This window comes from Triticum urartu, chromosome 5A, assembly GCF_056163025.1.
Source record: "Triticum urartu cultivar PI428250 chromosome 5A, HENAU_Tu73, whole genome shotgun sequence".
Classification (NCBI taxonomy): Eukaryota; Viridiplantae; Streptophyta; class Magnoliopsida; order Poales; family Poaceae; genus Triticum; species Triticum urartu.
In genome coordinates, this window is record NC_141877.1 from 637,404,710 (window position 1) to 637,476,165 (window position 71,456).

The following is a 71,456-nucleotide window of genomic DNA, read 5'->3' on the forward strand; positions in this document are numbered from 1 at the left end:
AAAGGTTATGTTTAGGATGTTTCCTATTTGTCACTCTCTGCAACATTATGTCAAGCAATCGCACAGGACACGGAGCAAACGACCCTAGTGGTCTCGCTCCTTTATCCCTAGCCAGAGTACCATAACGTTCCGGGTTTCTCTTCTATTATTTTCTTTTACACATTTTGCAGTTTTTCGAAATCTTTTTTCTATTTTTCCTTCAAAAAAATGTTAGTATCGAAAAATGTACATGTTTCTAAAAAATAAAAATGATTTTTTATAAAAAAAGTATAAAAATAATCAATGATTACCAAAAAAATGTTCGCAAAGTTTTTTATTTTTTCACTTTAAAAAATATTTACAATTTTTTGAACAATTGTAATCAAAAATAAAATCATGTGTTTTTAAAGACCAAAATAAAAATGTCATAAAACCAACAAAAAGAACAGAAGCTAGAAAAGATGAACACGGAAAAAATCGCTTGTACGCTAGTTCCTATTGTTAGCGTCAAAAAGGCCAGTTCGAGTCTCTGTGAGAATGAATGAAGCTCCAAATAGGACACGACAGCCATATCTCACTTACTGCAAGAAATAAGCTTAGGTCGCCTTCAGGATTGTCTGAATGGGCCGACACAATTGGAGTTACATTGGAGCGGTTTTGAGAAGATTCTATGAGCTGTCACAGTTAGTTTTAGAAACCCTTTGCTCGGTTTTGTATATTCGTTTCTAGTGGTTGTCCGTGTTTTCCAATTTTTCTTTGTTGTTTTCGTTTTTTATATTTGTTTTTTTACTTCTCTTTGTTTTCTCTGATTTCTTTATGCTTCTTTTCATTCTGAAGTACATGTTGAATTTTTTTAACATGCGTTAAATTTGTGCAGTACATATAAATGAGATTTTAATATACGTTAAACATTTTCCAAATGCATATTGAACATTTTTAAAATATACAGTGAAAGTTTCTATAGCAAATGTATAACATTTTTTAAACGTCATGAACATATGTTTTCAAATGTGCGCACATACTTTAAATATGTGAATTGTTTTTATAATTATACCTATATATTTTGTAAATTATGCAAACAAAAAATACATCTCCTGATCCTTTTTAAATCTGAAAAACATGTTTTAAACGAATGAACTTTCTTAAAAAAATTGTAATCATTGTTTACTGTAGTTTAAACAAATTTTTACTTCGCCTTAATATTTATTAATGAATGGTGAACAGTTTTCAAAATTAGGTAAGAAATTTTTTGAAATATATATTTATCTATTTTCTTGGAATACAAAAAAAATTAAGAAAAAAAATGAAATAAGGAAGAAACAAAACATACGAGAGAAATAAAAGTTGGTTCGGCACACTGCCCTCACTTGTGGCTGTTGAGGAACATTGCATGGAAAACAAAAAAATTCTACGCACACGCAAGATCTATCCATGGAGATGCATAGCTACGAGAGGGGGAGAGCATCTACATACCCCTATAGATCGCTAAGCGGAAGCGTTTATCAACGCGGTTGATGAAGTTGTACACCTTCACGATCCGTCCCGATCAAGTACCGAACGTACGGCGCCTCTGCGTTCAGTACACATTCAACTCGATGACGTCATCGCCTTCTCGATCCAGTAAGAGAGGCGAAGTAGTAGATGAGTTCTGGAAGCACAACGATGTGGTGACGATGGTGATGAAACTATCCGCAGGGCTTCGCCAAGCACAACGGACGTGAACAGAGGAGAAAGTAGAACTAGAGGGAGAGGGAGCACCGCACACAGCTTGGGGATCATGGTGTGTGTTGCCCCCTCCCCTCCTCACATATATATAGGTGGAGGGAGGGAGAGGGGGCAGCCTAGGGCGCCCCCCAAGAGGGCCGGCGGCCGCCCTGGGCTCCCGCCCTGGCCCCCCTCCTTCCTACGCGCGTGGGGGGAAGGCGGGAGGGGAGGCGCCCCCTGATACGTCTCCGTCGTATCTATTTTTCCAAACACTTTTGCCCTTATTTTGGACTTAAACTTGCATGATTTGAATGGAACTAACCCGGACTGACGTTGTTTTCAGCAGAATTGCCATAGTGTTATTTATGTGCAGAAACAAAAGTTCTTGGAATGACCTGAAACTCCACGAAGATTATTTTGGAAATAATAAAAAATACTGGCAAAGAATCAAGGCCAGGGGCCCACACCCTAGCCACGACGGTGGGGGCGCGCCTGCCCCCTAGGCGCGCCCCCTACCTCGTGGGCCCCCTGGAGCTCCACCGACCTCAACTCCAACCCCATATATTCGTGTTTGGGGAGAAAAAATAAAGAGGAAGGATTCTTCGTGTTTTATGATACGGAACCGCCGCCAAGCTCTAAACTCTCTCGGGAGGGCTGATCTGGAGTCCGTTCAGGGCTCCGGAGAGGGGAATTCGTCGCCGTCGTCATCATCAACCATCCTCCATCACCAATTTCATAATGCTCACCGCCGTGCGTGAGTAATTCCATCGTAGGCTTGCTGGACGGTGATGAGTTAGATGATATTTATCATGTAATCGAGTTAGTTTTGTTAGGGTTTGATCCCTAGTATCCACTATGTTCTGAGATTGATGTTGCTATGACTTTGCTATGCTTAATGCTTGTCACCAGGACCCGAGTGTCATGATTTCAGATCTGAACCTATTATGTTTTCATGAATATATGTGAGTTCTTGATCCTATCTTGCAAGTCTATAGTCACCTACTATGTGTTATGATCCGGCAACCCCGAAGTGACAATAATCGGGACCACTCCCGGTGATGACCGTAGTTTGAGAAGTTCATGTATTCACTATGTGTTAATGCTTTGGTTCGGTACTCTATTAAAAGGAGGCCTTAATATCCCTTAGTTTCCACTAGGACCCCGCTGCCATGGGAGGGTAGGACAAAAGATGTCATGCAAGTTCTTTTCCATAAGCACGTATGACTATATTCGGAATACATGCCTACATTACATTGATGAATTGGAGCTAGTTCTGTGTCACCCTAGGTTATGACTGTTACATAATGAACCGCATCCGGCATAATTCTCTATCACCGATCCATTGCCTACGAGCTTTCCATATATTGTTCTTCGCTTATTTAATTTTCCGTTGCTATTGTTATCATCACTACAAAATACCAAAAATATTACTTTTTCTACCGTTACCTTTTGCTACCGTTACCACTACTATCATATTACTTTGCTACTAAACACTGTGCTGCAGATATTAAGTTTCTAGGTGTGGTTGAATTGACAACTCAGCTGCTAATACTCGAGAATATTCTTTGGCTCCTCTTGTGTCGAATCAATAAATTTGGGTTGAATACTCTACCCTCGAAAACTGTTGCGATCCCCTATACTTGTGGGTTATCAAGACTATTTTCTTGCGCCGTTGCCGGGGAGCATAGCTCTATTCTTTGAGTCACTTGGGATTTATATCTGCCAGTCACTATGAAGAACTTGAAAGACACGAAAACCAAGATTTATCCCTCAACTACGAGGGGAGGTAAGGAATTGCCATCTAGCTCTGCACTTGATTCACCTTCTGTTTTGAGTAAGCTTGCGACACCTAAACCTGCTTCTGTTATTAATTCTGATATGTCGCATATTATTAATGATGCCACTTCTGGTATGCATGATACTTATGATGAAACTACTTCTATGCTTGATACTACTGTGCCACTCGGTGAATTTCTTGATGAACAACTTGCTAGGGCTAGATAATATGAAATTATTGAAACTGATAATCCTGATGAAAGTGATGATGAAGGCTCTCCTAATAAATATGAATTACCTATTGTGCCTGAGGGCTATGTTATGGATGAAAAAACTAAAAGAGACTTTCTTGCTTGCAATGATAGAAGTGATCTTAAGAAATTATTAGCTAAGCTTAAACAAAAAACTCTGAATGCTAGAATGAAATATGATACTGCTTATGCTACTTCACCTATCTTTGTTACTGATAAGGATTATGAATTCTCTGTTGATCCTAATATAATTACTTTGGTTGAATCTAATCCTTTTTATGGATATGAATCTGAAACTGTTGTGGCACATCTTACTAAATTAAATGATATAGTCACCTTGTTCACTAATGATGAGAGAACTCGCTACTTTTATATCCTTAAAATATTTCCGTTCTCATTAAAGGGTGATGCTAAGATATGATTTAATTCTCTTGATCCTGGTTGTGTGCGTAGTCCCCAGGATATGATTTATTACTTCTCTGTTAAATATTTCCCTGCTCATAAGAAACAAGTTGCCTTAAGGGATATATATAATTTTGTGCAAATTAAAGAAGAGAGTCTCCCACAAGCTTAGGGGAGGCTTCTCCAATTACTTAATGATTTGCCTGATCATTCTCTTAAGAAAAATGAAATACTTGATATCTTTTATAATGGACTAACCGATACTTCCAGAGATTACCTGGATAGTTGTGCTGGTTCTGTTTTTAGGGAAAGAACACCGGATGAAGATGAAATTCTATTGAATAATATGTTGACAAATGAAAATAATTGGACACTTCCTGAGCCATCTCCTGAGCCTATCCCTAAACCAACTCCGAAGAAAAGAGGCGTTCTATTTCTCAGTCCTGAAGATATGCAAGAGGCAAAGAAATCTATGGAAGAAAAGGGTATTAAAGCTGAAGATGTTAAGAATTTACCTCCTATTGAAGAAATACATGGTCTTAATTTACCTCCTGTTGAAGAAATATATGGTTTTAATCCATCACCTATTGAAGAAACACATGGTCTTGATAACCCGACACAGGTAGTAAAGGTAAATTCTCTCTATAGATAATAAAGCTGAAATCCCTCCTACTAAGTTTGCTAGCCAATGTTTGGATGAGTTTGATAACTTTATGGTTAAGCAAGAGGACTTCAATGCTTATTTGGTAGACAATTGAAACAAAATGCTTATATGATTGAACACTTGAGTGATTATATGTCTAGAGTTAAAGGTGAGCTTAAACTCATTAGTAAACATGCTTCTATGGTCACCACTCAAGTAGAACAAGTACTTAAAGCTCAAAATGATTTGCTCAATGAATTGAATAGTAAGAATAATGATTATGCTGTTAGAGTGGCTACTATAACTGGTAAAATGACTCAGGAACCTGTGTATCCTGAAGGCCACCCTAAGAGAATTGAGCAAGATTCTCAGAGAAATAATATATATGCACCTACTCCTTCTAAAAGGAAGAAAAAGAAAAATGATAGGACTTTGCATGCTTCTAGTGAACCTATTGCTGAAACACCTGAGAATCCAAATGATATCTCTATTTCTGATGCTGAAACACAATCTGGTAATGAACATGAAACTAGTGATAATGTTAATGATGATGTTCATGTCGATGCTCAACCTAATAATGATAATGATATAGAAATTGAACCTGCTGTTGATCTTGATAACCCACAATCAAAGAATCAACGTTATGATAAGAAATACTTTGTTGCTAGGAAGCACGGTAAAGAAAGAGAACCATGGGTTCAGAAACCCATGCCTTTTCCTCCCAAACCATCCAATAAAAAGGATGATGAGGATTTTGAGCGCTTTGCTGAAATGATTAGACCTGTCTTTTGCGTATGTGTTTGACTGATATGCTTAGAATGAATCCTTATGCTAAGTACATGAAAGATATTGTTACTAATAAGAGAAAGATACCGGGAAGCTGAAATTTCTACCATGCTTGCTAATTATACTTTTAAGGGTGGAATACCTAAGAAACTAGGAGATCCAGGAGTACCAACTATACCATACTCCATTAAAAGAAACTATGTTAAAACTGCTTTATGTGATCTTGGAGCCGGTGTTAGTGTTATTCCTCTCTCTTTATATCGTAGACTTGATTTGAATAAGTTGACACCTACTGAAATATCTTTGCAAATGGCTGATAAATCAACTGTTATACCTGTCGGTATTTGTGAGGATGTGCCTGTTGTGGTTGCAAATGTTACTATTTTAACGGACTTTGTTATTCTTGATATTCCCGAGGACGATAGTATGTCTATTATTCTTGGAAGACCCTTTTTAAATACTGCAGGGGCTGTTATTGATTGCAACAAAGGCAATGTCACTTTTCATGTTAATGGTAATGAGCATACGGTATACTTTCCGAGGAAACAACCTCAAGTCCACAGTATCAATTCTATTGGAAAAATTCCATCGATTATTTTTGGAGGTTTTGAATTTCCTCTACCTACTCTCAAGAAGAAATACGATATTCTTATTATTGGGGACATGCATATCCCCGTTGAGGTAACTTAGTGTTATTCGAAATTTCTTCGGTTCCATGTTATTCGGGATGAGTTTGTTAACAAGACTTGATCAACCTTGTTAATGGATTCCTTTTGATGATCATGAGATGGATGAAGTTAGAAAGCACAACCCTCTGTATCCTCTTTTTACTTTCTTTTATTTAGTTGAATTAAAGTAAAAAAAGAATTTTCTGTCTGTTTTCTGATTTATCTGTGCAATATAAAAATACCCCGAAAATAAAAGTTCTCCAAATGCCCTGAAATTTAAATATGCTTTTTTCTGGAATATTTGAGAATATCTGGCACTGAGAACACAGCAGGGGGAGCTGGCACCTGGCCACGAGGGTCCAGGGCGCGCCCACCCCCCCGGGCGGACCTCCCTGCCTCATGGGCCCACGGTGGCTCCCCTCCACTTATTCCTTCACCCACACACTTCTTCATCCTTCCAAAAAAATCACCATCCAGCTCAAGCACGAGTTCTAGTTCATTTTGCTGTGATTTTCGATCTCCTTGCTCAAAGCACCTCTCACAAAACTGCTTAGGGGGATTGTTCCTTGGTATGTGACTCCTTCATTGGTCCAATTAATTTTTGTTCTAGTGCTTTATTCATTGCAAATTTGTGTTGTCTAGGTGATCATGTTCTTGAGCTTGCATGTCAAATTTATATGGTTCCAAATAGTTCTAATGCATAATATATGCTCTAGGCACTTGTAGGAGTAGTTGCTATCAATTTTGTTGAGTTTGGTTTACTTTTATTTGACGTTACTAAAAATTTCAGAAATTTTTCAGAGGAAGAAATATGTTTAGGAAAATGTACCGAAGTGGTTCTTCAAGGAAATAAGGACCCAGGCTTGCAATGCATGATGCTGATGATGAGCCACCAAGGGACGCTCCAGTGTGGCCTTGTGAATGGCCTTCAGAGGACTTCATGGATCGAGCAGGAATTAAAGAAGAATTTAACGCATATTTGCGTAACGCTGATCTTGTGAGCTTCGAGGCAGAAAAGTGTCATTAGTACCACTATCTCACTAGTCCCTTTGTGAGGAGGTTTGAATTTTCATCTTCACGCAATTCTCAAACTGTCCTGTTTGATCTTTATGAAAATGCTTACACTATGGACTTAGAGGACTTTACCACTGCTTGCAAACTTCCACAATGGGGTAGTGCTAGTGAACCTCGCAAATCTGAATTTATAGATTTTCTTACTAGTATATCTGTGGGGGAATCTAGAGATATAGCACAAGCTACCATAGGGAGCCTGCATTTTCCTGCTATACATTATTTTGCTCTCTTCATAGTTAGGTGCATAAATGGTAAGGATGAAGCATGTCACATGTGTGTCCCTGACCTCGGTATTCTTAGGAGTGCTATGTTAGGAAATAAATCTTATAACTTGGGAGCCATTGTTGCACATAGGTTGCGTCATAATAGATTTAATGGAGATTTCTTTGGTGGAATTTATGTAACCCATATAGCTAATTTTCTTGGTATAACCATACGTGAGGATGATATTGAGTTGCCTCTTTCTTATTTGGATTATGAGGCTATGGTTCGTCATCATTTTGTTGAGAGGAACGATCAGTTCCTCCAGTACTGACTAATCTTTGACAGACGACGCACCTATCACGTCGCTCTCCCTGCTTCTACTTTCTTTGACTTTCAGGCAAAAGGGAGATATTTTATAACCAGAGAGGAGGCGAAAGACTATAAGAGGAGGGCTGAGATAGCTCGCCTCCAAGCTGCAGCCCACAATGCAATGACTGCTACATCACAGTATGACCGTAGTTACAACTTTGGATATCTACCAGGCCAGCCGTGGCCATAGACCAACTTAGGCCAAAAGCCTAAGCTTGGGGGAGTACGTATTTCTCACTGACATTACATTCATGTTCACACACTCATTGCTAGTTGTGGGTGCTCATACTTTTTCACTGTAATATCCATGCTAGTTTATTTTCCTTTTTATGCTTTCTTCTTGTGTGTTTGATAAACCTTAAGAAAAACAAAAAAATTAATTGTAGATTTTAGCTAGTTTTAATTTCCATGCTTGTAGTAGTAATTAAAAAGAAAATTCAAAAAGATTTCATGTTCTTCTTTTGCTTGTTGGGAGCTTTCCCATGTAAATAGTTTTATTTATTTTCTTTTCTTTGGGGGTCGATAGGAGAAGACCATAATTAAATTGTTAAAGTGACTCCTATATGCATTATTGTTGATTTAACCAACAGTCCATATTGCCTTGTCTTCTCCTACTTATTGAATGCTTGCAGATTCCAGCTTAGTCCAATGCACATGCACTGTTATTATTATTTACATCATTCGGTCGTGTGAGTGAAAGGCAATTATGACGATATATGATGGACTGATTGAGATGGGAGAAGCTGGTATGAACTCGACCTCTCTTATTTTTGTAAATATGATTAGTTCATCGTTGCTGATTTGGCCTATTATGAATAAACATGTTTGCAATGACAATTAGAGATTATAGTTGCTTATGCCATGCTTAATTAGCTAGGAGCTTATAATGGTTTACCTTGCGTGCCAACATGCTATTAAAATGGTTGTGATGTGGTATTATAGGGTGGTATCCTTGTTTGAACGATTCAGTGTAGTTCAAAAAAAATCAACATAGCCTCTACGATATTTATGTTCATGGTGCATTATATCCTACTCATGCTTGCATTCGGTGTTGATTAATTTTAATGCATGTTCATGGCTGTTGTCGCTCTCTAACTGGTCGCTTCACAGTCTTTTTCTAGCCTTCACCTGTACTAAGCGGGAATACTGCTTGTGCATCCAATCCCATAAACCCCAAAGTTGTTCCATATGATTCCACCATACCTACCTATATACGATATCTACCTGTCGTTCCAAGTAAATTTGTATGTGCCAAACTCTAAACCTTCAAATAAACATTCTGTTTTGTATGCTTGAATAGCTCATGTATCAACTAGGGATGTCCGTATCTTCCATGTTAGGTGGGTTATTCTCAAGAGGAGTGGACTTTGCTCCTCACTCACGAGAAAATGGCTGGTCACCGGGATGACCAGTCTCATGCTTTATGCAAATCAAATCAAAATAATTGCAAACAAAACTCCCCCTGGGATTGTTATTAGTTGGAGGCACTCGTTGTTTTGAGAAAGCCATGGATTGATGCTTGTTGGTGGAGGGGGAGTATAAACTTTACCATTCTATTTGGGAACCGCCTATAATGTGCGTAGCATAGAAGATATCGCCATATCTTGGTTGTTATGTTGACAATGAAAGTATACCGCTTAAAATATTATTCATCTCTATTTCAAAATCGAGCTTTGGCATCTCTACAAATCCATGCTTCCCTCTGCGAAGGGCCTATCTATTTACTTTTATGTTGAGTCATCACCCTCTTATTAAAAAGCACCCGCTGGAGAGAACCTCTGTCATTTGCATTCATTACTAATTAGTTTACATTGAGTATGACTTGACTAGATCTCTTTTACCATGAATTACAATGTCTAGTCAGTCCTTGATCTTTAAAGGTGCTCTGCATTTATGTTTTATGGTCTCAGAAAGGGCTAGCGAGATACCATCTTGTTATATCATATTATGATTGTTTTGAGAAAGTGTTGTCATCCGAGGTTTATTATTATTGCTCGCTAGTTGATTACGCCATTGATATGAGTAAACATGAGACCTAAGAGTTATTGTGAATATGGTTAGTTCATAATCTTTGCTAAAAACTTGAATGCTGGCTTTACATATTTACAACAACAAGAGCAAACAGAGTTTGTAAAAGTTTTTCTTTATCACTTTCAGTTTGTCAACTGAATTGGTTGAGGACAAGCAAAAAGGTTTAAGCTTGGGGGAGTTGATACGTCTCCGTCGTATCTACTTTTCCAAACACTTTTGCCCTTGTTTTGGACTCTAACTTGCATGCTTTGAATGGAACTAACCCGGACTAACACTGTTTTTAGCAGAATTGCCATGGTCTTATTTATGTGCAGAAACAAAAGTTCTCGGAATGACCTGAAACTCCACGGAGATTATTTTTGGAAATAATAAAAAATATTGGCAAAGAATCAAGGCCAGGGGCCCACACCCTAGCCACGAGGGTGGGGGCCGCGCCCCCTACCTCGTGGCCCCCTTGGAGCTCCACCGACCTCAACTCCAACTCCATATATTCGTGTTCGGGGAGAAAAAAATAAAGAGGAAGGATTCATCGTGTTTTACGATACGGAGCCGCCGCCAAGCCCTAAACTCTCTCAGGAGGGCTGATCTGGAGTCCGTTCGGGGCTCCGGAGAGGGGAATCTGTCACCGTCGTCATCATCAACCACCCTCCATCACCAATTTTATGATGCTCACCGTCGTGCGTGAGTAATTCCATCGTAGGCTTGCTGGACGGTGATGGGTTGGATGAGATTTATCATGTAATCGAGTTTGTTTTGTTAGGGTTTGATCCCTAGTATCCACTATATTTTGAGATTGATGTTGCTATGACTTTTCTATGCTTAATGCTTGTCACTAGGGTCCGGGTGCCATGATTTCAGATCTAAACCTATTATGTTTTCATGAATATATGTGAGTTCTTGATCCTATCTTGCAAGTCTATAGTCACCTACTATGTGTTATGATTCGGCAACCCTAAAGTGACAATAATCGGGACCACTCCCAGTGATGACCGTAGTTTGAGGAGTTCATGTATTCACTATGTGTTAATGCTTTGGTCCGGTACTCTATTAAAAGGAGGCCTTAATATCCCTTAGTTTCCACTAGGACCCCGCTGCCACGGGAGGGTAGGACAAAAGATGTCATGCAGGTTCTTTTCCATAAGCACGTATGACTATATGCGGAATACATGCCTACATTACATTGATGAATTGGAGCTAGTTCTGTGTCACCCTAGGTTATGACTGTTACATAATGAACTGCATCCGACATAATTCTCTATCACCGATCCATTGCCTACGATCTTTCCATATATTGTTCTTCGCTTATTTACTTTTCCGTTGCTATTGTTATCATCACTACAAAATACCAAAAATATTACTTTTGCTACCGTTACCTTTTGCTACCGTTACCACTACTATCATATTACTTTGCTACTAAACACTTTGTTGCAGATATTAAGTTTCCAGGTGTGTTTGAATTGACAACTCAGCTGCTAATACTTGAGAATATTCTTTGGCTCCCCTTGTGTCGAACCAATAAATTTGGGTTGAATACTCTACCCTCGAAAACTGTTGCGATCCCCTATACTTGTGGGTTATCACCCCCCCCCCCTTTCCTTTCCCCGCATGTGGAATTAGAGGAAAGAGGGGGCTTGCCCTCTCCCTTCCTTCCCTTGGGCCACCTGCCATGAGGTGGGGCGCGCCAGCCCCATGTGGGCTGGTGTGCTCTCCCTCGTTAGTCCGTTTGGCCCAATATGCTCCCATGGCCTCCCGGAACCTCTTCCAGTGATCTGATAATACTTTGGTGCATTCTGAAAGTCTTTCGGGGACCAAATATTATCGTCCTATATATCAAATTTTACCTCCGGAGCTCCTCGTCATGTCCGAGATCTCATCCGGGACTCCGAACAACATTCGGTCACCAATTCACATAACTCATATAATACCATACCGTCAACAAATGTTAAGCGTGAGGACCCTACGAGTTCGAGAATGATGTAGACATGACCGAGACTCTTCTCCGATCAATAACCAATAGTGGGACCTGGATGCCCATATTGGTTCCTACATATTCTACGAAGATCTTTATCAGTCGAACCTTTATGACAACATACGTAGTTCCCTTTGTCTGTCGGTATGTTACTTGCCCAACATCCGATCGTCGGTATCTCCATACCTAGTTCAATCTCGTTATCAGTAAGTCTCTTTACTCGTTCTGTAATACATCATCTCGTAACTAATTCCTTAGTCACTTTGCTTGCAAGCTTCTTGTGATGCTATATTACCGAGAGGGCCCAGAGATACCTCTCCGTCACACGGAATGACAATGCCAATTGATACGTCTCCAACGTATCTATAATTTTTGATTGCTCCATGCTATATTATCTACTGTTTTGGGCAATATTGGGCTTTATTTTCCACTTTTATATTATTTTTGGGACTAACCTATTAACCAGAGGCCCAGCCCAGATTTGTTGTTTTATGCCTATTTCAGTGTTTTGAAGAAAAGGAATATCAGACGGAGTCGAAACGGAACGAAATCAACTGGAGAAGTTATTTTTAGAACGCAAGCCACATGATAGACTTGGACTCCACGCCAGGAGATACGGGAGGTGCTCACAAGGGTGGGGGGCGCCCCCCCTAGGGCGCGCCCCTGCCTCGTGGGGCCCCCATGGCTCCTCCGACGTACTTCCTGCACCCATATATACCTACGTACCCTAAAACTTCCAGAACGAACAATAGATCGGGAGTTCCGCCGACAGAAGCCTCCGTAGCCACCGAAAACCAATCTAGACCCGTTCCGGCACCCTGCCGGAGGGGGCAATCCCTCTCTGGTGGCCATCTTCATCATCCCGGTGCTCTCCATGACGAGGAGGGAGTAGTTCTCCCTCGTGGCTGAGGGTATGTACCAGTAGCTATGTGTTTGATCTCTCTCTCTCCTGTTCTTGATTTGGCACGATCTTTATGTATCGCGAGCTTTGCTATTATAGTTGGATCCTATGTTTCTCCTCCCCCCTCTTCTCTCTTGTAATGAATTGAGTTTCCCCTTTGAAGTAATCTTATCGGATTGAGTCTTTAAAGATTTGAGAACACTTGATGTATTTGTTGCCGTGGATATCTGTGGTGACAATGGGATATCGCGTGATTCACTTGATGTATGTTTTGGTGATCAACTTGCGGGTTCCGCCCATGAACCTATGCATAGGGGTTGGCACACGTTTTCGTCGTGATTCTCCGATAGAACTTTGGGGCACTCTTTGAGGTCCTATGTGTTGGTTGAATAGATGAATCTGAGATTGTGTGATGCATATCGTATAATCATACCCACGGATACTTGAGGTGACATTGGAGTATCTAGGTGACATTAGGGTTTTGGTTGATTTGTGTCTTAAGGTGTTATTCTAGTACGAACTCTAGGGCTGTTTGTGACACTTATAGGAATAGCCCAACGGATTGATTGGAAAGAATAACTTTGAGGTGGTTTCGTACCCTACCATAATCTCTTGTTCGTTCTCCGCTATTAGTGACTTCGGAGTGACTCTTTGTTGCATGTTGAGGGATAGTTATGTGATCCAATTATGTTAGTATTGTTGAGGGAACTTACACTAGCGAAAGTATGAACCCTAGGCCTTATTTCCTATCATTGCAATACCGTTTACGCTCACTTTTATCACTTGCTACCTTGCTGTTTTTATAATTTCATATTACAAATACCGTTATCTACTATCCATATACCACTTGTTTCACCATCTCTTCGCCGAACTAGTGCACCTATACAATTTACCATTGTATTGGGTGTGTTGGGGACACAAAAGACTCTTTGTTATTTGGTTGCAGGGTTGCTTGAGAGAGACCATCTTCATCCTACGCCTCCTACGGATTGATAAACCTTAGGTCATCCACTTGAGGGAAATTTGCTACTGTCCTACAGACCTCTGCACTTGGAGGCCCAAGAACGTCTACAAGAAGAAGGTTGTGTAGTAGACATCACCAATCTCAATCCATGCTGACTCAATAGACACCTTTGGAGATACATGTAGAGCATCTTTATGATCACCTAGTTACGTTGTGACGTTTGATAGCACACAAGCTATTCCTCTGGTATCCGGGAGTTGCATGATCTCATGGTCGAAGGAAATGTATTTGACATTAAGAAAGCAGTAGCAATAAACTGAACGATCATATGCTAAGCTAACAGATGGGTCTTATCCATCACATTATTCTTCTAATGATGTGATCCCGTTATCAAGTGACAACACATGTCTATGGTTAGGAAACCTTAACCATCTTTTGATCAACGAGCTAGTCTAGTAGAGGCATACTAGGGACATGGTATTTGTTTATGTATCCACACATGCATTTAAGTTTCCGGTCAATATAATTCTAGCATGAATAATAAACCTTTATCATGATTAAGGAAATATAATAATAACCATTTTGTTATTGCCTCTAGGGCATATTTCCAACAGTCTCCCACTTGCACTAGAGTCAATAATCTAGATTACATAGTAATGAATCTAACACCCATTGAGTCTTGGTGATGATCATGTTTTTGCCCGCGGAAGAGGTTTTGTCAACGGGTCTGCCATATATTCAGATCTGTATGTACTTTGCAAATTTCTATGTCTCCATCCTTGACCTTTTCACGAATGGAGCTGAAGCGTTTCTTGATGTGTTTGGTTCACTTGTGAAACCTAGATTCCTTCGCTAAGGCAATTGCTCCATTGTTGTCACAAAAGATTGTCATTGGACCCGATGCATTAGGTATTACAACCAGATCGGATATGAACTCCTTCATCCAAACTCATTCATGCGCTGCTTCCAAAGCAGCTATGTACTCCGCTTCACATGTAGATCCTGCCACGATGCTCTGCTTGGAACTGCACCAACTGGCAACTCCACCATTCAATATAAATACGCATCCGATTTGTGACTTAAAGTCATCCGGATCTGTGTGAAAACTAGTATCGACGTAACCCTTTACGACGAGCTCTTCGTCACCTACATAAACAAGAAACACATCCTTGGTCCTTTTCAGGTACTTCAGGATATTCTTGACCGTTGTCCAGTGATCCACTCCTAGATTACTTTGGTACCTCCTAATACGTCCATTTTGCATCATTATTTTCTACTATTATTTACAATGTTTTTATGCATAATTATGCTTTATGGAGTAATTCTAATGCCTTTTCTCTCATGATATGAATGGTTTACACAAAGCGGGAGAATACCGGCAGCTGGAATTCTGGACCTAAAAAAGTTACGTCAGAGCTACCTATTCTGCACATCTCCAAACGAGCTAAAAATTACTGAGAATTTTTTTAGAATATATAATAAATACTAGAGCAAATAACTACCGGAGGAGGCCACCCTGGTGAGCACAAGACACCAGGGCACGCCTGGGGCTCGGCCCACCTCCGGTGCCCATCTTCTGGTATATAGGTCATTTTGATCTAGAAAAAAAATCAGAGGGGGACTTTCGAGATGAAGCACCGCCGTCTCGAGGCGGAACTTGGGCAGGAGCACTTTTTCCCTCCGGCGGAGCGATTCCGCCGAGGGAACTTCCCTCCTGGAGGGGGAAATCATCGTCATTGTCATCACCAATAACTCTCTCATCTTTGGGAGGGCAATCTCCATCAACGTCTTCAACAGCACCATCTCCTCTCAAACCCCAGTTCATCTCGTGTGTTAAATTTTTGTACCAGAATCTCAGATTGGTACTTGTGGGTGACTAGTAGTGTTGATTACATCTTGTAGTTGATTACTATATGGTTTATTTGGTGGAAGATTATATGTTCAGATCCATTATGCTATTTAATAGCCCTCTGATCTTGAGCATGATTATCATTGTGTGCCACTCTTCCTTATAAGGTGGTACTAGCCTCCTCGCATATCCGAGGTGGGACTAAAGTCACCGGCAACGCCAATGGCCAGTGTCTCTGACACCCAATCCCCCCTAAACAGGGTAGACTGGGCCCCAGCTCTGATACCAATTGTTAGCGTCCCAGACCCAGCTCCCAACCTTCGACATATGTTTCGACGTTTTCGGTGCGCATCGGACACACCCTTACAAGCAAAGAGCCCACTACATCCCAAAAGACTAGTCTGAAGGGAGTGTGTCACTCTTCCTTATAAGGTGGTCCTAGCCCCCTCCCATATCCGAGGTGGGACTACAGTCAGTGGCAACGCCCAATGGCCAACGTCTCTGACACACACTGTTTTTATGCTCAGTTGCTATTCCTGAGGCAATTGAAATAAAAAGTACGCACTATTGCTTGTCGTAGAAATGGATGTATCTAGATGTAATACATCCATTTCCGCAACAAGTAATTCAGGACGGAGGGAGTATGTTTCAGTTAATTTTTTCTTAGAGAAACCTATTCTTTGACTACCGCGCTCTGTTCACTTCAAGATTTCTTTTCTCCCGGGTTCGGTTCATTTCCTAAAAACTATTTTTTGTTCAATCACTCGAACCAATCTTGGATTTTTTTGCTTCCGTTGACGACGAATTGAGAGGAGATGGGATCCGAAAAAGAAGAGATTTTTGTTCTGCTTTCATCCAAGCTTTCAAGAATCATTGTTTTGCTTTTCTTTCGGGAATATTTCATGCTATGAATTTCCCTTTAATCATTCAAGTTAGATATAAAGATATGAATAGAGATTTGATTCTTGATCCAATTGGTACTCTTCTCTTGAATTGAGGGGTGGCCAGAACACAACGCATCCCCGAGATCGAGCCAAGGATGTTGCGATCGGCCGCGGCGTCGCCGCCAGAGGTGAGGAAGAGGGTTCACTCGTGCGGATGAGGAGGAGGGGGGATTTTTGACCTCTCAGAGATTACAATGCCCGAGCTTGAAGCAAGCGTCATTCCCGTCATCGGGTAGGGGCTTACATGGACCTTGTCAGAAACATGAATAACACGACTCACCTCCTTGCCTGAAACAAGCGTTGCCCCACCGTTGTCGGGCTGCTTTTGTTGACGGTTCCTTTGGTGGCACCGAGGGGAGGGGAGGAGGGAGGTGGTGGCCGTTCTGGTCACCCCACGCTACTCGAGGCACCAAAGACGACACGGGGCAGCTCGACCTTTCAATTGATACACAATGTTGTAAGAAAGTTGCAAGAATATTTTTTCAGGGGAGTTGCAGGAATATTTACAACAAATGTAATCACATAAACCATATACGTGCATTGCTTCGTTTTCAGAAACCAGGTTGTGTTAAAAAAAAGGGAGTTCAGGCTACTCCTATGTTCTGACAGCAGAGATGGCCACGCCTGCAGCATCCGCAAGCAGCTGATGGAGCGGTACCTAGTAGTACATCACTAGATCATGTCGGCACGCGTTGCTATGCCCGTTGATTATTGATATAAAATGGTAGGAATTTTTGCAAGTATATGAAGACGCGAAAGATTATATAGGATATTCTGTAAATATATGGAGATACCAAACATGTATTGTGAAGTCGGTTCGATCATTATGGACACTGAATGGAAAAATGATCTGTAAAAGTCTTTCACCGGCATTTTCATGTGTGACCTACTCGTCGTCTTCTTAACCTGAATTCTGCCTGTGTTAGACTTTGTTGAACAAACATGTCACAACCTGCATTGACTTCCCTCTAGCTGCATGAACACATATCGGGTGCAGATGAGCTCGGGTACAGAGATGGATTTTCGCCTTTATAGTAGTTTCCTATGCTTGTAATAATTGTTTACAGATCTAGAATACGTTGTCTTAATAGCACATCTATTGGCTTACTGAATATTTCTTAATTATGGATCCAAAATTGAAGGATATTTCTTAATGTTCACAACATATATACTCATAATAACTTGCATCATAAATAATTTACATTTGGTAACGCAACTGGGGAGTGCAAGTCAGCTTCATCAGCCAAAGCTACGTACAAATTCTCAATCTTTAAGTTTCTCCCACGCCCTGTCTATCATATAAACCAGCGCTTCAACCAAACCAGACACCTACTATGTCCCATCAGTACTTTGTTATTTCTCCAACCTAGGTAAATAATTAAGAAAGAAAATATCACCTTTTATGTTTTTTTGTAGTTGTCATCAAAAAGTCTGCTGAGTTTTCCTTGTGCTCGCACGACATCCTAACAAGTTCTCCTAATTCCTGTGATTTGCAGTTTAACACCGCTGTTCTTGAATACTTTCAGTTAAGGTTTTTTGTGCTCCCAGCCGTGAAGATGCATCGGCTGAAACCATTCGTGATTGATCTCACCAGCAGGTTCTTGGGAAATACAAGATCTGAAGAAAACAATAAGAATATGGCCCCTAAATTTGACAACCTCCGATAATATAATCACATCTCAGCTGGAAGGTTGATGTATGCCGAATAGAGTAGGAACAATTAAAACCTTAACATCACAGTTCAGACGGTCCGAAACATCATATAACTTAAAAATCCTCATTCTCTCTCAGAACGAACACATAACTAATGTGAGATACTCACCTGACAGAAAAACGGCTGCCATAAGAAAATCAAGAAACCTAACATCCTAGTTTCAAATCGATCCAGAAGTCAACCAGGAAACGTGCTAACCTATGTGAGTAGGATGCAATAAGAACCACGGTCCCTAGCACAAAAGTAGAGGAACACGACATGCAAAAACCAGTGCGACAGCGCAGACAACAGCGTCGGAGTGATCCACAATATTTTCATTTGATCCATGGTGTCATTTGGACGCATCAACGCCTTGTCTATTTCTTTTTCACAATTTTCACTTGTTAAATAACCTGCTAGATCGGATGCAATTATTTAAAACAGTTCTAGAGAGTAATATCATATCATGTGATTAAAACGTACATAGACACAGATATTGATAATTTGATATTAGGCATAAATTTAGTTAAACGAGTCATAAGAACACACTGATAGTAACATGTGCCCCAGCCATTGTATGCCGACAGATTCAGCTGAAAAAGGTAAGAAACCTAACAATACGTTGTTCGTCCATTAGGCCGAAGTTTACCACAGAGGCCAAAAAATGCGACCAGAGCAGCGACCATAACGGTTGGCGCTCGTTAACAACGAACTGCGGCTGTGGGGCGATTGAGAGCAAATCTGACGGCCAAAAATGCATCAAACTAAGGATCTAATGGCCAAAAAGGTTAATGGTCTGAGAGGGCTGGAATAGTGCTGCCGGAGGTCCACCTCCGCCGCCAATGCCGCCGCCGACCACCGCAGGCACACTCCCGAACAGGGCTCTCCACGCGCGCCTCCTCCGCTCCGGCGCCCTCGACGCCGACCCCTCAGCCGCCGCCCCGCTCGCCGCGTCAGCCGCCAACACCTCCCTCCCGTACGCGCTCTCCCTCCTCCAAGCCCACCCCTCCAGCTTCTCCTACAACACCACCATCCTCTCCCTCGCGCACGGTCCCCGCCCCCACCTCGCTGTCGCTCTCTACCGCTCCATGCTCCTCGGCCCCCTCTCCAACCCCAACAACTACACCTACCCGCCACTCCTCGCCGCCTGCGCCCGCCTTCTCCCCGTCGGTTCACCCACCGCAGCGGGCACTGCTATCCACGCCTCCCTCTTCCGCCGCGGTCTCGACTCCCGCGGCCGCTTCATCGGCGCGTCACTCCTCTCCTTCTACGCTGCCGCCGGGGACCTGCCCGCCGCACGCCAGGTGTTCGGCGCAAGTCCCCCCAGTCAAAGGGACCTGCCCCTCTGGAACTCGCTCCTCCACGCTCACCTCTCCCAGGGCTTCTACGCCCACGTGCTACGCCTCTCCCGCCAGATGCCCGCCGCCGATGAGGTCACGCTGCTCGCCCTCGTTTCCACCTGTGCGCATCTCGGCGCGCTCGACACCGGCCGCTGGGCGCATGCTTGCTATGCAAGGACCCACCGGAGCACCACGCGGAATCTCGGCACCGCTCTGCTCAACATGTACATGAGGTGCGGAGATGTCGAGAGCGCGTGGTCTGTGTTCCGTGAGACGCTTGACAAGGATGTCCGGACGTGGAGTGTCATGATCGCCGGACTGGCCATCAATGGGCTCCCCGGGGATGCGCTGGCCTTGTTTGCTGAGATGAAGAACACAGGGGTGGACCCAGATTCCATCACCATGACCGCAGTGCTGAGCGCGTGCGCCCATGCTGGCATGGTGGATGAGGGCAAGAGGTTCCTGGACTGTATGCCTGTTGAATGGATTCCTTTTGATGATCATGAGATGGATGAAGTTAGAAAGCACAACCCTCTGTATCCTCTTTTTACTTTCTTTTATTTAGTTGAATTAAAGTAAAAAAAGAATTTTCTGTCTATTTTCTGATTTATCTGTGCAATATAAAAATACCCCGAAAATAAAAGTTCTTCAAATGCCCTGAAATTTAAATATGCTTTTTTTCTGGAATATTTGAGAATATCTGGCACTGAGAACACAGCAGGGGGAGCTGGCACCTGGCCACGAGGGTCCAGGGCGCGCCCACCCCCTCCCCCCTCGCCGGGCGGACCTCCCTGCCTCGTGGGCCCACGGTGGCTCCCCTCCACTTATTCCTTCACCCACACACTTCTTCTTCCTCCCAAAAAAATCACCATCCAGCTCAAGCACGAGTTCTAGTTCATTTTGCTGTGATTTTCGATCTCCTTGCTCAAAGCACCTCTCACAAAACTGCTTAGGGGGATTGTTCCTTGGTATGTGACTCCTTCATTGGTCCAATTAATTTTTGTTCTAGTGCTTTATTCATTGCAAATTTGTGTTGTCTAGGTGATCATGTTCTTGAGCTTGCATGTCAAATTTATATGGTTCCAAATAGTTCTAATGCATAATATATGCTCTAGGCACTTGTAGGAGTAGTTGCTATCAATTTTGTTGAGTTTGGTTTACTTTTATTTGAAGTTACTAAAAATTCCAGAAATTTTTCAGAGGTATAAATATGTTTAGGAAAATGTACCGAAGTGGTTCTTCAAGGAAATAAGGACCCAGGCTTGCAATGCGTGATGCTGATGATGAGCCACCAAGGGACGCTCCAGTGTGGCCTTGTGAATGGCCTTCAGAGGACTTCATGGATCGAGCAGGAATTAAAGAAGAATTTAACGCATATTTGCGTAACACTGATCTTGTGAGCTTCGAGGCAGAAAAGTGCCGTTAGTACCACTATCTCACTAGTTCCTTTGTGAGGAGGTTTGAATTTTCATCTTCACGCAATTCTCAAACTGTCCTGTTTGATCTTTATGAAAATGCTTACACTATGGACTTAGAGGACTTTACCACTGCTTGCAAACTTCCACAATGGGGTAGTGCTAGTGAACCTCGCAAATCTGAATTTATAGATTTTCTTGCTAGTATAACTGTGGGGGAATCTAGAGATATAGCACAAGCTACCATAGGGAGCCTTCATTTTCCTGCTATACATTATTTTGCTCTCTTCATAGGTAGGTGCATAAATGGTAAGGATGAAGCATGTCACATGTGTGTCCCTGACCTCGGTATTCTTAGGAGTGCTGTGTTAGGAAATAAATCTTATAACTTGGGAGCCATTGTTGCACATAGGTTGCGTCATAATAGATTTAATGGAGATTTCTTTGGTGGAATTTATGCAACCCGTATAGCTAATTTTCTTGGTATAACCATACGTGAGGATGATATTGAGTTGCCTCTTGCTTATTTGGATTATGAGGCTATGGTTCGTCATCATTTTGTTGAGAGGAACGATCAGTTCCTCCAGTACTGACTAATCTTTGACAGACGACGCACCTATCACGTCGCTCTCCCTGCTTCTACTTTCTTTGACTTTCAGGCAAAAGGGAGATATTTTATAACCAGAGAGGAGGCGAAAGACTATAAGAGGAGGGCTGAGATAGCTCGCCTCCAAGCTGCAGCCCACAATGCAATGACTGCTGCATCACAGTATGACCCTAGTTACAACTTTGGATATCTACCAGGCCAGCCGTGGCCATAGACCAACTTAGGCCAAAAGCCTAAGCTTGGGGGAGTACGTATTTCTCACTGACATTACATTCATGTTCACACACTCATTGCTAGTTGTGGGTGCTCATACTTTTTCACTGTAATATCCATGCTAGTTTATTTTCCTTTTTATGCTTTCTTCTTGTGTGTTTGATAAACCTTAAGAAAAACAAAAAAATTAATTGTAGATTTTAGCTAGTTTTAATTTCCATGCTTGTAGTAGTAATTAAAAAGAAAATTCAAAAAGATTTCATGTTCTTCTTTTGCTTGTTGGGAGCTTTCCCGTGTAAATAGTTTTATTTATTTTCTTTTCTTTGGGGGTCGATAGGAGAAGACCATAATTAAATTGTTAAAGTGACTCCTATATGCATTATTGTTGATTTAACCAAGAGTCCATATTGCCTTGTCTTCTCCTACTTATTGAATGCTTGCAGATTCCAGCTTAGTCCAATGCACATGCACTGTTATTATTATTCACATCATTCGGTCGTGTAAGTGAAAGGCAATTATGACGATATATGATGGACTGATTGAGATGGGAGAAGCTGGTATGAACTCGACCTCTCTTGTTTTTGTAAATATGATTAGTTCATCGTTGCTGATTTGGCCTATTATGAATAAACATGTTTGCAATGACAATTAGAGATTATAGTTGCTTATGCCATGCTTAATTAGCTAGGAGCTTATAATGGTTTACCTTGCGTGCCAACATGCTATTAAAATGGTTGTGATGTGGTATTATAGGGTGGTATCCTTTTTTGAACGATTCGAGTGGCTTGACTTGGCACATGTTCACGCATGTAGTTGAAACAAAATCAACATAGCCTCTACGATATTTATGTTCATGGTGCATTATATCCTACTCATGCTTGCATTCGGTGTTGATTAATTTTAATGCATGTTCATGGCTGTTGTCGCTCTCTAGCTGGTCGCTTCACAGTCTTTTTCTAGCCTTCACCTGTACTAAGCGGGAATACTGCTTGTGCATCCAATCCCATAAACCCCAAAGTTGTTCCATATGATTCCACCATACCTACCTATATACGATATCTACCTGTCGTTCCAAGTAAATTTGTATGTGCCAAACTCTAAACCTTCAAATAAACATTCTGTTTTGTATGCTTGAATAGCTCATGTATCAACTAGGGATGTCCGTATCTTCCATGTTAGGTGGGTTATTCTCAAGAGGAGTGGACTTTGCTCCTCACTCACGAGAAAATGGCTGGTCACCAGGATGCCCAGTCTCATGCTTTATGCAAATCAAATCAAAATAATTGCAAACAAAACTCCCCCTGGGATTGTTATTAGTTGGAGGCACTCGTTGTTTCGAGCAAGCCATGGATTGATGCTTGTTGGTGGAGGGGGAGTATAAACTTTACCATTCTGTTTGGGAACCGCCTATAATGTGCGTAGCATAGAAGATATCGCCATATCTTGGTTGTTATGTTGACAATGAAAGTATACCGCTTAAAATATTATTCATCTCTATTTCAAAATCGAGCTTTGGCATCTCTACAAATCCATGCTTCCCTCTGCGAAGGGCCTATCTATTTACTTTTATGTTGAGTCATCACCCTCTTATTAAAAAGCACCCGCTGGAGAGAACCTCTGTCATTTGCATTCATTACTAATTAGTTTACATTGAGCATGACTTGACTGGATCTCTTTTACCATGAATTACAATGTCTAGTCAGTCCTTGATCTTTAAAGGTGCTCTGCATTTATGTTTTATGGTCTCAGAAAGGGCTAGCGAGATACCATCTTGTTATATCATATTATGATTGTTTTGAGAAAGTGTTGTCATCCGAGGTTTATTATTATTGCTCGCTAGTTGATTACGCCATTGATATGAGTAAACATGAGACCTAAGAGTTATTGTGGATATGGTTAGTTCATAATATTTGCTAAAAACTTGAATGCTGGCTTTACATATTTACAACAACAAGAGCAAACAGAGTTTGTAAAAGTTTTTCTTTATCACTTTCAGTTTGTCAACTGAATTGGTTGAGGACAAGCAAAAAGATTTAAGCTTGGGGGAGTTGATACGTCTCCGTCGTATCTACTTTTCCAAACACTTTTGCCCTTGTTTTGGACTCTAACTTGCATGCTTTGAATGGAACTAACCCGGACTAACGCTGTTTTTAGCAGAATTGCCATGGTCTTATTTATGTGCAGAAACAAAAGTTCTCGGAATGACCTGAAACTCCACGGAGATTATTTTTGGAAATAATAAAAAATATTGGCAAAGAATCAAGGCCAGGGGCCCACACCCTAGCCACGAGGGTGGGGGCCGCGCCCCCTACCTCGTGGCCCCCTTGGAGCTCCACCGACCTCAACTCCAACTCCATATATTCGTGTTCGGGGAGAAAAAAATAAAGAGGAAGGATTCATCGTGTTTTACGATACGGAGCCGCCGCCAATCCCTAAACTCTCTCAGGAGGGCTGATCTGGAGTCCGTTCGGGGCTCCGGAGAGGGGAATATGTCACCGTCGTCATCATCAACCACCCTCCATCACCAATTTTATGATGCTCACCGTCGTGCGTGAGTAATTCCATCGTAGGCTTGCTGGACGGTGATGGGTTGGATGAGATTTATCATGTAATCGAGTTAGTTTTGTTAGGGTTTGATCCCTAGTATCCACTATGTTTTGAGATTGATGTTGCTATGACTTTTCTATGCTTAATGCTTGTCACTAGGGTCCGGGTGCCATGATTTCAGATCTAAACCTATTATGTTTTCATGAATATATGTGAGTTCTTGATCCTATCTTGCAAGTCTATAGTCACCTACTGTGTGTTATGATTCGGCAACCCTAAAGTGACAATAATCGGGACCACTCCCAGTGATGACCGTAGTTTGAGGAGTTCATGTATTCACTATGTGTTAATGCTTTGGTCCGGTACTCTATTAAAAGGAGGCCTTAATATCCCTTAGTTTCCACTAGGACCCCGCTGCCACGGGAGGGTAGGACAAAAGATGTCATGCAGGTTCTTTTCCATAAGCACGTATGACTATATGCGGAATACATGCCTACATTACATTGATGAATTGGAGCTAGTTCTGTGTGACCCTAGGTTATGACTGTTACATAATGAACTGCATCCGACATAATTCTCTATCACCGATCCATTGCCTACGATCTTTCCATATATTGTTCTTCGCTTATTTACTTTTCCGTTGCTATTGTTATCATCACTACAAAATACCAAAAATATTACTTTTGCTACCTTTACCTTTTGCTACCGTTACCACTACTATCATATTACTTTGCTACTAAACACTTTGTTGCAGATATTAAGTTTCCAGGTGTGTTTGAATTGACAACTCAGCTGCTAATACTTGAGAATATTCTTTGGCTCCCCTTGTGTCGAACCAATAAATTTGGGTTGAATACTCTACCCTCGAAAACTGTTGCGATCCCCTATACTTGTGGGTTATCACCCCCCCCCTTTCCTTTCCCCGCATGTGGAATTAGAGGAAAGAGGGGGCTTGCCCTCTCCCTTCCTTCCCTTGGGCCGCCTGCCATGAGGTGGGGCGCGCCAGCCCCATGTGGGCTGGTGTGCTCTCCCTCGTTAGTCCGTTTGGCCCAATATGCTCCCATGGCCTCCCGGAACCTCTTCCAGTGATCTGATAATACTTTGGTGCATTCTGAAAGTCTTTCGGGGACCAAATATTATCGTCCTATATATCAAATTTTACCTCCGGAGCTCCTCGTCATGTCCGAGATCTCATCCGGGACTCCGAACAACATTCGGTCACCAATTCACATAACTCATATAATACCATACCGTCAACAAATGTTAAGCGTGAGGACCCTACGAGTTCGAGAATGATGTAGACATGACCGAGACTCTTCTCCGATCAATAACCAATAGTGGGACCTGGATGCCCATATTGGTTCCTACATATTCTACGAAGATCTTTATCAGTCGAACCTTTATGACAACATACGTAGTTCCCTTTGTCTGTCGGTATGTTACTTGCCCAACATCCGATCGTCGGTATCTCCATACCTAGTTCAATCTCGTTATCAGTAAGTCTCTTTACTCGTTCTGTAATACATCATCTCGTAACTAATTCCTTAGTCACTTTGCTTGCAAGCTTCTTGTGATGCTATATTACCGAGAGGGCCCAGAGATACCTCTCCGTCACACGGAATGACAATGCCAATTGATACGTCTCCAACGTATATATAATTTTTGATTGCTCCATGCTATATTATCTACTGTTTTGGGCAATATTGGGCTTTATTTTCCACTTTTATATTATTTTTGGGACTAACCTATTAACCGAAGGCCCAGCCCAGATTTGTTGTTTTATGCCTATTTCAGTGTTTTGAAGAAAAGGAATATCAGACGGAGTCGAAACGGAACGAAATCAACTGGAGAAGTTATTTTTAGAACGGAAGCCACCTGATAGACTTGGACTCCACGCCAGGAGATATGGGAGGTGCTCACAAGGGTGGGGGGCGCCCCCCCTAGGGCGCGCCCCTGCCTCGTGGGGCCCCCATGGCTCCTCCGACGTACTTCCTGCACCCATATATACCTACGTACCCTAAAACTTCCAGAACGAACAATAGATCGGGAGTTCCGCCGACAGAAGCCTCCGTAGCCACCGAAAACCAATCTAGACCCGTTCCGGCACCCTGCCGGAGGGGGCAATCCCTCTCTGGTGGCCATCTTCATCATCCCGGTGCTCTCCATGACGAGGAGGGAGTAGTTCTCCCTCGTGGCTGAGGGTATGTACCAGTAGCTATGTGTTTGATCTCTCTCTCTCCTGTTCTTGATTTGGCACGATCTTTATGTATCGCGAGCTTTGCTATTATAGTTGGATCCTATGTTTCTCCTCCCCCCTCTTCTCTCTTGTAATGAATTGAGTTTCCCCTTTGAAGTAATCTTATCGGATTGAGTCTTTAAAGATTTGAGAACACTTGATGTATTTGTTGCCATGGATATCTGTGGTGACAATGGGATATCGCGTGATTCACTTGATGTATGTTTTGGTGATCAACTTGCGGGTTCCGCCCATGAACCTATGCATAGGGGTTGGCACACGTTTTCGTCGTGATTCTCCGATAGAACTTTGGGGCACTCTTTGAGGTCCTATGTGTTGGTTGAATAGATGAATCTGAGATTGTGTGATGCATATCGTATAATCATACCCACGGATACTTGAGGTGACATTGGAGTATCTAGGTGACATTAGGGTTTTGGTTGATTTGTGTCTTAAGGTGTTATTCTAGTACGAACTCTAGGGCTGTTTGTGACACTTATAGGAATAGCCCAACGGATTGATTGGAAAGAATAACTTTGAGGTGGTTTCGTACCCTACCATAATCTCTTGTTCGTTCTCCGCTATTAGTGACTTCGGAGTGACTCTTTGTTGCATGTTGAGGGATAGTTATGTGATCCAATTATGTTAGTATTGTTGAGGGAACTTACACTAGCGAAAGTATGAACCCTAGGCCTTATTTCCTATCATTGCAATACCGTTTACGCTCACTTTTATCACTTGCTACCTTGCTGTTTTTATAATTTCATATTACAAATACCGTTATCTACTATCCATATACCACTTGTTTCACCATCTCTTCGCCGAACTAGTGCACCTATACAATTTACCATTGTATTGGGTGTGTTGGGGACACAAAAGACTCTTTGTTATTTGGTTGCAGGGTTGCTTGAGAGAGACCATCTTCATCCTACGCCTCCTACGGATTGATAAACCTTAGGTCATCCACTTGAGGGAAATTTGCTACTGTCCTACAGACCTCTGCACTTGGAGGCCCAAGAACGTCTACAAGAAGAAGGTTGTGTAGTAGACATCACCAATCTCAATCCATGCTGACTCAATAGACACCTTTGGAGATACATGTAGAGCATCTTTATGATCACCTAGTTATGTTGTGACGTTTGATAGCACACAAGCTATTCCTCTGGTATCCGGGAGTTGCATGATCTCATGGTCGAAGGAAATGTATTTGACATTAAGAAAGCAGTAGCAATAAACTGAACGATCATATGCTAAGCTAACAGATGGGTCTTATCCATCACATTATTCTTCTAATGATGTGATCCCGTTATCAAGTGACAACACATGTCTATGGTTAGGAAACCTTAACCATCTTTTGATCAACGAGCTAGTCTAGTAGAGGCATACTAGGGACACGGTATTTGTTTATGTATCCACACATGCATTTAAGTTTCCGGTCAATATAATTCTAGCATGAATAATAAACCTTTATCATGATTAAGGAAATATAATAATAACCATTTTGTTATTGCCTCTAGGGCATATTTCCAACAGTCTCCCACTTGCACTAGAGTCAATAATCTAGATTACATAGTAATGAATCTAACACCCATTGAGTCTTGGTGATGATCATGTTTTTGCCCGCGGAAGAGGTTTTGTCAACGGGTCTGCCATATATTCAGATCTATATGTACTTTGCAAATTTCTATGTCTCCATCCTTGACCTTTTCACGAATGGAGCTGAAGCGTTTCTTGATGTGTTTGGTTCACTTGTGAAACCTAGATTCCTTCGCTAAGGCAATTGCTCCATTGTTGTCACAAAAGATTGTCATTGGACCCGATGCATTAGGTATTACAACCAGATCGGATATGAACTCCTTCATCCAGACTCATTCATGCGCTGCTTCCAAAGCAGCTATGTACTCCGCTTCACATGTAGATCCTGCCACGATGCTCTGCTTGGAACTGCACCAACTGGCAACTCCACCATTCAATATAAATACGCATCCGATTTGTGACTTAAAGTCATCCGGATCTTTGTGAAAACTAGTATCGACGTAACCCTTTACGACGAGCTCTTCGTCACCTACATAAACAAGAAACACATCCTTGGTCCTTTTCAGGTACTTCAGGATATTCTTGACCGTTGTCCAGTGATCCACTCCTAGATTACTTTGGTACCTCCTAATACGTCCATTTTGCATCATTATTTTCTACTATTATTTACAATGTTTTTATGCATAATTATGCTTTATGGAGTAATTCTAATGCCTTTTCTCTCATGATATGAATGGTTTACACAAAGCGGGAGAATACCGGCAGCTGGAATTCTGGACCTAAAAAAGTTACGTCAGAGCTACCTATTCTGCACATCTCCAAATGAGCTAAAAATTACGGAGAATTTTTTTAGAATATATAATAAATACTAGAGCAAATAACTACCGGAGGAGGCCACCCTGGTGAGCACAAGACACCAGGGCACGCCTGGGGCTCGGCCCACCTCCGGTGCCCATCTTCTGGTATATAGGTCATTTTGATCTAGAAAAAAAATCAGAGGGGGACTTTCGAGATGAAGAACCGCCGTCTCGAGGCGGAACTTGGGCAGGAGCACTTTTTCCCTCCGGCGGAGCGATTCCGCCGAGGGAACTTCCCTCCTGGAGGGGGAAATCATCGTCATTGTCATCACCAATAACTCTCTCATCTTTGGGAGGGCAATCTCCATCAACCTCTTCAACAGCACCATCTCCTCTCAAACCCCAGTTCATCTCTTGTGTTAAATTTTTGTACTAGAATCTCAGATTGGTACTTGTGGGTGACTAGTAGTGTTGATTACATCTTGTAGTTGATTACTATATGGTTTATTTGGTGGAAGATTATATGTTCAGATCCATTATGCTATTTAATAGCCCTCTGATCTTGAGCATGATTATCATTGTGTGCCACTCTTCCTTATAAGGTGGTACTAGCCTCCTCGCATATCCGAGGTGGGACTAAAGTCACCGGCAACGCCAATGGCCAGTGTCTCTGACACCCAATCCCCCCTAAACAGGGTAGACTGGGCCCCAGCTCTGATACCAATTGTTAGCGTCCCAGACCCAGCTCCCAACCTTCGACATATGTTTCGACGTTTTCGGTGCGCATCGGACACACCCTTACAAGCAAAGAGCCCACTACATCCCAAAAGACTAGTCTGAAGGGAGTGTGTCACTCTTCCTTATAAGGTGGTCCTAGCCCCCTCCCATATCCGAGGTGGGACTACAGTCAGTGGCAACGCCCAATGGCCAACGTCTCTGACACACACTGTTTTTATGCTCAGTTGCTATTCCTGAGGCAATTGAAATAAAAAGTACGCACTATTGCTTGTCGTAGAAATGGATGTATCTAGATGTAATACATCCATTTCCGCAACAAGTAATTCAGGACGGAGGGAGTATGTTTCAGTTAATTTTTTCTTAGAGAAACCTATTCTTTGACTACCGCGCTCTGTTCACTTCAAGATTTCTTTTCTCCCGGGTTCGGTTCATTTCCTAAAAACTATTTTTTGTTCAATCACTCGAACCAATCTTGGATTTTTTTGCTTCCGTTGACGACGAATTGAGAGGAGATGGGATCCGAAAAAGAAGAGATTTTTGTTCTGCTTTCATCCAAGCTTTCAAGAATCATTGTTTTGCTTTTCTTTCGGGAATATTTCATGCTATGAATTTCCCTTTAATCATTCAAGTTAGATATAAAGATATGAATAGAGATTTGATTCTTGATCCAATTGGTACTCTTCTCTTGAATTGAGGGGTGGCCAGAACACAACGCATCCCCGAGATCGAGCCAAGGATGTTGCGATCGGCCGCGGCGTCGCCGCCAGAGGTGAGGAAGAGGGTTCACTCGTGCGGATGAGGAGGAGGGGGGATTTTTGACCTCTCAGAGATTACAATGCCCGAGCTTGAAGCAAGCGTCATTCCCGTCATCGGGTAGGGGCTTACATGGACCTTGTCAGAAACATGAATAACACGACTCACCTCCTTGCCTGAAACAAGCGTTGCCCCACCGTTGTCGGGCTGCTTTTGTTGACGGTTCCTTTGGTGGCACCGAGGGGAGGGGAGGAGGGAGGTGGTGGCCGTTCTGGTCACCCCGCGCTACTCGAGGCACCAAAGACGACACGGGGCAGCTCGACCTTTCAATTGATACACAATGTTGTAAGAAAGTTGCAAGAATATTTTTTCAGGGGAGTTGCATGAATATTTACAACAAATGTAATCACATAAACCATATACGTGCATTGCTTCGTTTTCAGAAACCAGGTTGTGTTAAAAAAAAGGGAGTTCAGGCTACTCCTATGTTCTGACAGCAGAGATGGCCACGCCTGCAGCATCCGCAAGCAGCTGATGGAGCGGTACCTAGTAGTACATCACTAGATCATGTCGGCACGCGTTTCTATGCCCGTTGATTATTGATATAAAATGGTAGGAATTTTTGCAAGTATATGAAGACGTGAAAGATTATATAGGATATTCTGTAAATATATGGAGATACCAAACATGTATTGTGAAGTCGGTTCGATCATTATGGACACTGAATGGAAAAATGATCTGTAAAAGTCTTTCACCGGCATTTTCATGTGTGACCTACTCGTCGTCTTCTTAACCTGAATTCTGCCTGTGTTAGACTTTGTTGAACAAACATGTCACAACCTGCATTGACTTCCCTCTAGCTGCATGAACACATATCGGGTGCAGATGAGCTCGGGTACAGAGATGGATTTTCGCCTTTATAGTAGTTTCCTATGCTTGTAATAATTGTTTACAGATCTAGAATACGTTGTCTTAATAGCACATCTATTGGCTTACTGAATATTTCTTAATTATGGATCCAAAATTGAAGGATATTTCTTAATGTTCACAACATATATACTCATAATAACTTGCATCATAAATAATTTACATTTGGTAACGCAACTGGGGAGTGCAAGTCAGCTTCATCAGCCAAAGCTACGTACAAATTCTCAATCTTTAAGTTTCTCCCACGCCCTGTCTATCATATAAACCAGCGCTTCAACCAAACCAGACACCTACTATGTCCCATCAGTACTTTGTTATTTCTCCAACCTAGGTAAATAATTAAGAAAGAAAATATCACCTTTTATGTTTTTTTGTAGTTGTCATCAAAAAGTCTGCTGAGTTTTCCTTGTGCTCGCACGACATCCTAACAAGTTCTCCTAATTCCTGTGATTTGCAGTTTAACACCGCTGTTCTTGAATACTTTCAGTTAAGGTTTTTTGTGCTCCCAGCCGTGAAGATGCATCGGCTGAAACCATTCGTGATTGATCTCACCAGCAGGTTCTTGGGAAATACAAGATCTGAAGAAAACAATAAGAATATGGCCCCTAAATTTGACAACCTCCGATAATATAATCACATCTCAGCTGGAAGGTTGATGTATGCCGAATAGAGTAGGAACAATTAAAACCTTAACATCACAGTTCAGACGGTCCGAAACATCATATAACTTAAAAATCCTCATTCTCTCTCAGAACGAACACATAACTAATGTGAGATACTCACCTGACAGAAAAACGGCTGCCATAAGAAAATCAAGAAACCTAACATCCTAGTTTCAAATCGATCCAGAAGTCAACCAGGAAACGTGCTAACCTATGTGAGTAGGATGCAATAAGAACCACGGTCCCTAGCACAAAAGTAGAGGAACACGACATGCAAAAACCAGTGCGACAGCGCAGACAACAGCGTCGGAGTGATCCACAATATTTTCATTTGATCCATGGTGTCATTTGGACGCATCAACGCCTTGTCTATTTCTTTTTCACAATTTTCACTTGTTAAATAACCTGCTAGATCGGATGCAATTATTTAAAACAGTTCTAGAGAGTAATATCATATCATGTGATTAAAACGTACATAGACACAGATATTGATAATTTGATATTAGGCATAAATTTAGTTAAATGAGTCATAAGAACACACTGATAGTAACATGTGCCCCAGCCATTGTATGCCGACAGATTCAGCTGAAAAAGGTAAGAAACCTAACAATACGTTGTTCGTCCATTAGGCCGAAGTTTACCACAGAGGCCAAAAAATGCGACCAGAGCAGCGGCCATAACGGTTGCCGCTCGTTAACAATGAACTGCGGCTGTGGGGCGATTGAGAGCAAATCTGACGGCCAAAAATGCATCAAACTAAGGATCTAACGGCCAAAAAGGTTAATGGTCTGAGAGGGCTGGAATAGTGCTGCCGGAGGTCCACCTCCGCCGCCAATGCCGCCGCCGACCACCGCGGGCACACTCCCGAACAGGGCTCTCCACGCGCGCCTCCTCCGCTCCGGCGCCCTCGACGCCGACCCCTCAGCCGCCGCCCCGCTCGCCGCATCGGCCGCCAACACCTCCCTCCCCTACGCGCTCTCCCTCCTCCAAGCCCACCCCTCCAGCTTCTCCTACAACACCACCATCCTCTCCCTCGCGCACGGTCCCCGCCCCCACCTCGATGTCGCTCTCTACCGCTCCATGCTCCTCGGCCCCCTCTCCAACCCCAACAACTACACCTACCCGCCACTCCTCGCCGCCTGCGCCCGCCTTCTCCCCGTCGGTTCACCCACCGCAGCGGGCACTGCTATCCACGCCTCCCTCTTCCGCCGCAGTCTCGACTCCCGCGGCCGCTTCATCGGCGCGTCACTCCTCTCCTTCTACGCTGCCGCCGGGGACCTGCCCGCCGCACGCCAGGTGTTCGGCGCAAGTCCCCCCAGTCAAAGGGACCTGCCCCTCTGGAACTCGCTCCTCCACGCTCACCTCTCCCAGGGCTTCTACGCCCACGTGCTACGCCTCTCCCGCCAGATGCCCGCCGCCGATGAGGTCACGCTGCTCGCCCTCGTTTCCACCTGTGCGCATCTCGGCGCGCTCGACACCGGCCGCTGGGCGCATGCTTGCTATGCAAGGACCCACCGGAGCACCACGCGGAATCTCGGCACCGCTCTGCTCAACATGTACATGAGGTGCGGAGATGTCGAGAGCGCGTGGTCTGTGTTCCGTGAGACGCTTGACAAGGATGTCCGGACGTGGAGTGTCATGATCGCCGGACTGGCCATCAATGGGCTCCCCGGGGATGCGCTGGCCTTGTTTGCTGAGATGAAGAACACAGGGGTGGACCCAGATTCCATCACCATGACCGCAGTGCTGAGCGCGTGCGCCCATGCTGGCATGGTGGATGAGGGCAAGAGGTTCCTGGACTGTATGCCTGTTGAATGGATTCCTTTTGATGATCATGAGATGGATGAAGTTAGAAAGCACAACCCTCTGTATCCTCTTTTTACTTTCTTTTATTTAGTTGAATTAAAGTAAAAAAAGAATTTTCTGTCTATTTTCTGATTTATCTGTGCAATATAAAAATACCCCGAAAATAAAAGTTCTCCAAATGCCCTGAAATTTAAATATGCTTTTTTTCTGGAATATTTGAGAATATCTGGCACTGAGAACACAGCAGGGGGAGCTGGCACCTGGCCACGAGGGTCCAGGGCGCGCCCACCCCCTCCCCCCTCGCCGGGCGGACCTCCCTGCCTCGTGGGCCCACGGTGGCTCCCCTCCACTTATTCCTTCACCCACACACTTCTTCTTCCTCCCAAAAAAATCACCATCCAGCTCAAGCACGAGTTCTAGTTCATTTTGCTGTGATTTTCGATCTCCTTGCTCAAAGCACCTCTCACAAAACTGCTTAGGGGGATTGTTCCTTGGTATGTGACTCCTTCATTGGTCCAATTAATTTTTGTTCTAGTGCTTTATTCATTGCAAATTTGTGTTGTCTAGGTGATCATGTTCTTGAGCTTGCATGTCAAATTTATATGGTTCCAAATAGTTCTAATGCATAATATATGCTCTAGGCACTTGTAGGAGTAGTTGCTATCAATTTTGTTGAGTTTGGTTTACTTTTATTTGAAGTTACTAGAAATTTCAGAAATTTTTCAGAGGAATAAATATGTTTAGGAAAATGTACCGAAGTGGTTCTTCAAGGAAATAAGGACCCAGGCTTGCAATGCGTGATGCTGATGATGAGCCACCAAGGGACGCTCCAGTGTGGCCTTGTGAATGGCCTTCAGAGGACTTCATGGATCGAGCAGGAATTAAATAAGAATTTAACGCATATTTGCGTAACGCTGATCTTGTGAGCTTCGAGGCAGAAAAGTGCCATTAGTACCACTATCTCACTAGTTCCTTTGTGAGGAGGTTTGAATTTTCATCTTCACGCAATTCTCAAACTGTCCTGTTTGATCTTTATGAAAATGCTTACACTATGGACTTAGAGGACTTTACCACTGCTTGCAAACTTCCACAATGGGGTAGTGCTAGTGAACCTCGCAAATCTGAATTTATAGATTTTCTTGCTAGTATAACTGTGGGGGAATCTAGAGATATAGCACAAGCTACCATAGGGAGCCTTCATTTTCCTGCTATACATTATTTTGCTCTCTTCATAGGTAGGTGCATAAATGGTAAGGATGAAGCATGTCACATGTGTGTCCCTGACCTCGGTATTCTTAGGAGTGCTGTGTTAGGAAATAAATCTTATAACTTGGGAGCCATTGTTGCACATAGGTTGCGTCATAATAGATTTAATGGAGATTTCTTTGGTGGAATTTATGCAACCCGTATAGCTAATTTTCTTGGTATAACCATACGTGAGGATGATATTGAGTTGCCTCTTGCTTATTTGGATTATGAGGCTATGGTTCGTCATCATTTTGTTGAGAGGAACGATCAGTTCCTCCAGTACTGACTAATCTTTGACAGACGACGCACCTATCACGTCGCTCTCCCTGCTTCTACTTTCTTTGACTTTCAGGCAAAAGGGAGATATTTTATAACCAGAGAGGAGGCGAAAGACTATAAGAGGAGGGCTGAGATAGCTCGCCTCCAAGCTGCAGCCCACAATGCAATGACTGCTGCATCACAGTATGACCCTAGTTACAACTTTGGATATCTACCAGGCCAGCCGTGGCCATAGACCAACTTAGGCCAAAAGCCTAAGCTTGGGGGAGTACGTATTTCTCACTGACATTACATTCATGTTCACACACTCATTGCTAGTTGTGGGTGCTCATACTTTTTCACTGTAATATCCATGCTAGTTTATTTTCCTTTTTATGCTTTCTTCTTGTGTGTTTGATAAACCTTAAGAAAAACAAAAAAATTAATTGTAGATTTTAGCTAGTTTTAATTTCCATGCTTGTAGTAGTAATTAAAAAGAAAATTCAAAAAGATTTCATGTTCTTCTTTTGCTTGTTGGGAGCTTTCCCGTGTAAATAGTTTTATTTATTTTCTTTTCTTTGGGGGTCGATAGGAGAAGACCATAATTAAATTGTTAAAGTGACTCCTATATGCATTATTGTTGATTTAACCAAGAGTCCATATTGCCTTGTCTTCTCCTACTTATTGAATGCTTGCAGATTCCAGCTTAGTCCAATGCACATGCACTGTTATTATTATTCACATCATTCGGTCGTGTAAGTGAAAGGCAATTATGACGATATATGATGGACTGATTGAGATGGGAGAAGCTAGTATGAACTCGACCTCTCTTGTTTTTGTAAATATGATTAGTTCATCGTTGCTGATTTGGCCTATTATGAATAAACATGTTTGCAATGACAATTAGAGATTATAGTTGCTTATGCCATGCTTAATTAGCTAGGAGCTTATAATGGTTTACCTTGCGTGCCAACATGCTATTAAAATGGTTGTGATGTGGTATTATAGGGTGGTATCCTTTTTTGAACGATTCGAGTGGCTTGACTTGGCACATGTTCACGCATGTAGTTGAAACAAAATCAACATAGCCTCTACGATATTTATGTTCATGGTGCATTATATCCTACTCATGCTTGCATTCGGTGTTGATTAATTTTAATGCATGTTCATGGCTGTTGTCGCTCTCTAGCTGGTCGCTTCACAGTCTTTTTCTAGCCTTCACCTGTACTAAGCGGGAATACTGCTTGTGCATCCAATCCCATAAACCCCAAAGTTGTTCCATATGATTCCACCATACCTACCTATATACGATATCTACCTGTCGTTCCAAGTAAATTTGTATGTGCCAAACTCTAAACCTTCAAATAAACATTCTGTTTTGTATGCTTGAATAGCTCATGTATCAACTAGGGATGTCCGTATCTTCCATGTTAGGTGGGTTATTCTCAAGAGGAGTGGACTTTGCTCCTCACTCACGAGAAAATGGCTGGTCACCAGGATGCCCAGTCTCATGCTTTATGCAAATCAAATCAAAATAATTGCAAACAAAACTCCCCCTGGGATTGTTATTAGTTGGAGGCACTCGTTGTTTCGAGCAAGCCATGGATTGATGCTTGTTGGTGGAGGGGGAGTATAAACTTTACCATTCTGTTTGGGAACCGCCTATAATGTGCGTAGCATAGAAGATATCGCCATATCTTGGTTGTTATGTTGACAATGAAAGTATACCGCTTAAAATATTATTCATCTCTATTTCAAAATCGAGCTTTGGCATCTCTACAAATCCATGCTTCCCTCTGCGAAGGGCCTATCTATTTACTTTTATGTTGAGTCATCACCCTCTTATTAAAAAGCACCCGCTGGAGAGAACCTCTGTCATTTGCATTCATTACTAATTAGTTTACATTGAGCATGACTTGACTGGATCTCTTTTACCATGAATTACAATGTCTAGTCAGTCCTTGATCTTTAAAGGTGCTCTGCATTTATGTTTTATGGTCTCAGAAAGGGCTAGCGAGATACCATCTTGTTATATCATATTATGATTGTTTTGAGAAAGTGTTGTCATCCGAGGTTTATTATTATTGCTCGCTAGTTGATTACGCCATTGATATGAGTAAACATGAGACCTAAGAGTTATTGTGAATATGGTTAGTTCATAATCTTTGCTAAAAACTTGAATGCTGGCTTTACATATTTACAACAACAAGAGCAAACAGAGTTTGTAAAAGTTTTTCTTTATCACTTTCAGTTTGTCAACTGAATTGGTTGAGGACAAGCAAAAAGGTTTAAGCTTGGGGGAGTTGATACGTCTCCGTCGTATCTACTTTTCCAAACACTTTTGCCCTTGTTTTGGACTCTAACTTGCATGCTTTGAATGGAACTAACCCGGACTAACGCTGTTTTTAGCAGAATTGCCATGGTCTTATTTATGTGCAGAAACAAAAGTTCTCGGAATGACCTGAAACTCCACGGAGATTATTTTTGGAAATAATAAAAAATATTGGCAAAGAATCAAGGCCAGGGGCCCACACCCTAGCCACGAGGGTGGGGGCCGCGCCCCCTACCTCGTGGCCCCCTTGGAGCTCCACCGACCTCAACTCCAACTCCATATATTCGTGTTCGGGGAGAAAAAAATAAAGAGGAAGGATTCATCGTGTTTTACGATACGGAGCCGCCGCCAAGCCCTAAACTCTCTCAGGAGGGCTGATCTGGAGTCCGTTCGGGGCTCCGGAGAGGGGAATCTGTCACCGTCGTCATCATCAACCACCCTCCATCACCAATTTTATGATGCTCACCGTCGTGCGTGAGTAATTCCATCGTAGGCTTGCTGGACGGTGATGGGTTGGATGAGATTTATCATGTAATCGAGTTAGTTTTGTTAGGGTTTGATCCCTAGTATCCACTATGTTTTGAGATTGATGTTGCTATGACTTTTCTATGATTAATGCTTGTCACTAGGGTCCGGGTGCCATGATTTCAGATCTAAACCTATTATGTTTTCATGAATATATGTGAGTTCTTGATCCTATCTTGCAAGTCTATAGTCACCTACTATGTGTTATGATTCGGCAACCCTAAAGTGACAATAATCGGGACCACTCCCAGTGATGACCGTAGTTTGAGGAGTTCATGTATTCACTATGTGTTAATGCTTTGGTCCGGTACTCTATTAAAAGGAGGCCTTAATATCCCTTAGTTTCCACTAGGACCCCGCTGCCACGGGAGGGTAGGACAAAAGATGTCATGCAGGTTCTTTTCCATAAGCACGTATGACTATATGCGGAATACATGCCTACATTACATTGATGAATTGGAGCTAGTTCTGTGTGACCCTAGGTTATGACTGTTACATAATGAACTGCATCCGACATAATTCTCTATCACCGATCCATTGCCTACGATCTTTCCATATATTGTTCTTCGCTTATTTACTTTTCCGTTGCTATTGTTATCATCACTACAAAATACCAAAAATATTACTTTTGCTACCTTTACCTTTTGCTACCGTTACCACTACTATCATATTACTTTGCTACTAAACACTTTGTTGCAGATATTAAGTTTCCAGGTGTGTTTGAATTGACAACTCAGCTGCTAATACTTGAGAATATTCTTTGGCTCCCCTTGTGTCGAACCAATAAATTTGGGTTGAATACTCTACCCTCGAAAACTGTTGCGATCCCCTATACTTGTGGGTTATCACCCCCCCCCCTTTCCTTTCCCCGCATGTGGAATTAGAGGAAAGAGGGGGCTTGCCCTCTCCCTTCCTTCCCTTGGGCCGCCTGCCATGAGGTGGGGCGCGCCAGCCCCATGTGGGCTGGTGTGCTCTCCCTCGTTAGTCCGTTTGGCCCAATATGCTCCCATGGCCTCCCGGAACCTCTTCCAGTGATCTGATAATACTTTGGTGCATTCTGAAAGTCTTTCGGGGACCAAATATTATCGTCCTATATATCAAATTTTACCTCCGGAGCTCCTCATCATGTCCGAGATCTCATCCGGGACTCCGAACAACATTCGGTCACCAATTCACATAACTCATATAATACCATACCGTCAACAAATGTTAAGCGTGAGGACCCTACGAGTTCGAGAATGATGTAGACATGACCGAGACTCTTCTCCGATCAATAACCAATAGTGGGACCTGGATGCCCATATTGGTTCCTACATATTCTACGAAGATCTTTATCAGTCGAACCTTTATGACAACATACGTAGTTCCCTTTGTCTGTCGGTATGTTACTTGCCCAACATCCGATCGTCGGTATCTCCATACCTAGTTCAATCTCGTTATCAGTAAGTCTCTTTACTCGTTCTGTAATACATCATCTCGTAACTAATTCCTTAGTCACTTTGCTTGCAAGCTTCTTGTGATGCTATATTACCGAGAGGGCCCAGAGATACCTCTCCGTCACACGGAATGACAATGCCAATTGATACGTCTCCAACGTATATATAATTTTTGATTGCTCCATGCTATATTATCTACTGTTTTGGGCAATATTGGGCTTTATTTTCCACTTTTATATTATTTTTGGGACTAACCTATTAACCGAAGGCCCAGCCCAGATTTGTTGTTTTATGCCTATTTCAGTGTTTTGAAGAAAAGGAATATCAGACGGAGTCGAAACGGAACGAAATCAACTGGAGAAGTTATTTTTAGAACGGAAGCCACCTGATAGACTTGGACTCCACGCCAGGAGATACGGGAGGTGCTCACAAGGGTGGGGGGCGCCCCCCCTAGGGCGCGCCCCTGCCTCGTGGGGCCCCCGTGGCTCCTCCGACGTACTTCCTGCACCCATATATACCTACGTACCCTAAAACTTCCAGAACGAACAATAGATCGGGAGTTCCGCCGACAGAAGCCTCCGTAGCCACCGAAAACCAATCTAGACCCGTTCCGGCACCCTGCCGGAGGGGGCAATCCCTCTCTGGTGGCCATCTTCATCATCCCGGTGCTCTCCATGATGAGGAGGGAGTAGTTCTCCCTCGTGGCTGAGGGTATGTACCAGTAGCTATGTGTTTGATCTCTCTCTCTCTCCTGTTCTTGATTTGGCACGATCTTGATGTATCGCGAGCTTTGCTATTATAGTTGGATCCTATGTTTCTCCTCCCCCCTCTTCTCTCTTGTAATGAATTGAGTATCCCCTTTGAAGTAATCTTATCGGATTGAGTCTTTAAAGATTTGAGAACACTTGATGTATTTGTTGTCGTGGATATCTGTGGTGACAATGGGATATCGCGTGATTCATTTGATGTATGTTTTGGTGATCAACTTGCGGGTTCCGCCCATGAACCTATGCATAGGGGTTGGCACACGTTTTCGTCGTGATTCTCCGATAGAACTTTGGGGCACTCTTTGAGGTCCTATGTGTTGGTTGAATAGATGAATCTGAGATTGTGTGATGCATATCGTATAATCATACCCATGGATACTTGAGGTGACATTGGAGTATCTAGGTGACATTAGGGTTTTGGTTGATTTGTGTCTTAAGGTGTTATTCTAGTACGAACTCTAGGGCTGTTTGTGACACTTATAGGAATAGCCCAACGGATTGATTGGAAAGAATAACTTTGAGGTGGTTTCGTACCCTACCATAATCTCTTGTTCGTTCTCCGCTATTAGTGACTTCGGAGTGACTCTTTGTTGCATGTTGAGGGATAGTTATGTGATCCAATTATGTTAGTATTGTTGAGGGAACTTACACTAGCGAAAGTATGAACCCTAGGCCTTATTTCCTATCATTGCAATACCGTTTACGCTCACTTTTATCACTTGCTACCTTGCTGTTTTTATAATTTCATATTACAAATACCGTTATCTACTATCCATATACCACTTGTTTCACCATCTCTTCGCCGAACTAGTGCACCTATACAATTTACCATTGTATTGGGTGTGTTGGGGACACAAAAGACTCTTTGTTATTTGGTTGCAGGGTTGCTTGAGAGAGACCATCTTCATCCTACGCCTCCTACGGATTGATAAACCTTAGGTCATCCACTTGAGGGAAATTTGCTACTGTCCTACAGACCTCTGCACTTGGAGGCCCAAGAACGTCTACAAGAAGAAGGTTGTGTAGTAGACATCACCAATCTCAATCCATGCTGACTCAATAGACACCTTTGGAGATACATGTAGAGCATCTTTATGATCACCTAGTTATGTTGTGACGTTTGATAGCACACAAGCTATTCCTCTGGTATCCGGGAGTTGCATGATCTCATGGTCGAAGGAAATGTATTTGACATTAAGAAAGCAGTAGCAATAAACTGAACGATCATATGCTAAGCTAACAGATGGGTCTTATCCATCACATTATTCTTCTAATGATGTGATCCCGTTATCAAGTGACAACACATGTCTATGGTTAGGAAACCTTAACCATCTTTTGATCAACGAGCTAGTCTAGTAGAGGCATACTAGGGACACGGTATTTGTTTATGTATCCACACATGCATTTAAGTTTCCGGTCAATATAATTCTAGCATGAATAATAAACCTTTATCATGATTAAGGAAATATAATAATAACCATTTTGTTATTGCCTCTAGGGCATATTTCCAACAGTCTCCCACTTGCACTAGAGTCAATAATCTAGATTACATAGTAATGAATCTAACACCCATTGAGTCTTGGTGATGATCATGTTTTTGCCCGCGGAAGAGGTTTTGTCAACGGGTCTGCCATATATTCAGATCTATATGTACTTTGCAAATTTCTATGTCTCCATCCTTGACCTTTTCACGAATGGAGATGAAGCGTTTCTTGATGTGTTTGGTTCACTTGTGAAACCTAGATTCCTTTGCTAAGGCAATTGCTCCATTGTTGTCACAAAAGATTGTCATTGGACCCGATGCATTAGGTATTACAACCAGATCGGATATGAACTCCTTCATCCAGACTCATTCATGCGCTGCTTCCAAAGCAGCTATGTACTCCGCTTCACATGTAGATCCTGCCACGATGCTCTGCTTGGAACTGGACCAACTGGCAACTCCACCATTCAATATAAATACGCATCCGATTTGTGACGTAAAGTCATCCGGATCTGTGTGAAAACTAGTATCGACGTAACCCTTTACGACGAGCTCTTCGTCACCTACATAAACAAGAAACACATCCTTGGTCCTTTTCAGGTACTTCAGGATATTCTTGACCGTTGTCCAGTGATCCACTCCTAGATTACTTTGGTACCTCCTAATACGTCCATTTTGCATCATTATTTTCTACTATTATTTACAATGTTTTTACGCATAATTATGCTTTATGGAGTAATTCTAATGCCTTTTCTCTCATGATATGAATGGTTTACACAAAGCGGGAGAATACCGGCAGCTGGAATTCTAGACCTAAAAAAGTTACGTCAGAGCTACCTATTCTGCACATCTCCAAATGAGCTAAAAATTTACTGAGAATTGTTTTAGAATATATAATAAATACTAGAGCAAATAACTACCGGAGGAGGCCACCCTGGTGAGCACAAGACACCGGGGCACGTCTGGGGCTCGGCCCACCTCCGGTGCCCATCTTCTGGTATATAGGTCATTTTGATCTAGAAAAAAAAATCAGAGGGGGACTTTCGAGATGAAGCACCGCCATCTCGAGGCGGAACTTGGGCAGGAGCACTTTTTCCCTCCGGCGGAGCGATTCCGCCGAGGGAACTTCCCTCCTGGAGGGGGAAATCATCGTCATTGTCATCACCAATAACTCTCTCATCTTTGGGAGGGTAATCTCCATCAACATCTTCAACAGCACCATCTCCTCTCAAACCCCAGTTCATCTCTTGTGTTAAATTTTTGTACCAGAATCTCAGATTGGTACTTGTGGGTGACTAGTAGTGTTGATTACATCTTGTAGTTGATTACTATATGGTTTATTTGGTGGAAGATTATATGTTCAGATCCATTATGCTATTTAATAGCCCTCTGATCTTGAGCATGATTATCATTGTGTGCCACTCTTCCTTATAAGGTGGTACTAGCCTCCTCGCATATCCGAGGTGGGACTAAAGTCACCGGCAATGCCAATGGCCAGTGTCTCTGACACCCAATCCCCCCTAAACAGGGTAGACTGGGCCCCAGCTCTGATACCAATTGTTAGCGTCCCAGACCCAGCTCCCAACCTTCGACATATGTTTCGATGTTTTCGGTGCGCATCGGACACACCCTTACAAGCAAAGAGCCCACTACATCCCAAAAGACTAGTCTGAAGGGAGTGTGTCACTCTTCCTTATAAGGTGGTCCTATCCCCCTCCCATATCCGAGGTGGGACTACAGTCAGTGGCAACGCCCAATGGCCAACGTCTCTGACACACACTGTTTTTATGCTCAGTTGCTATTCCTGAGGCAATTGAAATAAAAAGTACGCACTATTGCTTGTCGTAGAAATGGATGTATCTAGATGTAATACATCCATTTCCGCAACAAGTAATTCAGGACGGAGGGAGTATGTTTCAGTTAATTTTTTCTTAGAGAAACCTATTCTTTGACTACCGCGCTCTGTTCACTTCAAGATTTCTTTTCTCCTAGGTTCGGTTCATTTCCTAAAAACTATTTTTTCTTCAATCACTCGAATCAATCTTGGATTTTTTTGCTTCCGTTGACGACGAATTGAGAGGAGATGGGATCCGGAAAAGAAGAGATTTTTTTTCTGCTTTCATCCAAGCTTTCAAGAATCATTGTTTTGCTTTTCTTTCGGGAATATTTCATGCTATGAATTTCCCTTTAATCATTCAAGTTAGATATAAAGATATGAATAGAGATTTGATTCTTGATCCAATTGGTACTCTTCTCTTGAATTGAGGGGTGGCCAGAACACAACGCATCCCCGAGATCGAGCCAAGGATGTTGCGATCGGCCGCGGCGTCGCCGCCAGAGGTGAGGAAGAGGGTTCACTCGTGCAGATGAGGAGGAGGGGGGATTTTTGACCTCTCGGAGATTACAATGCCCGAGCTTGAAGCAAGCGTCATTCCCGTCATCGGGTAGGGGCTTACACGGACCTTGTCAGAAACATGAATAACACGACTCACCACCTTGCCTGAAACAAGCGTTGCCCCACCGTTGTCGGGCTGCTTTGACTTCCCTCTAGCTGCATGAACACATATCGGGTGCAGATGAGCTCGGGTACATAGATGGATTTTCGCCTTTATAGTAGTTTCCTATGCTTGTAATAATTGTTTACAGATCTAGAATACGTTGTCTTAATAGCACATCTATTGGCTTACTGAATATTTCTTAATTATGGATCCAAAATTGAAGGATATTTCTTAATGTTCACAACATATATACTCATAATAACTTGCATCATAAATAATTTACATTTGGTAATGCAACTGGGGAGTGCAAGTCAGCTTCATCAGCCAAAGCTACGTACAAATTCTCAATCTTTAAGTTTCTCCCACGCCCTGTCTATCATATAAACCAGCGCTTCAACCAAACCAGACACCTACTATGTCCCATCAATACTTTGTTTTTTCTCCAACCTAGGTAAATAATTAAGAAAGAAAATATCACCTTTTATGTTTGTTTGTAGTTGTCATCAAAAAGTCTGCTGAGTTTTCCTTGTGCTCGCACGACATCCTAACAAGTTCTCCTAATTCCTGTGATTTGTAGTTTAACACCGCTGTTCTTGAATACTTTCAGTTAAGGTTTTTTGTGCTCCCAGCCGTGAAGATGCAATGGCTGAAACCATTCGTGATTGATCTCACCAGCAGGTTCTTGGGAAATACAAGATCTGAAGAAAACAATAAGAATATGGCCCCTAAATTTGACACCCTCCAATAATATAATCACATCTCAGCTGGAAGGTTGATGTATGCCGAATAGAGTAGGAACAATTAAAACCTTGACATCACAGTTCAGACGGTCCGAAACATCATATAACTTACAAATCCTCATTCTCTCTCAGAACGAACACATAACTAATGTGAGATACTCACCTGACAGAAAAACGGCTGCCATAAGAAAATCAAGAAACCTAACATCCTAGTTTCAAATCGATCCAGAAGTCAACCAGGAAACGTGCTAACCTATGTGAGTAGGATGCAATAAGAACCACGGTCCCTAGAACAAAAGTAGAGGAACACGACATGCAAAAACCAGTGCGACAGCGCAGACAACAGTGTCGGAGTGATCCACAATATTTTCATTTGATCCATGGTGTCATTTGGACGCATCAACGCCTTGTCTATTTCTTTTTCACAATTTTCACTTGTTAAATAACCTGCTAGATCGGATGCAATTATTTAAAACAGTTCTAGAGAGTAATATCATATCATGTGATTAAAACGTACATAGACATAGATATTGATAATTTGATATTAGGCATAAATTTAGTTAAACGAGTCATAAGAACACACTGATAGTAACATGTGCCCCAGCCATTGTATGCCGACAGATTCAGCTGAAAAAAGGTAAGAAACCTAACAATACGTTGCTCGTCCATTAGGCCGAAGTTTACCACAGAGGCCAAAAAATGCGACCAGAGCAGCGGCCATAACGGTTGGCGCTCATTAACAACGAACTGCGGCTGTGGGGCGATTGAGAGCAAATCTGACGGCCAAAAATGCATCAAACTAAGGATCTAACGACCAAAAAGGTTAATGGTCTGAGAGGGCTGGAATAGTGCTGCCGGAGGTCCACCTCCGCCGCCAATGCCGCCGCCGACCACCGCGGGCACACTCCCGAATAGGGCTCTCCACGCGCGCCTCCTCCACTCCGGCGCCCTCGACGCCGACCCCTCAGCCGCCGCCCCGCTCGCCGCAGCGGCCGCCAACACCTCCCTCCCCTACGCGCTCTCCCTCCTCCAAGCCCACCCCTCCACCTTCTCCTACAACACCACCATCCGCTCCCTTGCGCACGGTCCCCGCCCCCACCTCGCTGTCGCTCTCTACCGCTCCATGCTCCTCGGCCCCCTCTCCAACCCCAACAACTACACCTACCCGCCACTCCTCGCCGCCTGCGCCCGCCTTCTCCCCGTCGGTTCACCCACCGCAGCGGGCACTGCTGTCCACGCCTCCCTCTTCCGCCACGGTCTCGACTCCCGCGACCGCTTCATCGGCGCGTCACTCCTCTCCTTCTACGCTGCCGTCGGGGACCTGCCCGCCGCACGCCAGGTGTTCGGCGCAAGTCCCCCCAGTCAAAGGGACCTGCCCCTCTGGAACTCGCTCCTCCACGCCCACCTCTCCCAGGGCTTCTACGCCCACGTGCTACGCCTCTCCCGCCAGATGCCCGCCGCCGATGAGGTCACGCTGCTCGCCCTCGTTTCCACCTGCGCGCATCTTGGCACGCTCGACACCGGCCGCTGGGCGCATGCTTGCTATGCAAGGACCCACCGGAGCACCACGCGGAATCTCGGCACCGCTTTGCTCAACATGTACATGAGGTGCGGAGATGTCGAGAGCGCGTGGTCTATGTTCCGTGAGACGCTTGACAAGGATGTCCGGGCGTGGAGTGTCATGATCGCCGGACTGGCCATCAATGGGCTCCCCGGGGATGCGCTGGCCTTGTTTGCTGAGATGAAGAACACAGGGGTGGACCCAGATTCCATCACCATGACCGCGGTGCTAAGCGCGTGCGCCCATGCTGGCATGGTGGATGAGGGCAAGAGGTTCCTGGACTGTATGCCTATTGAATATCGTGTACAGCCCACCATAGAGCATTATGGATGCGTCGTCGATCTGCTTGGTCGAGCAGGGCAGCTGGAGGAGGCATTGGCTCTCATTAAGGCTGTCCCTTTCCAGGCCGATGTTGTCCTATGGGGTGCTCTCTTGGTCGCCTGTAGGGTTCACAAGAATGTCGACATGGGGGAGATGGCTGCCATGGAGATACTCAAGTTGGATCCTCGGCATCTCGGGGCATGTGTGTTCTTATCTAATGTCTATGCTGATGCTGGGAAATGGGACCTTGTACAACGGGTAAGTGATACGTCTTCAACGTATCTATAATTTTTGATTGCTCCATGCTATATTATCTATTGTTTTGGACTAGATTGGGCTTTATTTTCCACTTTTATATTATTTTTGGGACTAACCTATTAACCGGAGGTCCAGCCCAGAATTGTTGTTTTTTTGCCTATTTCAGTGTTTCGGATAAACAGAATATCAAACGGAGTCCAAACGGAATAAAATCTTCGGGGACGTGATTTTCTCACCGAACGTGATCTAGGAGACTTGGACCCTGCTCCAAGGAACAAAAGAGGCGGTCACGAGGGTGGGGGAGCCCCCCCCTAGGGCGCGCCCCCTGCCTCGTGGGCCCCTCGTTGCTCCTCCGGCGTACTTCTTCCTCCTATATATACACACGTACCCCCAAACGATCAGAGGAGGAGCCAACAACCTAATTCCACCGCCGCAACTTTCTGTATCCATGAGATCCCATCTTGGGGCCTGTTCCGGAGCTCCGCCGGAAGAGGGCCGTCATCACGGAGGGCTTCTACATCATCCTAGCCCCTCCGATGAAGTGTGAGTAGTTTACCTCAGACCTTCGGGTCCATAGTTAGTAGCTAGATGGCTTCTTCTCTCTCTTTGAATCTCAATACAAAGTTCTCCCCCTCTCTTGTGGAGATCTATTCGATGTAATCTTCTTTTTGCGGTGTGTTTGTTGAGACCGATGAATTGTGGGTTTATGATCAAGTCTATCTATGAATAATATTTGAATCTTCTCTGAATTCTTTTATGTATGATTGTTTATCTTTGCAAGTCTCTTCGAATTATCCGTTTGGTTTGGCCAACTAAATTGGTAGCTCTTGCCATGGGAGAAGTGCTTAGCTTTGGGTTCGATCTTGCGGTGTCCTTACCCAGTGACAGAAGGGGCAGCAAGGCACGTATTGTATCGTTGCCATCGAGGATAACAAGATGGGGTTTATTTCATATTGCATGAATTTATCTCTCTACATCATGTCATCTTGCTTAAGGCGTTACTCTGTTTTTAACTTAATACTCTAGATGCATGCTGGATAGCGGTCGATGAGTGGAGTAATAGTAGTAGATGCAGAATCGTTTCGATCTACTTGTCACGGACGTGATGCCTATATACATGATCATGCCTAGATATTCTCATAACTATGCTCAATTCTGTCAATTGCTCAACAGTAATTTGTTCACCCACCGTAGAATACTTATGCTCTTGAGAGAAGCCACTAGTGAAACCTATGGCCATCGGGTCTATTCTCATCATATGAATCTCCATCACTTTAATCTTGCTTTGCTTTTTACTTTGCCTTTACTTTTTACTTTGCATCTTTATACCAAAAATACCAAAAATATTATATCTATCAGATCTCACTCTCGTAAGTGACCATGAAGGGCTTGACAACCCCTAATCGCGTTGGTTGCGAGTAGCTATCGCTTTGTGCAGGTACGAGGGACTTGAGCGTGGGCTCCTACTGGATTGATACCTTGGTTCTCAAAAACTGAGGGAAATACTTACGCTACTCTGCTGCATCATCCCTTCCTCTTCGGGGAAAACCAACGCAAGCTCAAGACGTAGCAAGAAGGATTTCTGGCGCCGTTGCCGGGGAGTCTACGCAAAAAGTCAACATACCAAGTACCCATCACAATCCCTATCTCTCGCATTACATTATTTGCCATTTGCCTCTCGTTTTCCTCTCCCCCCAATTCACCCTTGCCGTTTTATTCGCCCTCTCTCTCCCTATCCTCCCTCTCTATTTGCCTCTTTTTGCCTGTTTGCTTTTTGTTTGCTCGTGTGTTAGATTGCTTGTTTGTCGCGATGGCTCAAGATACTACCAAATTGTGTGACTTCACTAATACCAATAATAATGATTTCCTTAGCACTCTGATTGCTCCTCTTACCGATGCTGAATCTTGTGAAATTAATGCTGCTTTGTTGAATCTTGTTATGAAAGATCAATTCGCCGGCCTTCATAGTGAAGATGCCGCTACTCATCTGAATAGCTTCATTGATTTATGTGATATGCAAAAGAAAAAAGATGTCAATAATGATGTCATTAAATTGAAGCTATTCCCTTTTTCTCTTAGAGATCGTGCTAAAGCTTGGTTTTCGTCTTTGCCTAAGAATAGTATTGATTTATGGAACAAGTGCAAAGATGCTTTTATCTCTAAGTATTTTCCTCCCGCTAAGATCATCTCTCTTAGAAACGATATTATGAACTTTAAACAACTTGATCATGAACATGTTCCACAAACTTGGGAGAGAATGAAATTAATGATACGTAATTGCCCTACTCATGGTTTGAATTTGTGGATGATCATACAAAATTTTTATGCCGAATTGAATTTTGCTTCTAGAAATCTTTTAGATTCGGCCGCGGGAGGCACTTTTATGGAAATCACTTTAGGAGATGCTACTAAACTGCTAGATAATATTGTGGTTAATTATTCTCAATGGCATACTGAAAGATCTTCTAATAAAAAAGTGCATGCGATAGAAGAAATTAATGTGTTGAGTGAAAAGATGGATGAACTTATAAAATTATTTGCTACTAAGAGTGTTTCTTCTGATCCTAATGATATGCCTTTGTCTACTTTGATTGAGAATAACAATGAATCTATGGATGTGAATTTTGTTGGTAGGAATAATTTTGGTAACAATGCTTATAGAGGGAATTTTAATCCTAGGCCATATCCTAGTAATCCTTCTAATAATTATGGTAATTCCTACAACAACTCTTATGGAAATTATAATAAGATGCCCTCTGAATTTGAGAATAGTGTTAAAGAGTTTATGAATTCACAAAAGAATTTTAGTGCTTTGCTTGAGGAGAAATTGCTTAAAGTTGATGATTTGGCTAGAAACGTTGATAGAATTTCTCTTGAGGTTGATTCTTTAAAGCTTAGATCTATTCCTCCTAAGCATGATATCAATGAGTCTCTCAAAGCCATGAGAATTTCCATTGATGAGTGCAAGGAAAGAATCGCTAGGATGCGTGCTTCCAAAGATGCCTTTATTAAAGCATGTTCTTCCAATACCTATGAAAATCAAGATGAAGATCTAAAAGTTATTGATGTGTCTCCTATTAAATCTTTATTTTGCAATATGAATCTTTATGAAACTGAATATGATCTTCCTTTACCTAGAAGGCGTTCTAAAAATTCGGAGTATTTAGATCTTAATGATGAAATTGATGAAAGTGGGATTGAAAGAAATAAAAATCTAGATGCTGGTAAACCCACTATATTGGATTTCAAGGAATTTAATTATGAAAGTTGCTCTTTAATTGATTGTATTTCCTTGTTGCAATCCGTGCTAAATTCTCCACATGCTTATAGTCAAAATAAAGCCTTCACCGAACATATTGTTGATGCCTTGATGCAATCTTATGAAGAAAAACTTGAGTTGAAAGTTTCTATCCCTAGAAAACTCTATGATGAGTGGGAACCAAATATTAAAATTAAAATTAAAGATCATGAGTTTTATGCTTTGTGTGATTTGGGTGCTAGTGTCTCTACTATTCCCAAGACTTTGTGTGATTTGCTAGATTTCCGTAATTTTGATGATTGCTCTCTAAACTTGCATCTTGCGGATTCCACTATTAAGAAATCTATGGGAAATATTAATGATGTTCTTATTGTTGCAAATAGGAATTATGTGCCCGTAGATTTCATTGTTCTTGATATAGATTGCAATCCTTCTTGCCCTATTATTCTTGGTAGACCTTTCCTTAGAACGGTTGGTGCGATTATTGATATGAAGGAAGGGAATATTAGATTTCAATTTCCATTAAAAAGGGCATGGAACACTTTACTAGAAAGAAAATAAAATTACCATATGAAACTATCATGAGAGCCACTTATGGATTGCCTACCAAAGATGGCAATATTTAGATCTATCCTCGCTTTTATGCCTAGCTAGGGGCGTTAAACGATAGCGCTTGTTGGGAGGCAACCCAATTTTATTTTTATTCCTTGTTTTTTTCTCCTGCTTAGTAATAAATAAATTATTTAGCCTCTGTTTTGGTTGTGTTGTTTGTGTTTAATTAGTGTTTGTGCCAAGTAGAACCGTTGGGAAGACTTGGGGAAAGTCTTGTTGAACTTGCTGTAAAAAATAGAAACTTTAGCGCTCACGAAAACTGCTGTCATTTTTATTTGAAGAGTGATATTTAGTTAATTATTTTTGCAGATGATTAATAGATAAATTCCTCACGTCCAGAAATTTATTTTAGAATTTTTGGGGTTCCAGATCTTGCGCTAGCTACAGATTACTACAGACTGTTCTGTTTTTGACAGATTCTGTTTTTCGTGTGTTGTTTGCTTATTTTGATGAATCTATGGCTAGTAAAATAGTTTATAATCCATAGAGAAGTTGTAATAAAGTAGGTTTAACACCAATATAAATAAAAAATGAGTTCATTACAGTACCTTGAAGTGGTCTTTTGTTTTCTTTCGCTAACGGAGCTCACGAGTTTTCTATTTTGAGTTTTGTGTTGTGAAGTTTTCAAGTTTTGGGTGAATTCTTTTGATGGATCACGGAACAAGGAGTGGCAAGAGCCTAAGCTTGGGGATGCCCATGGCACCCCCAAGATAATCCAAGGACACCAAAAAGTCAAAGCTTGGGGATGCCCCGGAAGGCATCCCCTCTTTCGTCCACTTCCATTGGTAATTTACTTGGAGCTATATTTTTATTCACCAACATGATATGTGTTTTGCTTGGAGCGTCTTGTATTATTTGAGTCTTTGTGTCTTAGTATGCCACAATCATCCTTGCTGCACACATCTTTTGAGAGAGCCATACATGAATTAAAAATTTTATAGAATACTCTATGTGCTTCACTTATATCTTTTGAGCTAAGTAGTTTTGCTCTATGTGCTTCACTTATATCTTTTGAGCGTAGTAGTTTTGCTCTATGTGCTTCACTTATATCTTTTGAGCGTAGTAGTTTTGCTCTATGTGCTTCACTTATATCTTTTGAGCTAGATAATTTTGCTCTGTGTGCTTCACTTATATCTTTTGAGCGTTATAATTTTGCTCTATGTGCTTCAATTAGATCTTTTAGAGCACGGTGGTGGATTTGTTTTAGAAAAACTATTGATCTCTCATGCTTCACTTAAATTATTTTGAGAGTCTCTTAATAGCATGGTAATTTGCTTAATAATAATATGCTTGGTATTCAAGATTTGTGAAACTTTCTTTTGAGTGTGTTGAATACTAAGAAAAGATTGAAGCATGATAATTGTTTTGAGATATGGAGGTGATAATATTAAAGTCATGATAGTTGAGTAGTTGTGAATTTAAAGAATACTTGTGTTAGAGTTTGTGATTCCCGTAGCATGCACGTATGGTGAACCGTTATGTAACGAAGTCAGAGCATGATTTGTTTATTGATTGTCTTCCTTATGAGTGGCGGTCGGGGACGAGCGATGGTCTTTTCCTACCAATCTATCCCCCTAGGAGCATGCGCGTAATACTTTGCTTTGATAACTTCTAGATTTTTGCAATAAGTATATGAGTTCTTTATGACTAATGTTGAGTCCATGGATTATACGCACTCTCACCCTTCCACCTTTGCTAGCCTCTCTAATACCGCGCACCTTTCGCCGGTATCATACACCTACCATATACCTTCCTCAAAACAGCCACCATACCTACCTATTATGGCATTTCCATAGCCATTCCGAGATATATTGCCATGCAACTTTCCACCATCTAGTTCATCATGACATATTCATCATTGTCATATTTCTTAGCATGATCATCTAGTTGACATAGTATTTGTGGCAAAGCCACCGTTCATAATTTCTTCATACTTGTCACTCTTGATTCATTGCATATCCCGGCACACCGCCGGAGGCATCCATATAGAGTCATACTTTGTTTTAGAATCGAGTTGTAATCATTGAGTTGTAAATAAATAAAAGTGTGATGATCATCATTCAATAGAGCATTGTCCCAATAAAAAAGGCCAAAGAAAAAAGAAGGCCCCAAAAAAAGAAAATAAATAAAAACAGGCAATGCTACTATCCTTTTTCCACACTTGTGCTTCAAAGTAGCACCATGATATAGCAAGTCTCATATATTGGGCTTCAAAGTAGCACCATGTCCTTCATATAGAGAGTATCATATGTTGTCACTTTCATATACTAGTGGGAATTTTACATTATAGAACTTGGCTTGTATATTCCAGTAATGGGCTTCCTCAAATTGCCCTAGGTCTTCATGAGCAAGCAAGTTGGATGCACACCCACTAGTTTCTTTTGTTGAGCTTTCATACATTTATAGCTCTAGTGCATCCGTTGCATGGCAATCCCTACTCACTCACATTGATATCTATTGATGGGCATCTCCATAGCCCGTTGATACGCCTAGTTGATGTGAGACTATCTTCCCCTCCTTTTTGTCTTCTCCACAACCGCCATTCTATTCCACCTATAGTGCTATATCCATGGCTCACGCTCATGTATTGCGTGAAGATTGAAAAAGTTTTGAAAAAGTTAGAGTATGGAACAATTGCTTGGCTTGTCATCGGGGTTGTGCATGATTTAAATACTTTGTGTGGTGAAGATGGAGCATAGCTAGACTATATGATTTTGGAGGGATAACTTTCTTTGGCCATGTTATTTTGAGAAGACATAATTGCTTTATTAGTATGCTTGAAGTATTATTATTTTTTATGTCAATATAAACGTTTGTCTTGAATCTTTCTAATCTGAATATTCATACCACAATTAAGAAGATTTGCATTGAAATTATGCCAAGTAGCCCTCCGCATAAAAAATTCTCTTTTTATCATTTACCTACTCGAGGACGAGCAGGAATTAAGCTTGGGGATGCCTGATACGTCTCCAACGTATCTATAATTTTTGATTGCTCCATGCTATATTATCTACTGTTTTGGACTATATTGGGCTTTATTTTCCACTTTTATATTATTTTTGGGACTAACCTATTAACCGGAGGCCAAGCCCAGAATTGCTGTTTTTTTGCCTATTTTAGTGTTTCGGATAAACGGAATATCAAACGGAGTCCAAACGGAATAAAATCTTTGGGACGTGATTTTCTCACCGAACGTGATTCAGGAGACTTGGACCCTGCTCCAAGGAACAAAAGAGGCGGTCACGAGGGTGGGGGGCCCCCTAGGGCGCGCCCCCTGCCTCGTGGGCCCCTCGTTGCTCCTCCGGTGTACTTCTTCCTCCTATATATACACGCGTACCCCCAAACGATCAGAGGAGGAGCCAAAAACCTAATTCCACCGTCGCAACTTTCTGTATCCACGAGATCCCATCTTGGGGCCTGTTCCGGAGCTCCGCCGGAAGAGGGCCGTCATCACGGAGGGCTTCTACATCATCCTAGCCCCTCCGATGAAGTGTGAGTAGTTTACCTCAAATCTTCGGGTCCATAGTTAGTAGCTAGATGGCTTCTTCTCTCTCTTTGAATCTCAATAAAAAGTTCCCCCCCTCTCTTGTGGAGATCTATTCGATGTAATCTTTTTTTTGCGGTATGTTTGTTGAGACCGATGAATTGTGGGTTTATGATCAAGTCTATCTATGAATAATATTTGAATCTTCTCTGAATTCTTTTATGTATGATTGGTTATCTTTGCAAGTCTCTTCGAATTATCCGTTTGGTTTGGCCAACTAGATTGGTAGTTATTTCCATGGGAGAAGTGCTTAGCTTTAGGTTCGATCTTGTGGTGTCCTTACCCAGTGACAGAAGGGGCAACAAGGCACGTATTGTATCATTGCCATCGAGGATAACAAGATGGGGTTTATTTCATATTGCATGAATTTATCTCTCTACATCATGTCATCTTGCTTAAGGCGTTACTCTGTTTTTAACTTAATACTCGCATGCTGGATAGCGGTCGATGAGTGGAGTAATAGTAGTAGATGCAGAATCGTTTCGATCTACTTGTCACGGACGTGATGCCTATATACATGATCATGCCTAGATATTCTCATAACTATGCTCAATTCTGTCAATTGCTCAACAGTAATTTGTTCACCCACCGTAGAATACTTATGCTCTTGAGAGAAGCCACTAGTGAAACCTATGCCCTCGAGTCTATTCTCATCATATCAATCTCCATCACTTTAATCTTGCTTTGCTTTTTACTTTGCCTTTACTTTTTACTTTGCATCTTTATACCAAAATACCAAAAATATTATATCTATCAGATCTCACTCTCGTAAGTGACCGTGAAGGGCTTGACAACCCCTAATCGCATTGGTTGCGAGTAGCTATCGCTTTGTGCAGGTACGAGGGACTTGAGCGTGGGCTCCTACTGGATTGATACCTTGGTTCTGAAAAACTGAGGGAAATACTTACGCTACTCTGCTGCATCATCCCTTCCTTTTCGGGGAAAACCAACGCAAACTCAAGACGTAGCAGTAAGGAGCTCAATGAAAGAACATGAGATATACAAACCTCCAGGATCCAGCATTGTTGAGCTGAATGGTGTGGTTTACGAGTTCTTGTCCGGGGACCGTTCACATCCTCAGTCTGATCGAATATATGCAATGCTTGATGAGATTTGCAAGACCTTAAGCCTCAAGGGCTACGAGCCTTTAACTAAAGAAGTCACCTTTGACGTTGATGAGGAGGACAAAGAAGTTTGCATCTCGCAGCACAGAGGGAAACTCGCACTTGCCTTGGGACTCATAAGCACGACAAGAGGGGCTGTCATCCGCATAGTGAAGAACCTGAGAGTCTGTGAGGATTGTCACTCTGTCATGAAGATAGTCTCAGAGGTCTATGATCGGGTTATAGTTGTCAGGGATCAAAACCGATTCCACCACTTCAAGAACGGCTCCTGTTCCTGCTTGGACTATTGGTAGGACAAAATCGGAATGGTAAGGTTCTCTAGGAAATATGCAATCAATTCATTGCCCTTTTGTATTAGGAATCACTACTTTCATACAACCAGTGGATGGAACTATATAAACATAGAAGTAACCTTCGTCCTATTCACGATCATAAGATCCCTTGGTTGAATTAAGTCTTTTTTCACGAATGAAATGTAGATGGCATGATCATGTACTTCAAGAAAAGTGTCTCAGCTGGCCACGCAGTACTTGCTTGTTCACACGATTTATATGTCACTGCGGACTAATTGACCAAGATGCTGGCTAAGATTATGATCCCCTGCACCCCGCCCGACCGAGAAATCTCCCTCAATGATTGGTGGCGCACGCGCGACATGACACCCCAATGCCCATGCGCAAGGGCCTCGCCTCCATGACCCACCTCGTCCCATGGATGATATGGAAGCACCGCAACGATTGCGTCTTCAACAGAGGTCAACCCTCGACGTCCGACCTGCTCACGAAGATCAAAGATGAGGCCGCCCTTTGGGCCAGAGCCGGCGCCCTAGGGCTTCATGCCATCTTGCCGCAAACCTGGCACGTGCACTGATATGCCCCCAGACACTGTAATTCCCTCCTAGGAGGATTGTAACCAAGACTCCCTTCCTTTCCAAAGCAATGAAATGCAAGCCCTTCTTGCGTTTTCCTGAAAAAAAAAGATTATGATCCCACTGGCGCAAACTGTTCACCTAACGTAAGTCTTCAACTCTTCCTCTCAGCATATACCCCTTCTCTTTACTTGAATCTAGGGTTCAACAGAAAAGAAGTTTTGATGTAGATGAGGCTTTTTCACAAAAGACATGATTCTCTTCATTGATTGCTGCTGTAACAAAAGATTCCTTCACAAGAGTATACATATTTCACTTCTGTCCTCATTACACTGTCTGAGGGCCTGTTGGGGAAGGCTCCAGCTCCCAACTCCACGGTCGAAGCGTGTGGAGCTGCCCTGAACACTCTACCTCCGTGGAGCTGAATCTATGGAATCCGTGGAGCTGAATCTATGGAATGGCTGCGTCTGTAGTCCACCACAGGAAAGATGAAAGGGGAGGGATGGATACACTATTTTTGTGTCACACCCATTTGTGCGCCAGGAACACAGTGATGGATTATTACTGATATATATTTACAGATGTAATCATATAAGGAAGTTTTAGTTGGTAATGATTTTACAACAGAATGTAAGGATTTCACTGCGAATCCACAACATATCAAGGGGTACACATAGAACATGGCATTTATACATGCATTGTTCGTTAACAGAATTCACTGAGAAGCAGAGGTTGGAAAATTCTTGTTCTCAGAGAAGACGAGGCTACGCCTTCAGCATCTGCAGGCAGTCTTCGATTATGGACATAGCCGAGGAGCGGTACCCAGAGCCGAAAAGGTTGTAGTGATTCAGGTAGTGGTATAGGAGATACAGGTCCCTCCTCTTCTCAAAGCCTGGCTGCTTTGGCATCACCTGAATAACAGTTCAGTATCTTACATTTAACTTTTCCATCAGGACAGTAAATTGAGAGGCCCACCCGGCACAAGACGTGATATAGTTAAATAGGAAGAGAGAATGACAAGCAGTCAGGCAGTCAGCGAGCTGTGTTGGAAAATATGCAGATGAATTCAACAAGTACAGCTTGAGGTGAGGGGCTGCATTTTATGGGAGTGATACACAAATTCTACTATCTTGTTTTATTACGAAACATGTAGTGGAACAAAATGAGTATCAGATACCTCGAAATAGGAGCGGTAGAATTCCCCTCCGAATCCAGCACACCAGGACATCCCAAACTCTGCTTCATTGTGTCCATCTGCAGTTAAAGAACAATGGTGACGTTTCTTCAACGATTATCTACGGGTTCTAACAAAACTGTGCAAGAAAGTCAGTGATTCCAAACAAATTAATAACCACTTGGTTCGTGTGTATGTTGATCGACAATTTTCTTATAAAAAATGAATCAACATATTGCATACAATGATTGTGATTCTGGAATTAGGGCAAGAAATAGTGAATTTTACATACAGTAGCATGCTGGATCCAATATTACAGGATCTCCATTGGTATCAGCGCTTATATTTCCACTCCATAAATCTCCATGAAGCAGGCATGGTTCAATAACAGCACCGTCAAACAGTGGATGCATTTTCTCAATCAATTGCTGACCTGCACAAGAGGAACTTGCATGAAAAACTTGAACTACTACGAACTTGCAATCAAGAGAAAAATGCCTAGCAGTCAGTTAATGATGTGTCCATCAGAAGGAATGGGAACATATAGGTCAAATTCCACATTTCTTCTCCTTTCTTATGTACCTTTTTCATATATGGCTGAATCTCCGAACCGCTGTGATATCAACTTCAACTGGTATCCCAGTCTATGCTTTGAGTAAAACTCAATCCAGTCAGCAGTCCAAGTGTTGATTTGTGGAGTGTTACATCAGGAACATTGGTGGGTTAAAAAGAACAATATTTCAAAGCAAACATGAGTTGCAAGCCACACCACTGGAGATGGACTTCATAATAAAGGGATAAGTTCAGTTTTAGAATACCGAGCGCTTAATTTTACCTTCCAATAGTATTTTCAACATAGAAACCATAGCCCTTGTCAGATTTTGCAGCTTTATGCATTTCAGCCAGCTTTCTTCCTAGAGCTGTCTGACAATAAGTTGTTTGTTAATGATGCATGATTTACATAAAAACTTGCAACAAAAGCTACAAGTTACCTTTTTCTTTGAACGAAAGGGGTTTCTGGACAAGGTTACCTGGTCACCCCTAGAACGACCAAATTGAATATACTCCATGATGATAAAAGAACCACCAGTTGGTAATGAACCAACCTGTAATAAAAAGGGACACAAAGTAAGAAATGAAGTGAAGAAGAACAGGCGGCTGTAGGCAAGGTGTCAGGTAGTGAAAATAAAGATAGTTCACAACATCTCTGCTAAGATGCTAACTATTAGTTGCTAGATAAGAAGCAGCCAATGACCTTCAGATGAATATAACTGAAATAAGAGTATGTATACCAATCACAATAAGTATCTAGCTCTGCAACTATGGTGTAGTGCAGTTTCAGTCATGAACGATAGTTATGATTATCTTGTACTCCTACTAGTTTATACATGTTCTTGAGTCTGAGTTTTCGCTGACCTTGTACGGCAAAGGGACATGGATTGACTTGGTGTCATACATCGCCTTCAAGCCCAGAGCCTCCCCTTTAAACATAGCTGGACCAATGCGCTTGGCATACAGCAATACGTTTCCATTCCATTGTTGCCACCAACATCACTACTTGCGCTACTCCACTTTATGATGAGTTAATTCTGAACATAAATTGGTTCTAGCACACCTGCTGGTCTTCACAAAAAAGGAGCCAGCATCGGTGTCGTAGCGTTGGGCGGCGTTGATGCAGCCGCCCCCAATGGAGCTGGTCCCTGTGATCTGGGTGGCCTTCCCCTCTGCGAGGATCCACTCCTTGAGTGGGTCGTCGCTCATCGCAGCCACTGCCCAATTGCACGAGACAGGATCAAAATGACACATAAAAACATATAGTAGTAGCATCCATAGCCACAGCTACAGCCATGGAAATGCCATGAATTGGGCCTGGAAATTGAAGCTGGTACCCACACAGACAGAGTCACAGCTATTGCAGGTCATGGCTGCCAGAGCACCTCAAACCCTATCTAAATTTAAACGGCCAGCATTTCATATTGGGGTTGGCCATGGCCTGCCCTCGCCTCGCTGCTGAAGACCATCGACACAGCCAGGAGCACGGCGGAAGTAAGCTTCAGCGCAGGTCGTACGGCGGCGAGGTGAAAATAAGAAGTTGGATTGAGTTTTGAGAGAAGTAGAGGAGCACGTACCGATGGATAGCCTGGAGGCTGCTCTGCGGGGGCAGGCGGAGCGGCGAGGAGGGAGGCGGCGACGGAGGACCGAGGAGGCGGAGGTGGAGGGCAGCGCCACGTTTGCTGCCATCGCACTCGCCTTCTTCTCCGAGCACGGACGGACGCCCGGCGCCAGCGAAATTCTATTGTCTGCAACCGTCACCATCGCCGTGGCTAGGAGTGACGGGTGCTGCCGAGGGCCCGGTGTGCCCAGTGAGCACGGATGGGTCACACTGTCCCAAATTGTTCTGGGCCTTTCTCAGATACAAGGCCCATTTGCCGGGAATGAAGAACATGTCAAACTCGTAACTTGTTAACTGTTTATTGTTGCTTTGTCTGTTTAACTGCACGGAATTCTGCCCCTAAAAGGTATACTCGCTAATAAACACGTTGGGGCAATTGGAGGGTGCCCAATTTGCCACAAGAGCTCTGAAGATATTCGCCATCTATTCTTCATGTGTATTCACTCAAGAGGTATGTGGAGCCGACTTGAATTGACAGATTTCATCAACACCGCAACAAATGTTGATAGATCTGGGTCAGTTATTATGGAGTATATCTTGTCTATTGATCAAACACCACTACCTCTAATGCCGACATTGGAGATTAAACATGTCGTAGTGGTGGGATGTTGGTACCTTTGGTGGACACGCCGCCTGATAACACATAATGAGAGTTGCCCGCCGATGGTAAAATGGACTTTGTCGGTCTTGGCAATTACAAGCAACTATCAACGAGCCATGGCGAAGATAGTTGTGACAGAAGAGGAAAGATGGTTGAAGCCAGACCCAAAGTTCATCAAACTTAATGTGGACGCGACCTTTTTTGCGGAGCAAGGAGTTAGAGCTACGGCAGCAATTATTAGAGATGAACGAAGTATTTTCCTTGCAGCTCAATGTAAGCTTATCCCATATGCAGCGGACGCAATGACATCAGAGGCAATGGCGATGAGGGACGGACTGAATTTGGCAAATAGCCTAGGGTTTCAGCGAGTTGAAGCGGAATCTGACTCTCTAACGGTGATCAACTGATGCTCCGGTCAGAATACTTGGTGGGACGCGGCGGCAGCGATATTCGCAGAATGTGTGGACATCTCTATCTTGATTGGGAAGGTCAACTTTAAGCATTGTTTTCGATCAGCAAATCAAGCGGCGCATGTGCTAGCTAATTTTAGTTATTGTAATAAACTTTCTTCTAGTTGGACTGACGAGCCTCCAGATTTTTTGGTGAGCAAGCTCATAGACGATGTATCTTTATGCATTAATCAATAAAGCTACCCATGATGGCCTTTCCTCAAAATCCATGTTCATTAGAGCATGAGTCTTTTCCATTTGTCTGTCCATGCAACCATGTTCCTCAAATTTTTTCTATATGTTTGGTTACATGCATGTGATTGTTGAAGAAGAAGAGAGAAATAAAATAAATAATAAAGAAAAAATGCTTTGTGATGGGTCAAATTCTATGTGGTGAACGCAGGACCACTTACCGGACACTTCTCATACTCATCTCATACATGAGGGTAATATGAAGGGGTCTCGGACAATACGGACATTAAGGAGGCTTTGAGGGGTCTGATTGGGTCAATTATTTTCCTCTCTCTCCTGTCCACTTAGTGATCCTGTGTCCGCCCGGTCAATTTTGAGAATCCGGTTGTAGATGATCTTAGTCCATGAAAATTGGATCGTTCAATAGCCATACTCTTCTCCTTCAAATTTCATTTCGCTGAAGAGTGTTGAAACTTCACTTGGCACATTCAACTAGATACATAGCCACCCAAAATAGAAGAAATATTTGTTTACAACAAATAATCCATGAATCTTTCTTTTATCACTATTGCAGCACTTGAGCCAAACCTGCAGACAAAGATCACCTAATTCCACATGCCTCGTTGTCTGGATCGCCCTCTAGTTTTTATCATCTCCGGCATTCATTTTTTTTCTTTTCTCGAATACGCACAAGTGTGTGTATCATATATTAAAGAGGATAGGGAAGACTTCCTCCACGATTTTGTTACAAATTAATTACAGGTGGCCAGGTGCCAACCTCCACCCCAATAACAAATCTTGGCTGACTACTCGCTATTCGCCCACGGTGCCAACTTTGTGAAGAACCCCTCGATTACCCCTTATAGTAGGCCTGCCTGCTTCCATCTCCTCTTCTTACTCCACCGCAGCGCCACGAGTTAATATTTTGTCAAGAATAAACTAACTTTGTAGTTATAATCAAAATGCAAGCAACTTAAACACAGATAGTCAATGTCCTCTTTAACTTTCTCCGCTATCTTCCCTTTTTTTGAACTATGCATCAACATGCTTAATTTCTATTGTTTAACTGTCTTTTTTGCGAATCAACTTGTGGTTGGATGGTTAGAGGGATTGTAGTATCCCCAACCCACCAGCCAAGAAAAGCTGGATCTACCTTACAACTTACAAGAACCATTTGTCCATGAAAGAACATTTTAACATTTCCAGATATCCCATAGCAGATGGAAAAATAGAACATTTTATGTAAGATGGAATAAATAAATAAATACAAACAAAACTGCACAATCTGTCATTGCACTCACAAGTGCCACAAGCCCGCAATTGTACTCACAATAATTTCCACAAGCAGGACCGAGAACAACAATTGTTACTCACAATAATTTTCACAAGCAGGACCGAGAACAAAAAAAGCTGGATTTACCTTACAAGAACTATTTGTCCATGGAAGAACAAAAGAAAATGAATTCAGCTCCGCATGAATGCAGGTTCAGGCTCAAGTTTACATGGATGGGTGTTTACAACAGGAGGCCACAAATCCTCATCAGACAGAAAAGATAAGATGCTACAAATATCCCTCAAGCAGCAAAGTTCTATTCACCTCCTTGTGCTCCACATTCTTCAGTGGAAACGACTGGCTGCCACCAAACGCCAGGTCGCTCAGCCCTGGGCTCACCATCCAGACAGGAGAGAGCTCCACAACAACCTTCTGCACCAGCTTGTCCTCCTGAAAATTCTTCAGCAGCGACACTAGGCCAGCCCCGTCATCTATGAAATCCACCAGGACACTACATAACCCTCGATCTGCGAGAAGTTGAAGGACGGACTCCAGGTTCATCTGATCGAGGACAGAAACGCTGACTCCCGATGGCTCCACAGTGACGGGACTATCGGCCAGGACTATGGCGCTAGATGCAGACTCCTCGTCGAGAAACGGGATGTGTAATTTGGAACCTTCTTCCTGCGCTATGATGATGTAAGGAGGCTGCTTTGCGCCAGCCTCGCGTGATATTGGTAAGGTAGTCGCCTTGGCCATGTCGCTTGAAATTATAACTCCGTCGTATTCTTTCGCTAATTGCGAGTAGTATCCTCCTGGTTGATCAGCTCCGCTCCCAATTTTATTTATAACAATTCCGTTCATCGAGAGTGTAGTTCTGCTTCAGTGAGAACAGATAAACATCAGCAGCAGCGTCACACACTATATTCAGACGAAAAGGACTAAAGAAAATGGCATGCAACGGTACAAAATACAAATATCACTACACCAAAGTAGCTGAAGCAATGAGTGTACTACGTTTTCCTAACCACAGATTTAAAACACAAAGTTTGAACATACTGTGCAACTTATATTTAAAAATGAACCTATTCCTATATTTAAAAAGTGGCAAAAATGTGTGTGCTGATATTACCAGTCTAGAATTCTAGCAAGATACCTGTAGTTCACTATTTACCTCAAAGTTGAAAAGGCCTTCCCAGTAAGCATGCGATGAATGTAAGCCTCATTTAATCTGAGACATAATGCTTCCTCCACGCCAACCCTTACATCTATCCCGGCGTTTCTGAGTTTTTCAATCCCTTTGGATGCTACAATAGGATTTGGGTCAGTCATCCCCACCACAACCTCCTTAACTTTGGCTTTGATGAGTGCTTCAGTGCAGGGAGGGGTTCTCCCGTAGTGGTTGCAGGGCTCCAAACTGACATAAGCCGTTGCATTCTCTGCTAAATCCCCTGCATCTCTCAAAGCAAATACCTGCACACGAAGCCACATATTAGCAACTGTTATACTAAGGCTATGAGCTTATGATATTATCAACAGTACTATTATACTTTAGTGGCCTAAGTTCTTAAGCAAGCAGAAAACATATGCGCTCTTACCTGTAGCTAATAGCCTAATACTACAATGTTAACTGTTATTTCTTCGTAAAAGCATAAGCTGAGATCATATTTGTTGTGTATGAGAATGAAAACCACCGCATACTGTTGACATACTGGCTACAAGTGATAGTATTTCCTAAACATTTGTTTGGTGTTAGAAGTATGACCTGCCAGACAGCTAGAAATGAACAATTTATGGCATAATGCAGCCAGTATTGGAACAGTACTGATTAATGTAGCCCTGCTTTTTACTAAGTGCAGTAAATATGTTAGTGAAATTAGGGATGATATGAAGATTGGGAACTGCTATCAAAGGCCCTGTTACTAGCATGACCACACCAAGATTAGGGGACTGTTTACTCAAAGATTAGGGGAAGCCATTCCATGATCTGTATTTTAAAAGATTTGACAGATGAGATAGCTGCTAAATCCCCACACTTGCACAATCTTTCTTTGTCTAAGAGAGTGAACATCAAATTGAGAAGAAGTGGGAGAGAGAGGTGACCTCGGCGTGGGGCTGGCCGGCTTTGGGGTGGAATCCCTCGCCGACGACCTCTCCTTCCCGGACGATGACGCAGCCCACCATGGGGTTAGGGCTGGTGCGCCCAGCCGCCGTCCGCGCCAGCTCGACGCAGCGCCGCATGTAGTGCGGGTCCATGTCGCCGGCCTGCGCCTGGCACCGCACGCCGGCCGCGAGCCCGCCGACCGCGAGGCGGGCGCGGCAGGGAGAGGCCGCGGCGGATGCCGGGAGAGGGCCGAGGCGGGGGCGCGAGAGGAGCGAGGAGGAGATCATGTCAGAAGAGAGGGGGCCAGCCAATCCAGCGAGATGTGGGGGCGCCAAGCCGGGGTTTGGGGTTGTCTATGTGCGGTGCCCCTGTAAGCTGCCTCGAGGGTTGGTGCGGCCGGCTTGGGCGAGGTCTTGCCGCCGCGCGGAGCTGCTCAGGCAGTGGCGGGCGGAGACGGGGAGGCGGCGCCGCGCGGTCCGGGCGGAGGCGAGGGGGGCGGCGCGTCCCGGAGAATGAGGACACGGTGCGTCGAAGAGGAGGCCCCAGAGGGGGTGCGGCGCAGATACGAGGTCGACGGGGGCGGTGCAGCTTGGTGGAAAGCGGCGAGCTGGACGGAAGGGCGGCGCGGGGTTCGCAGAGGAAGCAGACTCTGTTCCTCAACCGACCACACGAGCTTGCTCCAATCTCCATTGATTCGATGGTTCGACCAGTCGATCCGTGCAACATATTAGGGGAAAAAATGACCTAGGCCTAGTTTTTTTTCTTCAGGAAATTTTTTTGTACTACTCTCCCTGTCTCAAAATACAAGACTTAGAAAAAAACTTATATTTTGAGACAGTGGGAGTATTACTTACGTGGCAATGCTACCATCAAAATTACAGTGTCCACCGATCTCATCCGATCTCCAAGCTATTATCCTGAAGAGTGAGAGGTCATGATTTGTGAGAGAGAACGAGAGTTCACCCACCCGTCGGAGTTTGGAATCGTCCGGCGAGCTGCCTACTACTCATGCTGCTTCCTCGATCTCCTATTAGACTCCTACTGTCGCCAGTTGCGGAGGCAGGAATGCGTATAATCTGATGTTAGGAAGGACCGGTTGCAGGCAACAGTAAAAAAATGTCACTGTTCATATGCATAATACAAAGGAAATTAGGATGTTGGGGAGGGCCCGGGCCCTGGCTGGCCACCCCCTTGCCTCCGCCACTGACTGTCGCAAAGATGCCAATGAAAACATAGGACATGGACTATATAAGATATTTGAAAACATAGGAGGACATGGACATGCAAGCTCCCATCAGACTCCCTCGAGTTCATCCGTCGGAGTTTAAGACCGAACACGCTAATAGAGGCCGTAGCCCTGAAAAGCCAGTCTAATCAAGATGCCAATGCCATTATTTGACAACAGCCGTTAGCAAAACCTTATTTATAGAAGAAGAATGATAGAAGAAAGAAAACATAGGACATGGACTATATGAGCTTGAGCTCACAAGAACTCGGATGGATAGTTTAATCCAAAAAGCTAGTAAACAGATTTAAAATCATTGTTGTTTTTTATGTGCGTGCAAATATAATGTTTTGGAGGTAATTTGGAGCATCGATTTTGTATTTTGTCCACACCTCCACAAAGTGTGATTCTATTGCGGAATTTTGCACGGGTGTTGAAAAACTTGAATGTTTATTGAAAAAAAATCAGAAATCTTTGAATATTTTCACTCTTCATTCCGAATTTACTATTCATCCGAGTTCCAGTGACTGTGTGCTCAAGCTCACAATAGCACTTTCAGAAAAATATAAAATGTCTATTCAAAAAGTAAACATGAAAACATATATTTAAAAAATGTTAAACGCGTATAAAAATATGTTCATGATGTATAAGAAAACCATGTATATGAAAAAGCAGACATTTGTTGAGACAAAAAGAAATAAAAAGTAAAACTGAAAGTCCAAAAGAACCAAAGAAAACCAAAAAGGGAACCCAAGAAAACTGAAAAATGGAAAAGAAAAAAAGAAAAACCAAAGAAAAACCACATAAAGTGCCGAAAACAGTGAAAACCGATAAACAAAGCCACAGAGAAAAGAACTCGGACGATAGCTATAGTACAGGCCGGCCCAGTAGCGCTGCGCCAGATGCGAGACCGAATTCTTATCTCGCAATGGGTGAGAAATAGCCCTAGAGAGAGATCACTAATTACGGAGTACTCCTCACAAAGATCACTTCCATCTTTCAGGTTGTGACCGGTGGCATGCTGCATGAACATCACTTGTCACAACTTGTAAGTTTTCCCTTTTTTGTAGATCTGTTTATTCAAAATGTTTTATCTTTTAAACCGTGCGTCCAAATCTCAAATAGTTTCACCATTGGATTCCTCACGTCGAGATCTTCAAAACTAGATCCCATGTCGATAGGTTTGACCGAACTTATTTTTTCACAAAAACCGGACGAAAAAATCGAACCGGGAGCATGGTTTTTTGCCTTTCCAAAAGAGGCACGGCCGTGCCTCTCACGAAAAAAAACACATTTTTTTTTCCGTTTCCGAGAGGCACGGCTGTGCCTCTCACAAAAGCATAACCATGCCTCTCGCGGAAGCAAAACCGTGCCTCTCACGAAAGGAAAAAGAACAGAAAACCAATTTTTTCCGTTTCCGAGAGGCACGGTCGTGCCTATCGCGGAAACAAAACCGTGCCTCTAATGAAAGAAAAAAAAACAAAAAACATTTTTTTTCCATTTCCGAGAGACACGGCCATGCCTCTCGCGGAAGCAAAACTATGCCTCTCGCGGAAGGAAAAAAGAACAGAAAACCGGTTTTTTTCGTTTCCGTGAGGCACGGTCGTGTCTCTCGCGAAAGCAAAACCGTACCTCTAATGAAAGAAAAAAAAAGAAAACAATTTTTTCCATTTCCGGGAGGCACGATCATGCCTCTCACGAAAGCAAAACCGTGCCTCTGGCTGAAGAAAGAAAACAGAAAACATGTTTTTTTTTATTTCCAAGAGGCATGGCTTATGCCTCTCTCAAAAGCAAAATTGTGCCTCTCACGGAAGCAAAAAAAACACTTCTTTTTGCGCAAAAAATTTCTTTGGCCCAAAAGTTAAGGAAGACCGATGGAAAATCAAAACGTCGAAAAAACTAAAAAAACATTTAAAAAGCCGAAAACGCTTGTTGGAAAATAAAAGAAACAAAATCGAAGGAAGCGCCCAGAACGCGACATGTGGTGGGCGGCTCAGAGCGCGCCAAATGACACTGATTGTTGTGAGTCTCCTTGCTCACCAACTAGTTGCTCCAGAGAGAGAGAGAGAGAGGCGAAGGCCTCTTGGGCCCTGGCCCGAAAAAACAGTGTAAGCAGAACTTGTTCCGACCCTAAAAGAAAAGCAGGACTTGTTCCTTTTAACATACTCTGAGCAGCACCTACTGCAGGAACTAGGCAGACACAAGCATATGCAGAGGCATGATTGAGACTTCCGATTCAGCAGGGCGCCACCACCCAACAGATAACGCTCCCGTGAGCGGCCCGGGAGAGAAAACCCTAGCCGCCGCCGGGCAGTTCCCTCCGCACCTTCTCCCCTCGCTGCCGCCGGTGAGCGCCGCCGGTGAGCGCCGCCGGGCAAAGCCCGTGCAGCGTCGGCGGCGGCGGGGACGCAGGTTCCTCTCGCACAGGTAGAGCGGCGCGGGACGGCTCGATCTGGCGGGAGAGCGGGCTTGAGGCGCTGCTGGCCATGGTGCTTGGCGGCGTTGGGGCGGAGCCGCGTTCGTGCGGTGCTAGCGCGGTTGCTGGGAGTCAGTCCGCGCGGATCTGGGGGCTGCTGCGTTCTTGGCGGCGCTGTGGCCATGGGCGGCCGGAGGAGAGGGCAGGCACGGTCGCCAGAGCGGCCGGAGGAGAGGGCAGGTGCAGTGGCCAGGGCGGCCTGCCGGAGGAGGCTGTGGCCCCGACGGGGCGGCGTGGAGGGGCGCGTGTGCGCCGGCGCGAGGTGGGCGCGTGGGTAGCAGGGCCAGGTCCGATCTGGGCTTTGGCGGCCCTGTTTGCTTGGCGCATGGGGGATGCTTCCCCGGTGCGGATCTCCCGGGTGACGTGCCGGCGACCTTCGGGGCGCGGCGCGTGGTGCCAGGCAGGGATCTGGCTATTCTTCAGCCGGTCTGCTGCTTGTGCAGGTGGAGGCTCGGTTGGTGACTGATCTTCAAGCTGGATGTGTGGGGATTCCCGACGGGGTGGTGGTCTGCGTTGGTGCAGGTTTCGAACCTTGCTTTGAGTCTTGCACCATCGGTGGTGCTCCTCCTGGCCAGTGATCTACATGTGAGAGGTGCTGGCTCTGGTCTGGTGGTGGTGAGTCGGAGACGCCTTCCCTGGCGTAGGTGCTCGTGTCTCCGGACGAAAGTCATGCCCGACATTGGTCGGGGCTGATGGCGAACGATGCTTTTTGGGTGTGGTTTTCCTTGTTGGAGGTGCCATTGAGGGGATCTGACACCTTTCTTGATTAGTTCTTGTCTTCCGGTGAAAACCGTGTGTGATGGTGGCGTCTGTGGCGTCATTACTCTGTTGGGAGCATTGCGTTGGAGTCAAGTCTTGTGAGAGAGCACCAGGGTTAGTGGTGGGGTGGTTGATCAGGAGCAGGCAACGTTGTGGTGAGGGGGGAGTCTTTGGTGGTGCATCCATTTGGGATTGGTCACTCGCTGATGGTGGTGAGCAGCATGAGCACCCTCCACATGCTAGGAGCGCAAGACAAGTTATGTCTGTAATGCTCGTGGGATCGGGGCGGCATATGTTTCGCTCTATCGGACATATCGTTCCTATCCGGTGCCGTTGAGGTTTGTGGATATGCTTGTGGCAGCCCGGACTAGTACGACGGTTCTCGGAGTGTACTCTGGTAGCAGCATAGGCGCTCGAGTGCCCGGCCAGGCGTGTAGTCGGGTGTTGGCCTTCTGGCGTTTTGTGTGTTTGGTGGTGCTTTAGGCCTAGTTTAACTAGGCGCTGTTTAGGTTTTCGCTCGGTTTTCCTTAATAAACCGTGCAACCTCTTTTTCCATTTCTTCTTTTTTGGCACTCGTCTTTATACGATGCATTCCTTCTTTGGGGGTTTTATTTGTAATACTCCTTTCTAATCAATGAATTTGGCAGCTCTCCTGCCAACATTTCAAAAAAAAAAACTTCCGATTCCGCTCCACTGCTGCATTGCACCGACCAGCAGCAGCCCACTAGTCTTGTTTCCAATCTCCCTATCAACCTTTTCCCCTGACAGATTGTGATGCAGGGCACGGTAGATGTTTCATCGAATACAATCCCTGTGCCCGGGTCAAAAGGCAGGCTCACAAAAGATGCAGGCCGGCGGAAGCACACTCGAATGGAGAGCAACCATGTTCTCGATCGATCTCCCTCCTTTTCCTTTCTCTCGCTAGATTTTTCCTTTTATCTGTCACACCTGCTGTCTCATGTATGTGAGCAGCTCGGCTCAATTAACTAGTAGAACTAGCCACATGCTTTGAGAGTTTGAGTACGTTTAATCTAGAACAGGCCCCAGGAGTAGTGCGATGGCAAGTTGAGGTATATATGCCGAAGTGAAGCGACGAGAGAGAGAGAGAGAGAGAGAGACGCAACGGATCGACACATACATGCGGATGAAATGAATGGGACAGCAAGCAAGCAAGCAAGCAAACAAAGTGGCGTCCGGTTCCAGCACACACCGCGTTTCTTCCAAGGCATGTAGATGTAGTAGTACTGTATTAGTTTGTAGCGACAGTAGGACCCTTCTCCTCTGATCCACAAATCAAATAGGTTATGTATAATCAGGCCCGTACCGTGATCCAAATCTCCCGCCACCTCGCCCGCTGGCGCTTCCCTCGTCTTGCTCCCTGTTCCGCCCGCTGCAGGTAGCGCGGGACGGACGCAAGCGTCGTGGATCAGGAGACGCTAGCTTTGCCGTTGGTTTCCCGGTCGTAGCTCGCTAGACTAGCTTCGTTTCTGGGCCTTGCTTGCGTGGACCTGTAGTTGTCTTGCGGATGCAAGCCTACGGCTACGGTACGTCCCTCTCATGGAGGTGGACATCACCGCAAGGAAACGCAAGCGGGCGCAGCCAGTGCGCGCTGAGTTTTAGTTTTTGGAGACTCGATCGTCCGGAACACGTACGCTAGCCTGCATGCGTCTCACCGTCGTTTCGGCAACCATGCAAGGCACGCCGTGCGCTGATGGAAACGCCGTTTTTTCTTCTTTCATTTCATTTCATCTGGTTCGTGCTAATTATTACTGCTGGTGGCATTCAGTCGGCTTACCAGACAGTGACACTGACCACCGAACAGCTGGTGCTCAGATACTGCTAGTTTTTAGTCGATTGAAATCCAGTTACTTGGATCTATATGCGTGTCTCTCTCTCTGCACTCTGCACACGCCACTAGAGTGCAACGTGCCCGCAACAAAAGAATTGTGTGACACTAGTGCTGCTGCAGCTTCCTGCGCGCTCGGTTTCACTCCACCCGGCTCTTCTTAAGCCCGAGCACTAGTTCCTTTTCTTCCCTTAGCTCTTCCTCGCTAGCCAAGTACCCGGCCAGCACACTGACTGTGCTCGAGAATCAAGGCATGAAAGCGACGACACCTCGCGGCGGCGGCGTGGGGACTGCCAAGCCCAAGAAGAGGAAAAAGGCCGGCGCGGGTGGGTTCATCTTTGGCTGCGGCGGCTCCAAGTCGGTGGCCGTCGTCGCAGACAATCTCTCCACGATGGCACTGGCCAAGTCGTCGTCGAGCGCCGCAGCAACGGCGAAGCCAGCCCCGGCAGCGAAGCCGACGGCGCCGGCCTGCCAGGACGCCGAGGGCGCGCCGAGCGTGGACGCGCTCCTGGGCCAGCTCCGCGAGCTGGAGCGCGGCGTGCGCGCGCTGGGCGTCCGCGCCCGGG

At 43.5% G+C, this 71,456-nt stretch overlaps 6 protein-coding genes across 7 annotated transcripts in view; 4 read left to right on the plus strand and 2 right to left on the minus strand.

Annotated features, from left to right (window-relative positions):
• The first annotated feature begins 19,049 nt into the window (after positions 1–19,049).
• Positions 19,050–20,592, plus strand: LOC147973620 (pentatricopeptide repeat-containing protein At2g34400-like). The gene is made up of 2 exons (XM_087524741.1): positions 19,050–20,083; positions 20,589–20,592. The coding sequence occupies exons 1-2, from the start codon at positions 19,050–19,052 to the stop codon at positions 20,590–20,592; spliced, it is 1,038 nt and encodes a 345-aa protein (XP_087380867.1).
• A 12,220-nt stretch (positions 20,593–32,812) lies between these two features.
• Positions 32,813–34,355, plus strand: LOC147973621 (pentatricopeptide repeat-containing protein At5g43790-like). Its single transcript, XM_087524742.1, has 2 exons — positions 32,813–33,846; positions 34,352–34,355. Exons 1-2 carry the CDS (start codon positions 32,813–32,815, stop codon positions 34,353–34,355), a joined length of 1,038 nt encoding a protein of 345 aa, XP_087380868.1.
• An 11,593-nt stretch (positions 34,356–45,948) lies between these two features.
• LOC147973622 (pentatricopeptide repeat-containing protein At4g21065-like) lies at positions 45,949–56,043 on the plus strand. The gene is made up of 2 exons (XM_087525053.1): positions 45,949–47,215; positions 55,598–56,043. The coding sequence occupies exons 1-2, from the start codon at positions 45,949–45,951 to the stop codon at positions 56,041–56,043; spliced, it is 1,713 nt and encodes a 570-aa protein (XP_087381179.1).
• Positions 56,044–57,174: 1,131 nt separating this feature from the next.
• LOC125527542 (protein-ribulosamine 3-kinase, chloroplastic) lies at positions 57,175–60,133 on the minus strand. The gene is made up of 9 exons (XM_087525054.1): positions 59,922–60,133; positions 59,407–59,561; positions 59,209–59,298; positions 58,785–58,898; positions 58,628–58,716; positions 58,375–58,493; positions 58,085–58,225; positions 57,796–57,872; positions 57,175–57,529 (listed from the first exon to the last, which is right to left on the minus strand). The coding sequence occupies exons 1-9, from the start codon at positions 60,106–60,108 to the stop codon at positions 57,383–57,385; spliced, it is 1,119 nt and encodes a 372-aa protein (XP_087381180.1). The 5' UTR covers positions 60,109–60,133; the 3' UTR covers positions 57,175–57,382.
• A 2,470-nt stretch (positions 60,134–62,603) lies between these two features.
• LOC125527543 (riboflavin biosynthesis protein PYRD, chloroplastic-like) lies at positions 62,604–65,337 on the minus strand. 2 transcript variants are annotated; one of them, XM_087522161.1, is made up of 3 exons: positions 64,584–65,337; positions 63,655–63,953; positions 62,604–63,360 (listed from the first exon to the last, which is right to left on the minus strand). In XM_087522161.1, exons 1-3 carry the CDS (start codon positions 64,869–64,871, stop codon positions 62,769–62,771), a joined length of 1,179 nt encoding a protein of 392 aa, XP_087378287.1. In that variant the 5' UTR covers positions 64,872–65,337; the 3' UTR covers positions 62,604–62,768. The 2 variants fall into 2 exon arrangements, with proteins under 2 accessions (XP_087378287.1, XP_087378288.1); XM_087522162.1 differs by having other exon boundaries at positions 62,604–63,357; positions 64,584–65,335.
• A 5,583-nt stretch (positions 65,338–70,920) lies between these two features.
• Positions 70,921–71,456, plus strand: part of LOC147973623 (uncharacterized) — a 1,190-nt gene continuing 654 nt past the window's right edge. The window contains exon 1 of the mRNA XM_087525055.1: positions 70,921–71,456. This exon is cut by the window's right edge and continues 654 nt beyond it. Coding sequence (XP_087381181.1) covers positions 71,144–71,456 — 313 coding nt within the window. The 5' untranslated portion in view covers positions 70,921–71,143.

Excerpts from the sequence above, each read along its gene's own strand:
- LOC147973620 (XM_087524741.1), top strand. The coding sequence starts at position 19,050 with ATGCCGCCGCCGACCACCGCAGGCACACTCCCGAACAGGGCTCTCCAC.
- LOC125527543 (XM_087522161.1), bottom strand. The coding sequence starts at position 64,871 with ATGATCTCCTCCTCGCTCCTCTCGCGCCCCCGCCTCGGCCCTCTCCCG. Across the intron at positions 63,954-64,583 it reads CCGGCCAGCCCCACGCCGAG|GTATTTGCTTTGAGAGATGC; the intron begins GTCACCTCTCTC and ends CTTCGTGTGCAG. Across the intron at positions 63,361-63,654 it reads AAGGCCTTTTCAACTTTGAG|CAGAACTACACTCTCGATGA; the intron begins GTAAATAGTGAA and ends TTCTCACTGAAG.
- LOC125527542 (XM_087525054.1), bottom strand. The coding sequence starts at position 60,108 with ATGGTGACGGTTGCAGACAATAGAATTTCGCTGGCGCCGGGCGTCCGT. Across the intron at positions 59,299-59,406 it reads TTTTTGTGAAGACCAGCAGG|CGCATTGGTCCAGCTATGTT; the intron begins TGTGCTAGAACC and ends CTGTATGCCAAG. Across the intron at positions 57,873-58,084 it reads ATTGGATCCAGCATGCTACT|ATGGACACAATGAAGCAGAG; the intron begins GTATGTAAAATT and ends CTTTAACTGCAG.
- LOC147973621 (XM_087524742.1), top strand. The coding sequence starts at position 32,813 with ATGCCGCCGCCGACCACCGCGGGCACACTCCCGAACAGGGCTCTCCAC.
- LOC147973622 (XM_087525053.1), top strand. The coding sequence starts at position 45,949 with ATGCCGCCGCCGACCACCGCGGGCACACTCCCGAATAGGGCTCTCCAC. Across the intron at positions 47,216-55,597 it reads GGACCTTGTACAACGGGTAA|TAAGGAGCTCAATGAAAGAA; the intron begins GTGATACGTCTT and ends AAGACGTAGCAG.